The 70796-nt window shown below is 52.7% G+C and overlaps 2 protein-coding genes across 2 annotated transcripts in view; one reads left to right on the top strand and one right to left on the bottom strand.

Annotated features, from left to right (window-relative positions):
* Nucleotides 1–20689, top strand: part of igfbp5b (insulin-like growth factor binding protein 5b) — a 20858-nt gene extending 169 nt beyond the window's left edge. The window contains exons 1-4 of the mRNA XM_052026100.1: nt 1–420; nt 14075–14295; nt 14605–14724; nt 16679–20689. The exon at nt 1–420 is cut by the window's left edge and continues 169 nt beyond it. Of these exons, the coding sequence (XP_051882060.1) occupies nt 78–420; nt 14075–14295; nt 14605–14724; nt 16679–16801 (807 nt within the window). The 5' untranslated portion in view covers nt 1–77 and the 3' untranslated portion in view covers nt 16802–20689. The remainder of the gene's footprint in view (nt 421–14074; nt 14296–14604; nt 14725–16678) is intronic.
* A 9561-nt stretch (nt 20690–30250) lies between these two features.
* LOC127575881 (insulin-like growth factor-binding protein 2) lies at nt 30251–67281 on the bottom strand. The gene is made up of 4 exons (XM_052026091.1): nt 66842–67281; nt 40798–41003; nt 33550–33690; nt 30251–30462 (listed from the first exon to the last, which is right to left on the bottom strand). The coding sequence occupies exons 1-4, from the start codon at nt 67176–67178 to the stop codon at nt 30298–30300; spliced, it is 849 nt and encodes a 282-aa protein (XP_051882051.1). The 5' UTR covers nt 67179–67281; the 3' UTR covers nt 30251–30297.
* Between the last annotated feature and the right edge of the window lie 3515 nt (nt 67282–70796).

Below are 70796 nucleotides of genomic sequence, written 5' to 3'. Positions count from 1 at the left end.
GAAAAAAGTTTTTTTTCTCTGCGAAAGTTTGCCAGCCGCTTGTCTGCAGTGCGGGGCTGCCGCAGCCTCTCCCCAACATGCTGGGCTGCTTCCCGGTGCTGCTGTTTCTGTGGGGGGGTCACTGGAGCGGCTCGCTGGCGCTGGGACCCCGGGTGCACTGCCAGCCGTGCGACCAGAAGTCTGCGTCCGTCTGCCCGGCTCCGCCGGCCGGCTGCCAGTTGGTGAAGGAGCCGGGCTGTGGCTGCTGCCTCACTTGCGCCCTGGAGGAGGGTGAGAGCTGCGGCGTTTACACCGAGCTCTGCGCCGCGGGACTCAAGTGTCTGCCGAAGCCGGAGGAGGAGAAGCCGCTGCACGCCCTGCTCCACGGCCGCGGCATCTGCAGCTCGGCCAAGGGCCACCGGGGCACCGAGCCCACGCCAGGTGAGTGCGCGGCGCAACCGGCGGGGAGCGGCGCAACTTCGGAGCGGAGAGGCGCAACTGCCGGGGACGCGCCCCGGCCGCGCGCATCCGTGCCGACCCCTCGCCAAGTTCTCTGCTCAAAGCCCCGGGGTAGGAGGGGGGCAGAGGGGGGGGGAGAGGGGGACAGAACAAGGGGGAGAGGGGGAATAGAACAGGGGAAGGCGGGAGAAGGGAATCGGGGGTTGGGGGGATGAGGGGGGTGGGGAGGGGGATGAGGGGGAGGTGGGGATGGGGGGGGTGGGGAGGGGGATGAGGGGGAGGTGGGGATGGGGGGGGTGGGGAGGGGGATGAGGGGGTGGGGAGGGGGATGAGGGGTGGGGAGGGAGATGAGGGGGATGGGAGGGGGATGAGGGGGTGGGGAGGGGGATGAGGGGGTGGGGAGGGGATGAGGGGGTGGAGAGGGGATGAGGGGGTGGGGAGGGGGATGAGGGGGTGGAGAGGGGGATGAGGGGGGATGGGAGGGGGATGAGGGGGTGGAGAGGGGGATGAGGGGTGGGGAGGGGATGAGGGGGTGGAGAGGGGGATGAGGGGGATGGGAGGGGGATGAGGGGGTGGAGAGGGGGATGAGGGGTGGGGAGGGGAATGAGGGGGTGGGGAGGGGGATGAGGGGGATGGGAGGGAGATGGGGAGGGAAATGAGGGGGTTGGGGAGATGGGGAGAGGAGTTGGTAGGGACGAATGACGGAGGGCAGGGGCTAAGTGAGGAGAGAGAAGTGGGGGAGGTGGAGAATGAGGGAGGGGAGAGGGGTGGTCCTGAAGTGGGTGAGGGGGGAGGGAGGGGGGAGAGAGAGAGGAACAGGGAGAGGGGAGGAAGGTGAGGAGGTAGTGAGGATCAAGGGGTGAGTGAGAGGCAGGTGTGAGAGGGAGGTGAGGGTGTGGTGAGGAGGGAGGAGGTGGGTGAGACTCGGAGGAAGTGAGAGGCAGGGAGCGAGTGAGGGTCGGAGGGAGTGAGTAGTGTGGAGAAGAGGGTGGTGGGAGGGAGGGAGAGGGGCGACCTGCCCAGGAGGCTACAGTACACAGCGGAGCTCCTGGAATGTCAGACAGCTGGAGTAACGTGTCGGGGAAGTGTGTGTGCACTGTACACTGGCAGTGCCCATGTGTCTGTCACCCTTCCAGATGTGATTTCCAGCTGCTAACATTGTTTCCAATTGTTTACTGCCTTCACCAGATGTGCAATGGTTGCCAGATGTTTGTCCTTTCCATGCAGCTGTTGCTCCGTCCGGATTTTCCCTACTCTCCCACCCTTCCTGCCTGGCTGACTCCAGCTGTGCTTCCAGATGCTGACATTAAAATCCAGCTGTCAAAGGGTCTGGTTCAGCTGACTGCAGACCCCACACGTGATTCCCTGCAATGCTGGATGGCAGCGACTGTGGTGTGGGTGGAGGGCTGAGCCCCCCGAGGGCAGGGCTGCCGCGTGTGGGAGCCCCCCGAGGGCAGGGCTGCCGCGTGTGGGAGCCCAGAGGGTTTCAGAGAAAGGAGACGGGTGGGAGAGCTCCCATGGGGCAGGGTGCAGAATGCCCTGGACAGCTTCGTCTGTTCTCCACCTGCACCGTTATTGCTGTGTGAGAGTGTGTTACACTGACAGGCGGAGAGATCCGCAGGGGGAAGGGACACTAATGCCCTGGGATACTGCTGAGGGAGGGGTGATGCTGAGCGAGAGTCACACTGTGAGAGGGAGGGTTGCACTGTGGGAGGGGGGTACTGAGGGAGTGACCCACTGTGGGAGGTGCTGTCCTTTGGATGAGATGTTGAGTGAAAGCCCCAGGCTGGTGGACGTTGGTGTGTATGTGCTCAGGACGATATTTAACTTGTAACCAGCATCACTTCAGAAGTAATTCCTGACGAATGTCTGATAGTGGTTTGTGGGATCTTTCTGTGCACAGTTTATCGGTTGTGTTCCCCACAATAGATCAATGACTGAAATATTCCACTCCCAGTGGTGTCTGTGCGCCACTCCTCTTCGCCACTGTTGGTGGACCCTACCCTGCCTCATGGAGCGAGGGGTGGAGGGGGAGGTGTTCAGCCATTAATTCCTGCAGTGGGCTTTGACACATGGGCCCCCAGTGAGATGAAGGTGGGGTCTGTAGCCAGCAAACGCTGGTGGGTGTGGAGAACTGCCCAAAGGTGCACCTACAGTGGTTCAGGGCTGTGTGCAGTGAGACCCACCTGATGCCAGCAGCAGTGAAGACACACAGACCTCAGTACCACTCAACAACAGGTTAAGCCTGCCAGCCCTGGTCCTGAGAGCGCAGCAATGACCGATTGTGGGAGGTGCGTGGGCTGTGGTGGACATGATGGGCAGTGGAGAATAGTGGTGTCAGTGGTGGGTAGTGGTGGACAATTATGGACAGTGGTAGGCAGTGGTGGACGTGATTGGTAGTGGTGAGCATTGGAGGATAGTGGTAGCCAGCAGTGGACAGTGGTGGTCACCAGGGGTCAGTGCTGGGGAGCCTGTTTTGTGTTGAACATTAATGACCCAAGCAGGTGTGTAGGGTAAAATGTCCAAGTCTGCAGGTGAGACCATGCCTGTCCGTGTGGTAAACCCTGAGGAGGACAGCAACCAGGCTGACCCGGTGTTTACAAAGGTTCACCGTGGCTTCCTCACTCCTGTCCCCTGTGCCTCTGTTTCTAAATGCTGGGATCCCGGGGGCTTTTCACCCACTGCCCCCACCTGCCCCGTCACTTTCAACGAGCTCTGCACCAACCCCTGCCCCCCCCCCTCAGATCTCTCTGTTCCTGGACCCTGTCAGAGTTGTGCGCTCGGGTTTACATCGTCTCTTCACGTTCTTCCTACCGAACTGTAACACCCCACATTTCTCTGCACTAAACTGCATCTGCCACCTCTGTGCCCATTCCCCGGCCCGTCCACATCTCCCTGACACCTGTCTGCAATGCGAGGTCACTGGGATCCAGGGTGAGCTAGCCAATTGGATACAGAATTGGCTTGGTGGAAGGAGGCAGAGGGTGGTGGTGGAGGGATCTGTGACCGGTGGTGTGCCACAAGGATCAGTGCTGGCATCCCTGCTGTTGGTCGTCTAAATTAACAATTTGGGTGACAATGTTGTTAACATGGTTAGTTAGTCTGTGGCTGACAGCAAAATTGGTGGTGTAGTGGACAGTGAGGAAGGTTGTCTTAGACAACAGGATCCAGATGAACTGGGAAAGGGGGCCAAGAAATGGCAGATGGAATATAACTTGGATAAATGTGAGGTGTTGCATTTTGTGAAGTTAAACGAGGGCAGGATGTGCAGAGTAAATGACAGGGCCCTGGAGAGTGTAGAACAGAGAGACCCAGGGATACAGGTACGTAGTTCTCTGAAAATGTCAACACCGGTAGACAGTGTGGTGAAGAAGGTGCTTGCCTTTAATCAGACAGGCCATTAAGTACAAGAGTTGGGACATGATGTTACATCTGTACAAGGCACTGATGAGACCACACTTGAAGTATGGTGTTCAGTTCTGGTCACCCAGCTATAGGAAAGATGTCATTAAGTTGGAAAGAGTGCAGTGAAGATTCACGAGGAGTTATGAGGAGAGACTGGACAGACTGGGATTGTTTTCCCTGGAGTGAAGGAGGCTGAGGGGTGACCTGATAGAGGTTTATAAAATCACGAGGAGCATGGTCACAGTCTTTTTTCCAGGGTTGGGGAGTCTAAAGCTACAGGGCATGGGTTTAAGTTAAGGGGGGAAAGTTTTAAGGGGACCTGAGGGGTAACATTTTCACACAGAGGGTGGTGGGTATATAGAACATTACAGCACAGTACGGGCCCTTTGGCCCACAATGTTGTGCTGACATTTTATCCTGCTCTAAGATCTATCTAACTCTTCCCTCCCGTATAGCCCCCCATTTCTGTATCATTCATGTGTCTATCTAAGAATCTCTTAAATGTCCCTAATGTATCTGCCTCCACAACTTCTGCCGGCAGTGTGTTCCACGCACCCACCACTCTCTGTGTATAAAAAAAACAACTTACCCTTGACATCCCCCTTATACCTTCCTCCAATCACCTTAAAACTATGTCCCCTCGTATTCGCTATTGTCACCCTGGGAAAATGTTTGACTGTCCGCTCGATCTATGCCTCTTATCATCTTGTACACCTCTATCAAGTAGATATAGAAACATAGAAAACCTACAGCACAATTCAGGCCCTTCAGCCCACAAAGCTGTGCCAAACATGTCGCTACCCTAGAAATTACTAGGCTTACCCATATCCCTCTATTTTACTCAGCTCCATGTACCTATCCAACCGTCTCTTAAAAGACCCTATTGTATCCGCCTCCACCACCGTTTCCGGCAGCCCATTCCACACACTCACCACTCTCTGAGTAAAAAAACTTACCCCTGACCTCCTCTATACCTACTCCCCAGCACCTTAAACCTATGTCCTCTTGTGGCAACCATTTCAGCCCTGGGGAAAAGCCTCTGACTATCTACCCAATCAATACCTCTCATCATCTTATACACCTCTATCAGGTCCCCCCTTATCCTCTGTCACTCCAAGGAGAAATGGCCGAGTTCCCTCAACCTACTTTCATAAGGCATGCTCCGCATTCCAGGCAGCATCCTTGTAAATCTCCTCTGCACCCTTTCTATGGTTTCCACATCCTTCCTGTAGTGAGGCGACCAGAACTGAGCACAGTACTCCAAGTGGGGTCTGACCAGGGACCTATATAGCTGCAACAATACCTCCCGGCTCCTAAATTCAATTCCACAATTGATGAAGGACAATACACCATATGCCTTCTTAACCACAGAGTCAACCTGCGCAGCCGCTTTGAGCGTCCTGTGGACTCGGACCCCAAGATCCCTCTGATCCTCCACACTGCCGTGTCCTACCATTAATACTATATTCCACCAACATATTTGACCTACCAAAATGAACCACTTCACACTTATCTGGGTTGAACTGCATCTGCCACTTCTCAGCTCAACTTTGCATGCTATCTATGTCCCTCTGTAATCTCTGACAGCCCTCGAAACTACCCACAACACCCCCGACCTTTGTGTCATCCGCAAACTGTACTAACCCACCCCTCCACTTCCTCATCCATTTCGTTTATAGAAATCAAAAAGAGTAAGGGTCCCAGTACAGATCCCTGAGGTACACCACTGGTCACCGACCTCCACTCAGAATATGACCCTTCAACAACCACTCTTTACCTTCTGTGGGCCAGCCAGTTCTGGATCCACACTGCAATGTCCCCTTGGATCCCATGCCTCCTTACTTTCTCAATAAGCCTTGCATGGGGTACCTTATCAAACGCCTTGCTGAAATCCATATACACTACATCTACTGCTCTCCCTTCATCGATGTGTTTAGTCACATCCTCAAAAAATTCAATCAGGCTCGTAAGGCAGGACCTGCCCTTGACAAAGCTATGCTGATTGTTCCTAATCATATTATACCTCTCCAAATGTTCATAAATCCCGCCTCTCAGGATTTTTTCCATTAGCTTACCAACCACTGAGGTGAGACTCACTGGTCTATAATTTCCTGGGCTATCCCTACTCCCTTTCTTGAATAAGGGAACAACATCCGCAACCCTCCAATCTTCTGGAACCTCTCCTGTCTCCATCGACCATGCAAAGATCATCGTCAGAGGCTCCGCAATCTCCTCCCTCGCCTCCCACAGCAACCTGGGGTACATCTCATCCGGTCCCGGCGACTTATCCAACTTGATGCTTTCCAAAAGTTTCAGCACCTCCTCCTTTCTAATATCCACATGCTCAAGCTTTTCAGCCTGCTGCAAGTCCCCACTACAATCCCCCAGATCTTTTTCCAAAATGAATACTGATGTAAAGTATTCATTAAGTACCTCCACTATTTCTTCCAGATCCATACACACTTCCCCACTGCTGCACTTGATAGGCCCTATTCTTTTGCATCTTATCCTTTTGCTCTTGTAGAACGCCTTGGGGTTTTCCTTAATCCTGCCCGCCAAGGCCTTCTCATGTCCCTTTCTGACTCTCCTAATCTCCTTCTTAAGATCCTTCCTATTAGCCTTATACTCTTCCAGATCTTTAACATTACCTAGCTCTCTGTACCTTTTGTAAGCTTTTCTTTTCCTTTTGATTAGATTTATTATAGCCTTTGTACACCACGGTTCCTGTATCCTCTCGTGACTCCTGTCTCATTGGAACATGACTATGCAGAAGTCCACACAAATATCCCCTGAATATTTGCCACATTTCTTCCGTACTTTTCCCTGAGAACATCTGTTCCCAATTTAATCTTCCAATTTCCTGCCTGAGAGCCTCATAATTCCCTTTACTCCAAGTAAACGCCTTTCTAGTCTGTCAATGTCTATGGAACAAGCTGCTGGAGGAACTGGTAGATGCAGGTACAATTGCAGCCCTTGGGACAATTTGGACAGGTACATCGATAGGAAAGGTTTAGAGGGATATGAGCAAATGCGACTAGCTCAGAAGGCACCTTGGCCGGAATGGATGAACTGGGCTGAAGAACCTGTTGCAGCAGTGGACCTGCTGGAAATGTGGGCAGAGGAATGGCAGATGGAGTTTAATGTGAACGTGTTGCACTTTGGGAGGTCAGATGTAAGAGGGAAGTGTACAGTAAATGGCATTGACGTACAGACGGTTCATGGGATGCAGGTCCACAGCTCCCTGAAAGTGGCAACACAAGTAGGTAAGGTGGTTAAAAAACAAGTACAACGCGCTTGCCTTCATCGGTCGGGACGTTGAGTATAAACGTCAGGAAGTCATGTTGCAGCTGTGTAATCAGAGTCAGGTTTATTATCATTGACTTGTGTAGAATTTGTTGGTTTGCGGCAGCCGTAAAGTGCAAGAAATAAAGACGTAAAAAATTACTATAAGTTACAAAAATAAATAGCGCAAAAATAACGAGGTGGTGTTCATGGACCGTTCAGAAATCTGATGGCGGAGGGGAAGAAGCTGTTTCTGAATCATTGAGTGTGGGTCTTCAGGCTCCTGTACCTCCTCCCCGATGGGGGTAGCGAGAAGAGGGCATGTCCCAGATAGTGAGGGTCTTCAGTGATGGATGCCGCCTTCTTGAGGCACCTCCTCTTGAAGATGTCCTCGATGGTGGGGAGGGTTGTGCCCGTGATGGAGCTGGCTGAGTCTACAACCCTCTGCAGCCTCTTGCGATTCTGTGCATTGGAGCCTCCGTACCAGGCGGTGATGCAACCAGTCAGGATGGTCTCCACCGTACATCTGTAGAAATTTGCAAGAGTCTTTGGTGACTTATTAACTCTCCTCAAACTCCTGACGAAGTAGAGCCGCTGGCGTGTTGCCTTTGTGATTGCATCAATGTGTTGGGCCCAGGATAGGTCCCCTGAGATGTTGATGTCTAGGAACTTGAAGCTGCTCACCCTTTCCACCGCTGACCCCTCAATGAGGACTGGTGTGTGTTCTCCCGACCTCCCCTTCCCTGAAGTCCACAATCAATTCCTTGGTCTTGCTGACATTGAGTGTGAGGTTGTTGTTGCGATACCACTCGAGCAGCCGACCTATCTCACTCCTGTACGCCTCCTCATCTTTGCTCAGGCCGCAGTTGGAGTATTGTGTGCAGTTCTGGTCACCCCGTTACGGGAAGGGTGTGGAGGCTTTGGAGAGGGTGCAGAAGAGGTTCACCAGGATGTTGCCTTGATTAGAGGGTACGAGCTGTAAGGTGAGGTTGGAGTAACTTGGGTTGTTTTCTCTGGAGTGTCGGAGGCTGAGGGAAAATTTATAAAATTGAGAGGCATAGGGTAGATGGAAATGTCAGATACCAGAGGGCATGGGTTTAAGGTGAGACGGGTAAAATTTAAAGGAAATGTGCAGGGCAAGTTTTTTTACACACAGAGCGGTGGGCGCCTGGAATGGGCTGCCAGGGGTGGTGGTGGAGGCAGATACAACAATGAGGTTTAAGAGCACATAAGGGATATGGATCATGTGCAGGCAGAAGGGACTAGTTTAATTTGGCACTGTGGTCAGCACAGACATGGTGGGCTGAAGGGCCTGTTCCTGTGCTGTACTGTTCTGTGTTCTATGAGGGTCACTCACTGTGTAACTGTACAGAGGCACTGTTTATTGGCAGGGTTAGGGTTAATGCTTTGGCGTTCCAAGACAAGCCATGTGCTTTCTCTGGAATAGTTGATGTGATCTTTGACAGAAGGCCAAAGCCTTTAAAAATATCGATATTATTTTTAAACTGCTCGGATCTGGTTTATTTTTACTGCTTTGTTGCATGCTCAGCCTCTCACCCACAGCAGCCCGCGTATTGTGCGGGAGATTGAACAATGGGGTTCGATCACTCCAAGCACGTGAGGGCAGAGGTCGGCAGGGATCAGGGTTCAGGGAGAGTGAGTCCCGCAGAGTCCACATGGACTGGGATGTGGCTGAGCCAGTCGCTCTTCCACCACTCTCCTTCCAACAATAGGAGTAGCTTTGGATTGGTTTGGAATCCAGATTCGAAGCAGAATCTCCATGTTTACAATTGCAAAATCTTCTGGAACCTTCTGGCTGTGGAATGCAATCAGTTCTTCTCTGCTTTTGTTTGGAGTGTATGGCAAGGTGTACAAGAGAATGTTGAGCGCCCGTGATGGGTTTAACACAACCACAGCAGCATTTATTGGAAGGGGCCACACAACTCCCTGCAGTTAATGGGAGACCAGTTGGTAACAAACAGCTTAAAGGAGCTTTATAACGTTTCCACTGAAGCAGGGTGCGTAATTCAAACCAGCAAAGATTGGACAATAAAAGTTCTAAAATGGCAGTCCCACACGCCCTGACCCTCAGTGGGGAACGGGTTCCCCACACGCCCTGACCCTCAGTGGGGAACGGGTTCCCCACACGCCCTGACCCTCAGTGGGGGGCGGGTCCCCCACACGCCCTGACCCTCAGTGGGGGGTGGGTCCCCCACACGCCCTGACCCTCAGTGGGGGACGGGTCCCACACACACCCTGACCCTCAGTGGGGGACGGTCTCTCTCTCTCTCTCTCTCTCATACACACACACAGGTTGGTTGTTGTTGTGCACGTTCCGTCTGTAAACTGACACCAGTCAGTGTGATATATTTAAACTCCAGTCAGTCCTTGTCAGCCTCAGGAGTGGAATCTGCTCCTGCTTTTGTCTAGTTCCAGGAATTACGGAATACTCTTCTTCCTCCCCTGTTCCACCTCACCATCTCCCCCTTCCCTGAACCAGCTCTCCATGGGATTTCTGTACACACTCCCAACTCCAGTCTAACAATTACCCCAATCTAAAACTCTCCTCCATCTGCAGCCCCTCGTTCCTCCACGATCTCCATTCTCCCCCAGTCCTACCTCTGTTTCTGTCCTGAATTTCATTTCATAGTGTTACACAGCACAGAAACAGGCCCTTCAGCCCATCTTGTCCATGCTGGCTGTGATACTTACCTACACTAATCCCATTCACCTGCATTAGCCCCATGTTTCTTTACTCCTTTTGCATCCAAGTACCTATCCAAACATTGTTCTATCTGCTTCAGCTTGTTCCCTCCGTGTGGAAAACCTGTCCCTCAGATCTCTTTAAATGTCTCCTTCTCACCTTAAACCTGTGCCCTCTAGTTCTAGACTCCCTGCCCTGGGCAAAAGACTCTATCCCATCTATGCCCCTCATAATTTTATAAACCTCTATAGGGTCACCCCTTGGCCTCTGATGTTCTAGGAAGAACAAACCCAACCTTTCCCATGTCTCCTTATAACCACAGCCCTCCACTCCAGACCACATCCTGGGGAATCTCTCGTGCTCTCTCTCTGCTGCTGCCACATCCTTCTGTAGTGTGGTGACCAGAACTGTACCCAGTGCTCCGTGTGGTCTGACCAACGTTTGTACAGCTGCAGCATGACGTCGCAGCTCTAACACTCAATGCCTTGGCCGATGAAGGAAGCATGCCAAGTACCTCCTTCACCACCCTATCTAGCTGTGTTTCTATTTTCGAGGAGCTATGAACTTGTACCCCATATCAACAACAACTGAGGCCCCTGCCATTGTCTCTCCTCCTTTGGCCCCATGCCTTCAGCTGCCAGGAATTCCACAGCTTCCTCAGTTCTGGAATTCTCTCCACAAACCCGGCAGCCTCCCTTCCCTTCACTGTGAAAGTTTGTAACGTTTCTGTTGACCGAGGGCTTGGTCACAGCCTCTATCTCCTGGTGTGTCGACACTGAATCCCTCGGTGAGGACAAGTTTCCCTGGTCTGGGATATCCCTTTGATCCTAAAGGTCTCCTTGCCGGCGTGTACTGAGGATAAGCTTTGTCGGAAAATTGGGAAAATTGGAAGTCCCTGACAGAGCCAGGGTGTGAGGGGCTGGAGGGAGAGGAGGGAGGGGAGACTGAGGGACAGAGAGGGTAGGGGTGGACGAGGGTTGAGCACTGGAGATGCTGCAATCTCCTTGTTTCTGGCAGGTTGCCCAACTCCCTGCAATGTGGGGAGCTCCACCTCTGCTGGGTAATGGAACCAGATCACCCGAAATGGGAGCAAGAGGAGGCCATTGGGCCCCTTGTGCCAGCTCTGTCCTACATCACAGTCATGGCGGACCACAACCGCAGCATGATTTTCCTTGCACTATCACCATATCAAGATCACAGAAATCCATCAAATTAACCCAGTGACTGATCCTCAGGAGAGAGAATTCCAACGATTCCCCTTCCTCTGCTCGTTCAGAGGTTGGACAAACTTGGGTTGTTTTCTCTGGAGCAGCAGAGGCCGAGGGGAGACATGATAGAGGTTTATAAAACTGAGAGGCACAGATAGAGTAGGACAGCCGGTACCTTTTTTCCCAGGGTTTGAAATCTCTAATACCAGAGGGCGTGCATTTAAGGTGAGAGGGGGAAAGCTCAAAGGAGGTGTGTGGGGCAAGTTTTTTACACAGAGAGCGGTGGGTGCCTGGAATGTGCTGTCAGGGGTGGGGGTGGAGGCAGATATGATAGAGGGGTTTAAGAGGCTGTTAGATAGACACATGAATATGGAGGGATATGGACCAGGAAGAAGGGATTAGGAGTCATTGGCTAATTAGGTCAGCACAACATTGTGGGCTGAAGGGCCTGTTCCTGTTCTGTGTTCTGAACCTGGTTGAAATTTTAACTGAGACAGGGAACAGGCAGGGAATGGAGACAGGCAGGTGGGATTGGTTTAGATTAGCATCATGGCCAGCACAGACAAGGTGGGCCGAAGGGCCTTTCCTGTACTTCTGTCGTTCATTTAAATGGCAGACCCTTTGTTCTGAGACTGGACCCCTGGTCTGGACTCCTTGGGCATCCCCTACATCCGCCCATCAAACCCTGTAAGAATTCTGAATGTTTCAGTGGGACCTCCAGTCATTCCTGTAAGCTCCGGAGAAAAGGTTCTTGTGGTGACTCTCCCGGGGTGAGCGGAGACCTTCCTGAGGTCGGCAGAGTGGAAGGGAAATACAGACTGAATCTTCATGGGTCAGTGGGACATTTCTGATCTTCAGAGGAGGGTGTTTTTATTTATTCATTATGGGCATTGCCAGCCCGAGGTGTCCCCGAAGTGCATTCACCACATTGCTGGGACTGGAGTCACATAGAGGCCCAATCAGGGTAAGGAGGGCAGGCCTCTACTCACAGGTGGTGGTGAATCTCCAGAATTCTCCACCCTGCAGGGTTGAGGAGGCTGATCACTTGGGGGCAGAACTGGAACAGGAGGTGAGGGCTGGGTCAGGTCAGCCGTGATCACATTGATTGGTGGGATAGGTCTGAGGGGCCGATTGGCCGACCCCTGCTCCACGTCCATGCCCCTGAGTGAACTGGGTGGGATTTTCCAACAATCCCACGGTCCAATGGATCATTGTCACTGGGACTTGCTCAGGAATGGGTGAAGGCAAGGCAGGTCAGACAAGACCGGTGGTTAGGGAGGGGCTCATTGAGGAGGGAGCATGTGTAAGAAGGAAGGAGGGGAGAGGAGGAGGGATGGGGGGGGGTTGTGGGGGGAGGAGCTGTGTGAGAGAGGTGGAACGGACCCTTTGTTTGTTTAACCCACTGAACTAACGGTGGTTGGATTACATGTCAACCAGCCAGAGGCAGGCGGAGGAGATGTTAGTGAACAGGCGCCCAGAGACAGGATGTGAGATGGGTGCAGACTGCCAGAGAGTGTAGCCCCCAACTCCCCACGCCCGCACCCAGCAACTCTTGTCAACGGGACCCGTTACTGGGGCAAAATCAGAGATTTCTCACAAGAGTGTGCAGAGAATGCAAAAAATCTGCACCAATGCATACCAGCAGTATCAACTTACTGTGTCTAACCCATGCTCTCCCTGCCCTGGGAGTGTGTGATGGGACGGTGTAGAGGTAGCTTCACTGTGTCTGACCCCAGGAGTGTGTGATGGGACGGTGTAGAGGTAGCTTCACTGTGTCTGACCCCAGGAGTGTGTGATGGATGGTGTAGAGGAGCTTCACCCTGTGTCTGCCCCGTGCTGATTCCATCCCTGAAGTATTTTACGATGGAGTACATTCCAGGATGTTACCTGGAGTCGAGGGCTGTGGTTACAAGGAGGGATTGGATAGGTTGGGTTTGTTCCCACTGGAACATAGCAAGCTGAGGGGTGACCTCAGAGGTTTATAAAATTATGAGGAGCATAGATGGGTCAGGTACTCAGAGCTTCTTTCCCAGGACAGGAGAGTCTCGAAATAGAGGGCACAGGTTGAAGGTGAGAGGGGAGAGTGTGATGCAGAAGAGGGGTGGAGTTTTCATACGGAATACCTGGCACTCACTGCCAGAGGAGATGGGAGAGGCACGGACAGTTGCAATGTTTAAGAGGTGTTCGGACAGGTGCGTCAATAGGAGAGGCATGATGCGGGTAGGCATCGTGGTCAGCGTGGACAAGATGGGCTGAAGGGCCTGCTTGTGTGCAGTACAGACTCCTGATTCTGTGATACTGTATAGAGACCTTTATTCTCAGGGATAGTATAGAGACACAGGGTTGTAGAGCACAGAAACAGGCCCTTCGGCCCACCATGTCTGTGCTGACCTCTGCCCATCTACACCCATGCCATGAGGACGTATCCTCTGAGGCTTTGTCTATTTAAGTGTCTGTGATTGTACCTGATCCACCCCCTCCTCTGGCAGTGAGTTATCACCTACTCTCTGTGTACAAACTTTCCCCCCAGATCCCCTTCAAGTCCCCTCCCACTCACCCTGGCCCACCATTTCTCATACCTGGGAAAACCATTCTGAATATCTACCTTCCTACAGCATCAGGCCCTCAGCCTCCTTCGCTCCAGCCTGTCCGGTCTCTCCACCAGACTGAAGTCCTCCAGTCCAGGCATCACCCTGGTGAATCTGCTCTGCACCGTCTCCAGTGCCGTCACATCCTTGGCAATGTGCCATTGGCAGGAACACTCCAAAACCTAACTTTGTTACATTTATATAAATCTCAAGGGTAGACCTGTGCTTTGATAGTGAACGCTTTCCAAACAACAGTGCCGGTGGTAGTGGGCCCCTCCCTCAGTACTGCCCCCTCCCACAGTACTGCGTGGTGGTGTCAGCCCTGGTGTTGCGCGGGGATGCCTGGTGTGAGTCCAGCCCACGTCAGCCTCGGATTGTGGGCGGTGAGTGAGCCTGTGTCCCAGCTGTGTGTGGGCGGTGAGTGACCGTGTCCTCGGTCTGTGTTGCAGAGAGAGGGTCCCCCGAGAGTGAGGAGGTGGTGGGTCCTGAGGCAGCGGGCGAGGGGTACATCACCAAGCCCGTGAAGAAGCATGGTCGGCTGTCCAATCAGAAGGTGGAGGCCTTGAAGCGGGATCGGGAGAAGCGACTGCGTGTGTCCAAGATCATCTCGTCCTCTGAGAACACTGCACACGATCGGCACCAGTCCGGATACAAGCACGAGTCCGAGCTGGTGGGTCGGGGGAGACTGCACCCGGGGATGTGTGGGCTCGCTGTACAACATCCTCCTCACTGGTCCTCGTGCGCCCCCCAACCCACCGCTCCCCCCCCCACCACCACCTCACCGCTCCCCCTGACCCCACCGCTCTACCCCCCAACCCACTGCTTCCTCCCCAAACGCTCACTGCCCCCACCCCAACCCCACCCACCACTCCGCTCACCTCAACCCCCATTGGCATGCGGGAGCCAGTCCCACTCGCCGCACTGGGGGCCAGGGCGCGGAGAACACTCCTAATGTAATGGGCCGGTCCTCTCTCCGCAGGGTCCGTGTCGCAGGCAGATGGAGGTGGTTCTGCAGAGCCTGAACAAAGCCGTCTACCTCAGCCCCGACGAGGTCTACATCCCCAACTGCGATCGCAAGGGCCTGTATAAACGCAAGCAGGTGGGTGGTGCTCCTGACGCAGCGTGGTCACCTGCAGCACAGCGCGAGGTCAGCCTGCCCATGTTCCCACCGACTTTCCTCTCAGCTCCAGCGTCGAGCCACAACAGGCCCTTCGGCCCACCTTGTCCATGCTGACCTCTGCACTGATGCCGTTTACTGGCACTTGTTCCGTGCCGTCCATGCCTTGATGCTTAGCGATTGTTGACCCAGACACTCCTGCAATGCTGTGAGAGTCTCTGCCTCCACCCTCCCCCCCCCCAGGCGTGTGTTGGTTCCAATCTGCCAGAGGGACTCAGCGGGTCAAGCAGTGTCTGTGGCGGGGGGGAGGAATTGTCAATCTTTCGGGTCGAAACCCTGCATCGGGGGAAAGAGCTTTTGTCAGACCGCCTGTAAACCTCTCCCCCCTCCACCCCCTTGCCCTAAACCTCCGTCCTCTAGCTTCAGATACATCTGCCATGGGGAAAGGTTTCTCTAGCTACCCTATTAATGTCCCTCAAATACCCCAATCATTCCGCTCCCTATCCCCCTCCCCAACCTTCCCACTGCAGAGTAAATAAACCCAGCCCCTTCCAGTCCCAAAGCCCTCGCACTGCTCCTCACACACCCGTAAACACGTTCAGATATTCGCTTTCCGAGACACCTGCTCCGTCACCAGCCATGGACAGCAGTCATCACCACCCCCCGCCCTCAGCCCCAAGGGCACAGAAAGCTCAGGGTGTCTGCCGAAGAGGGCGACAACGGAAATCAGAGTTTCCACCACAATTCCTGGTCACACTGCTGCCACCAGAGTTGTCTCACCGCTGAAACTTGAACTGTGGCTGGTTTGATCTCCTGCCCAGATGAATTGTCCACCTTGGATGCAATTCCATTGACACAGTCACCATGCCCCCATGCACCAAAGTCCCAGCTGTGACATGGAGCGTAAGTATTCCCCACGCAGGGAACGGGTGTGTAGAAGACTCTCCCACCCGCTCTGACTCTCAATGATCTTACACTAAAAATATCGCCTGCCGCTGACTTCCCAACAAAGGCTGCTCTGTCCCCACTCTCACTGAAAACAATCCTCCATGAAAGAATTGTCAATTAAATCTCATCCGCCTTCTCTAGAATGGTGAAAGCAGCCTCATGCTTTTCCTGTCTCTGTGTAACAGGCGTGTGGGCTGATGGCCCACTCCTATCCCTGTCTAACAGACATGAGGGGCTGAATGGCCTTCTCCCATTCTTCCTCGTTCCGCTGCTCCTCTCCCAATGCCTGAACAGTGGTCAGGGTGTCTGAGTTTTTTCACAGGTCCACGCCAACCAAGATTCCCATCTAAGCCAGTCTCATTTGCCTGTGTTTGGCTCACATCCCTCTGAACCTTTCCTATCCATGGACGGCAGGCACGGTAGTGTAGGGGTTAGCGTGACACTATTACAGCACCAGCGACCTGGGTTCAATTCCTGCCGTTGTCTGTGAGGAGTTTGGACGTTCTCCCCGTGTCTGCGTGGGTTTCCTCCGGGTGCTCCGGTTTCCTCCCACATTCCAAAGACGTACGGGTTAGGAAGTTGTGGGCGTGCTATGTTGGCGCCGGAAGCATGGCGACACTTGTGGGCTGCCCCCAGAACACTCTACGCAAAAGATGCATTTCACTGTGTGTTTCGATGTACATGTGACTAATAAAGAAATCTTATCTTACCTGTCCAAGTGGCTTTTAAGTGCTGTTAATGTACCCTGGCAACTCATTCCACACACTGACCACCCTCTGGGTGAAAAGGTTGCCCCTCAGGTTCCTATTAAATCTCTCCTCTCTCACCTTAAACCTGTGCCCTCTAGTTCTTGATTCCCCAACCCTGGTAAAAGACTGAGTGCATTCACCCTCTCTACGCCCCTCATGATTTTATACACCTCTATATGGTCACCCCTCACTCTCCCATGTGCTTCCGTGTTTACACAAACTCTGACTTGTTTTGGCAGTGCAAACCGTCGAAGGGGAAGCGACGGGGCCTGTGTTGGTGTGTGGACAAGTACGGTTTCAAGCTGCCTGGCTCAGATTACATGCATCACGACTTCCAGTGTCACAACTTGGAGACTGATTGACGTGCATCCTCCAGCCCAGTCTCTTCTCCTCTTCAACCAACCGACCATCTCCAGAGGACCTCCCTCCTGAGCTGTTGGCTGACCAAAGACTGTAAAACAGTTTGGCCGCGAGTGCAGCAAGAAACCTAAAGTATAATAATTTTACAAAATAGTATGCTATTATTACTTTTTGGGACACCGGATTTGTCAAGCTACCACCAGCTGGTTTTATTTACTTTTCGTTCTCTACAAAAGAACCTGTTGCTAATGGAAATTTGATTTTAAGAGACAAAAAGGCTCAAGTTTGGGTAATTCTGTTTATTTGTCAGCATGCGATACCCTTCCTATAATGTAAGAAGATCTTTAACCCCCAAACTCCCAGTGAGTTAATGGAAAGTATGCGACCCAGTAATGGAACCCACTGTCTGGGAGGTTCCTGGCTAGACCAGGGGACGAGAGATCTGTGGCTTTGTGTCTTCCTTCTTTCTGTTGGTGGTGGGAGGAGGAAGGGTGGTGGGCGAGCAGTCTGTCACCTCCACAGTGGAAGAGGGACGAGACCACAAGCTGCAAGTCGATGTGGCTGAACCTTTGTGTTAATGGAATTGTGAAGTGGGGAAGGGATGTACACCACTCAGCCCCCAACTCCCGGGCTAAATATGCTACCGTACCTACAGGGTGCAGTGCGAGATCCCCACCCTTGGGTGCTGCTGCAGTACTGCTTGCTGCCACAAGGGGGCGACACTGTGGAGCGAACGGTGGCGCCCCCTAGTTGCCGACATCTGGTACTGCAGTGAGAAGCCCCCCTTCTGCCTCTGTCTCTCCTGGCTGCCCCAGTGGTTGTGGCTATCGCTTCTCTGGGGGGTGGGAAGGGGTTGGGGTGGTTCCTACTACCCCCTTCTCCTCACCTGCTGGGGAATGGCCTTACCTCTCCTTGGGCTGGAGGATGGGCAATGAAACTGGGCTGGTTGCTTCCTCTCTCCTGCTCTGCATTGGCAGAGAGTTGGGGGTTTTGACGGCACTGCTGTGGCCACTGGCTCTTCCTCCCACCCAACCATTCACCATATTGTCTCGACCGGCTGTTTGACCTTGTGTGGCATCACACCTGTTAAAGTGCTCCCTCCTTGCCCTGCACCTTCCCGGCAATAGCCCCTGGCTCAGACAAAGCCAAGTTGGCGGTTTCTCTTCCTCTCACAGCGCCAGAGACCCGGGTTCGATCCCGACCTCTGGCACTGTCTGTGTGGAGTTTGCACATTCTCCCTGTGACTATGTGGGTTTTCCCGGGTGCTCCGGTTTCCTCCCACATCTCAAAGATGTGCGGGTCGGTGGGTTAATTGGCTGCTATAAATTGCCCCCAGTGGTTGAAGGGTAGAATCTGGGGGAAGTTAATGGAAGTGTGGGGAGAGCAGGTTACAAGGAATATTATTGGGGGGGTGGGGGGTGATGGGATTGTTCTGTGAGCCGGCATAGACACGATGGGCCAAATGGCCATCCATGTTGAATCTGGGGCTGTGGTGGCTGCTTCCCAGCAAGGGACCCGTCCCCCAGCCACCTCACTCAGTGGGTGGCCCCACGCCCAACCCGTCAGCTGAGCCACCCGCCAGGGAACCTCGATCTCCACAGAGAAGGCCAAAGTCCCTTTTGACCCTGGAGAAGACAGAACGGGGAAGTGAGGAGTCCCAGACCCGGGGTGGGGGGTGGGGGGTGGGCAAACAATACGAAGCGTGGCTCCCAGGGGAGGAGATTCCCTCTGCGGATTTTGTGTGGAAATGAAGATGGGAAACTATGAACAACATTAGGACTGTGTTTTGACCGTGTTCCTCTGTTTGCTGTGCTATACTGATGGGATTTCTCTGAAGTGCGACTCCTTCACTCCTCAAAGGTTAGAACAGCAGCTGAGGTTAAATGATGACTTTCCTTCTGCTCTCATCCGTCCACTCTCCCTGTCATGAGCTCTTCAGCCCATGTCTCCAGTGTAACTCTGCCTGATCCATAGTTGGGACCCAGACGCAGCTGTGGTCCTATCACCTGGACGGTCCTGGCTGTGTCCAGCACCAGGGCACCGTCTCCAGGTGAGGGGTCAGCCATTTAGAATGCAGGGTGGTGAATTTTGTAGGTTTTTTCCCCAAAGGGAGCTGGATGCTCAGACGAGGCATGATAGGGAAGGTATTGAGATGTTTTCACCGGTGGGGGAGTGTTGAATGAGGGCACAGAGTTACAAAATTAGGGGGTGGTCATTTTAAATGGAGGTGTGTAGGAACAACTTCTCACAGAGGATGGTGAATCTCTGCAAGTCTCTGAAGGGTTGTGGAAGCCACATCATTGAGGGGAGATAAGCGTTTGAAAGATCAACGAATTGAGGGCTGTGGGAACTGGCGCAGTCAGGCTTGGGGCTGCTCAGCAATGATTATATTTAATGTCAGGGCAGACTTGAGGGGCCGAGAGGCTCCTTCTGCTCCTATTTCCTTGTGGAGATTAACAGAATGAAGAGATAAAAAGGAAGGTGGCGATGAGATGGAGGAACAGGTGCGAGGGGCTGAACAGCTCCCTGTTCCTGTACCGACGGGCTGACCTGCTGGAGGAGAGTCTGGGTGTTGAGTGGAGTGGATTGTCCCTGGGATTGTTGCCTGCAGTGGTCCCTGTGGGTCTGAGGGGCATCGTGTCCCGTGCTGCATGTGAAACTATAGGCAATGCTGGTTTCAAATGTCGTAATGGAAAGGGTACCGTCCTGTACGAGGGGGAGACTGATGTGACCAAGGGAACACAGTTCAGAGAAAAGCTGTGATTGGATTGGTGATCCAGAGAATAGGAGTTCAACAGGTTCACAAACATTCCCCAGGGAAGTAAATCCCTGACCTTCCCCGTCTAGGCCCAGACACGCCCTCAGCTCCACACCAACCTCTCAGCAGTCAGGGATCAGTACCAATAAAGGCCAATGCATCTGTGAGCACTCCAAGGAATCCTGACCATCCTCAGGACCTTTCAGACCCATTGACTTGTGATCCAGCATCTCTGAACTCTCAGTGACCCTGTGATCCAGTGTGTCTCCCATCTCCCAGTGTCTCCAATCTCCCAGTGACCATGATCCAGTGTGCCTCCAATCTTCCAGTATCGTTCCATCTCCCTGTGATCTAGTGTGTCTCCTATCCCCGTGTCTCCAATGACCTTGTGTGCCTCCAGTTTCCCAGTGACCATGATCCAGTGTCTCTCTGACCTTCCTGGTGTCTCCCTGGTGACCAGTAGCTCTCCAGTCTGTGCAGGTCAGCCCAGTGAGCCACTGCACTGGGTGATGACACGCAGTGTTGTCCTATCGCCGGTGATGGCGTGTGGTGTTGTCCCACCGCCGGTGATGATGCACGGTGTTGTGCCACCGCTGGTGATGGCGTGTGGTGGTGTCCCATCGCCGGTGATGACGGGGTTATTTGGCAGGGAATATTTCCACCGGTTGGTGAGTGGGTTACTGGGAGTGGGAGGACTGACGGATCTTGTGCTGCAGGACGGTGTACAGTGAGGGCCAGTTCTGGGTCAAAGGGAGATAATGGTCCCTGCCTGGGTGAAAGTCACGCTGGTACAACAGAAAAGGACGAAGGTTCAGAACGAAACCTGAGTTGAGCGACTACCCCCCAACCCAAACACTTTCATCCTCAGCAACACACTGCCTAACATTTCACTCTGCATTGTCACAACCTGTGTAACCCTCGACCTAACAACCTTGTGACTGGACGAGACTTTCTTTCATGTCTAATGAAGCAGAAAGTTTTAGCAAATATTCTGTTGTGTTTTGTACTAAATATTTTTGTTACATTTCTGATGAGGTGGACACTGTACGCTATTTATTCGACTCTAATTTATCTTATCCTTCATCTTTGTCTTTTGTCATGACAAAGCATTTATTTAATAAAGATATGTACACAGCCAATGAGTGTGTTGGATGAGCTTCCTGGACAGGTGATGAGCAGACTCCGTCCCTTCCCGAGCGGTACTGAGTCCACACCGGCCGCACACAGACTCCATCGCACTGATGGACCACTGTGGGAATCAGGGTGTCAGGGGTAAGACCAGCATGTATTGCCCTTCACTTACTGCTCCTGAGAGGGTGAGGTAAACTGTACCACAACCCGCTGCAGTCCTTCTGGTGAAGGGGCTCCCATGGTGCTGGTGGGGAGGGAGTTCCAGGGCTTAGACCCAGTGACGGTGATGTACTTGTGTACGGAGCGATCTGTCCGATGGCATGCTAACAACGTTCTTCACTGTATCTCAGTACATGTGACCATAATAAACCAATTCTAGTATCTCCAAGGCAGGTTCACATACTGTAACTTGGGAGAGGTGAGAGGGAGGATGGGGGAACCTGCAGGTGGTGGTGCAAAGACAAGAGAGACCGCTGATGCTGGGATCTGGAACAATGCTAGGACAACTAACACCACCCCCCCCCCCACACCACTGCCCATGTACCTCTGGGCTGGAGGGGAGGTGGGTTTGGGAAGTGCTATCAGAGCCTGGGTGAGTAACTGCAGTGCATTGTGTAGATGGTGCACACTGCAGCCACTGTGCGCCGGTGGTGGAGGGAGCCGATGGCGTGACTGCCTCGTCCTGGATGGCATCGAGCTTCTCGTGAGTTTTCAGAGCCGCAGTCGCCCAGGCAAATGGGTAGTGTCCCGTCACACTCCTGACCTGTGCCTTGGAGATGGTGGAAAGGCCCTGGGGTGTCAGGTGATTCACTCACTGCAGGATCCACAGCCTCTGATCTGTTCTTGTAACCGCCTTAGTTGTGTGTGGCTGATCCAGTTGTGCTGGTGGTGAATAGGATGGAGACTGAGGCCATTGAATATCGAAGGGAGATGGCTACACGACATCGCGTTACAACCGTACAAATCACTGGGATGACCACACCTGGGCTATTGTGTGCAGTTCTGGTCGTCCGGCTATAGGAAGGACATCATTAAGCTGGAAAGGGTGCAGAATCATGCGGATGTTACCAGGACAAGAGGGCTTGAGTCACGAGGAGAGGCTGGATAGGGTGGGACTAGTTTCTCAGGAGCATGGGAGGCTGAGGGGTGACCTTCTCGAGGTGTATAAAATCAAGGGGTGTAGGTAAGGTGGATGGCCACAGTGCTGTGTAATTCCATGAATCCATGACTACCATTGGAGAGGCTCATTGCCCTGCACTGGGGCGGTGTGAATGTTACTTGGCGTGTTGGTGGGGGGATTCGGAACAGAGGGGGCAGCAGAACTGAAGGGATGGGGGAGTTGGAAGTAGAGAGGGTCAAAGCTGCAGGGGGTCAGAGCTTGAACCCACTAAGCAGTTCTTCTTCCATACTCCGAGGTCTCACTTCCAACAACAAAACAGACAATTGACGACACATTTAGTAACGTTTAATCAACAAGTGTTTAGCATCAACAGTGTTTTCCACATCACTTTCAGTTGTCACCAAGAGGCTGAGTTAAAGGCCCTGCTAACACACGCACACTGACCAGGCAGCAACAAGAGGCAGGCAGCAGTGGTTGGAATTGGTACCTCGCTGACTGGCAGCAGACCCAGCTGTCAAAGCTGAGGCACAGAGGCCAAGCTACGCGCGTGTGTGTGTGTGTGTGTGTGTGTGTGTGTGTGTGTGTGTGTGTGTGTGAGAGAGAGAGAGAGAGAGAGAGAGAGAGAGAGGGAGGGAGGGAGGGAGGGAAGGGAGAGAGGAAAAGGGAGGGGGGGGAGAGAGAGAGAGAGGTAAATTGGTTTATTATTGTCACATGTACCGAGGTACAGTAAAAAAAACTTTTGCGTGCCATCAGAGAGAGGGAGGGAGGGGGAGGTACACACACAGATGGGGACAGGCAGACAGGGAAAGTGTCTTAGAACCAAAAAGAGTCTAGTGATCAGGTTTAGTAATAAACCAATTCCACCGGCAGCCTGTGTGGCACCGACATGTACCTCATCACAGTGGAGTTCAGTGCGATGTTCGCGATGGAGAAAATGAAACTACCTAAAGTTTAGATCCTGAAAACGCAAGTGAGAAAATGCCAGAACTGTTCAGTGGGTCAAGGGGTGTCTTTGGACAGTTCACTCTAAGATTTCAAGTCTTTTCTGTAAAGCCAGCTGAAAGCTTGTTCATCTCCTCAGAGGCTGCCTGACTGTCGAGCAGTCCCAATCTTTTCATTGCTGTGCTTGGCTTGGAATAGACTGCCCCAATGAAGAGGCAGGTGGGCAACTGGGGAAACACTGTCAGAGGGTAAAGGAGAGGTCAGAGGTGTTGTTCAGAAAGGGATTCTCTGTGGCACAGACCCAGCTTCCAGTCCAAAGAGCCAAGAGCTCCCTTTGCCAAAATAAACAAGTATGGATAATTTAAAATGTCAATACTAAACTCAGTGGAACAGGTCACAATAATGCAAAAACTATGGCTGCAGGTGACAAAATGGGTGGAACAACGTCGGGAAAGTAACTTAGAAGACAGGTCAAAATCACTAACATTTTTTACCATTTCATTGGGACAGAGGCGGCAGGGACAATGGAGACACCGTAAGACAGAGGAAATGATTGCCATTCATTTAACAAAAAGCATGAGAAGATTACAAGGCATCAACATTTTCAGCAGTGGAAGGGCCAACACCCTGGACAATCCAGGAAACTGATACTGAATCCAGGATGGAGACTCGTCTAAATGAATGCAAGCAAAACAGCGATGAAGAAAATAATGGGACTGGAGAACACCAAGTCCCAGGATCCAGCTTCAAGCAACGTTACTGGTCACTGCATCAGAGGCAGGAAGTGACCGCACTGGATAGGGTGCAGAGGAGATTCACCAGGAGGTTGCCTGGGATGGAGTGTTTCAGGGGTGAGAGACTGGACAGGCTGGGTTTGTCTTCCTTGGAGCAAGGGAGGCCGAGGGGGACCTGATGGAGGTGTACAAAATTACAAGGGGCATAGACGAGGTAGATAAAAGGAAACCTTTCTTTATGGCAGAGGTATCTAAAAATAGAGGACGTAGGTTTATGGTAAAGAGTAGGAGGTATGGGGGGATCTGAGAAAAGTTTTTCACCCACAGGGTGTTGGAATCTGGAACACACTGCCTGTGGAGACAGAGACTCTCATAACATTGAGGCAGTATCTGGACACTCACTCAGGCAGAGAAGGTGCTGGTAATGAGATGAGCATGGACGGGTGCTCGATGGTCAGCACGGACAGGGTGGGCCAAAGGGCTTGTTTCTGTGCTGTGCCATGATGCAATTACCCCAGTCCAACCTGCGACCCTCCACGGCTCCCTCACCCTGCTGTCTGAGTGAGAAAGGCCAGCAGGGAGTTACAGACTGTGTAGGAAATGATTACTGGCAATGATCAGGGCTGGATCAACAGCTTCTTCACCTCTGCCACTGGGCTCTTGAGCCGACCGGAGAAATCGCAACTGTACCCCCGACTGTATTCCCCTCAACGTGCAATGATGTCATCATGTTTATTCTGCTGTGTAAATTCCATATAATTTATGCTGATGTAACTTATGTCTGTCATGTGTGTAATGTACTGTGCTGCAAAGAGTGAACTTTCATGGCATTTACACCTAGGCAGGTATGCCCATGACAATAAACTTGAACTTGAGTGGCCCATCAGGTTCCATTTTCTATGGATCGGTCTCGATTTACAGAGGCGGTGACAAACTTAACTGCATTTGTTTTCCAGACACCAATGATTGTCCAGGGAGACTATCCACACTGACATCCAGGGAGACTATGCACACGGACGTCCAGAGGGTGCGGGTAAAGTCCATGATGAGAGACTGTCACTGAGTGAAGCTCATGTAGCTGAAGGGAGTTACTGACCAGGCTGGGACAGTGGCTGAGGGCCAGCAGGTGGAGAGGGTGGACTCTGACCATCAGAATGTGACCAGTGGTCCCCACAGGCTCTGTACGCGGAGACGGACCATTCACCGTGTGTGCAAACGCCTGCCCACATTGGAACTACAGCCATGAGCTCTGGGACACAGTGTTCAGTAGTGTAAGCAGTGAGTGAGGCAATCGATTACAGGGTATTAATGGGCCAAGCCAATGACAAACTGGCAAATGGGTTTTGGTGAAGTTCAACGTGAGGTCACCCACTTGGGGCCAAAAGGGAACCTCTGGGACTTGGGGCCCATACACATTGATCAGTAAACGGCAGCGACTGGCCGGAAAATAACCAGGAAGGTGAATGGAGCGTTGGCCTTCATACCCAGAGTCTGGGAACACCGGGGTGGGGAGGTCCTGCTCGAGCCCTGGTTATAGATCTCACCCCAGGAGCTCTGGGCAGCTCTAGGCCTCCTCAGGAAGGGGAGAGGTACCTCCGAGGGTGAGGTCACCGATGACTCCTGGACTCCACAGGAGCCACGGGAAGAGGTTACATTCCCTGGAATTCACAGGGTCGGGACAAACCTTGCAACAAGGTCCCTCATGGGAGGCTCATCCAGAAGATTAAGATGCACAGGATCCATGGTGACTTGGCATTTGGATTCAGAACTGGCTTGCCCATAGGAGGGTAGTGGTCAATGGGACTTATTCTGGCTGGAGGTCCGTAATTAGTGGTGTTCCACAGGGATCCGTACTGGGACCTCCGCTGTCTGTGATGTATATCAATGACCTGGATGAAAATGTAGATGGGTGGGTTAGTAAGTTCACAGACGATACAAGGATTGGTGGTGTTGTGGATAGTGCAGTAGGTTGCCAAAGGATACAGTGGGATATAGGTCAGTTGCAGGTATGGGCGGAGAAATGGCAGATGGAGTTTAATCCGGGCAAGTGTGAGATGTTGCACTTTAGATCAAATGCAAAGAGACAGTACACCGTTAATGGCAGGACCCTTAACAGAACTGATATACAGAGGGATCTTGGGGTCCAAGTCCACAGCTCCCTGGAAGTGGCCGCACGTTGACAAGGTGGGAAAGGTGGTGTATGGTGAGCTGGCCTTTATTAGTCAAGGCGCTGAGTTCAAGAGATGTTGCAGCTTAATAAAACTCTGGTCAGGCCGCATCTGGAGTACTGCATTCAGTTCTGGTCGCCCCGTTACAGGAAATATGTGGAGGCTTTGGAGAGGGTGCAGAAGAGCTTCACCAGGATTAGAGGGCATGAGATAAAAAGAGAGGCTGGACAAACTCTGGAGTGGCAGAGGCTGAGGGGATACCTGATAGAGGTTTAAGATTATGAGGGGCATAGATAGAGTAGACAGCCAGTATCTGTTTCCCGTAGTAGAAATGTCAAACACCAGAGGGCATGCATTTAAGGTGAGAGCGGATAAGTTCAAAGGAGATGTGCAGGGCAGGTTTTTTCACACAGAGAGTGGAGGCAGGTACAATAAAGACTCTTTAGACAGTGAATATGCAGAGAGTTAGAGGGATCTGGACATTGTGTGGGCAGAGGGGATTAGCTTCATTAGTTTGGCAAAAGGGCCTGTTTCTGTGCTGCACTTTTCCATGTTCTAAACCTGGCTGAATTTTTCAGGGAATCAGTGGGACAGGGAACAAACTATTTCTGCTGCTCGGGGAGTCTGGAATTAGAGGCTGGGTTTCCGGAGTGAACTTTGGGAATGTGCTACAGGCAGAGGATGGAGTGGACCGGGGCCACCACCACTGATGGGTCAGCTGTCAACATCAAACCCGAGTGCAGTGAAAGTATCCAGAGACTGATTGGTGGGCACTCATCACCCACAGGGTCAGTAAATGACAGACCAAAACTAATGGGTGAATGGCCTCCCCCTGCTCCTGTTGGGAATGGGGAAGCAGGAAGGGTCCTTGTGGCTGTTGCACAGCCAGTGTTATCACAACTGATCTCCTTCCTGAGCTCCACGTTCCTGCACTATCCCAGTATCCCCCGATTCCCGTAATATCCAAAGGTTTATGCCTAAAACGAAGGAAGGACGTAGTGAAGAGAAGGGATGGAGAGTCGTGCAGGGGTAGACCCCAACAAGGACCTCGGAATGTACAGACATAAGTTGTGAATATCTGAGCCCGATAGAGGCCGATTCAGAAACATCGATTCAAATCTAGATCTCCACAATCCAAAGGTAAAGGCAGTGTCGTCACAGAGCTGTATGGCATGTAAAGAGGCCAATCGGCCCATCTGGGTCCATGCTGACCAAGATGTATATTCAAGCTAATCCCATTTCCCAACACTTGGCCTATGTCCCTCTAAACTCCTGTCATCCGTATACATTCCACATACCCCTCAAGTGTATCTAATGTACCTGCCTCACCCACTTCCTCTGGCAGCTGGGTCCATACATCTACCACTTGCGGCCTCACCAACATCTTGTACAATCGTAATATAACCACCAGCTTCTATACTCAGTGCCCTGACTGATGAAGGCCAGCGTGCCAAACGCCTTCTTCACCACCCTGTCTACCTGTGACTCCACTTTGAGGGAACAATGCACCTGTACTCCAAGGTCCCTCTGTTCTACAACTCCCTGGGCCCTTCTGTTCAATGTAAAAGTCCTACCTCAATTCGTCCTTCCAAAATGTAACACTTCACACTTACCTGAATTAAACTCCACTTGTCATTCCTCAGCCCACCTACCCAACCGATCAAGGTCACTGCAATTCATGACACCCTTCACTGTCCACACCCCTTCACTGTCCACACCACCACTTATTTTAGTGTCATCTGCAAACTTACCAATTATTCTTCATATATTCTCATCCAAATCGTTAATACGGATGACAAAGAACAATGGGCCCAGCACTGACCCCTGGGGAACAGCACTGGTCACAGACCTCCAGTCTGAGAAACATTCTTCCTCAATCATCCTCTGCTTCCTGTTTGCTAGTATCAAAGTGTACAGGCAAATTTCCTGCTGAATTCTGATAGGTGGGAATAATATTGTGACACAGGGTGCTGGGGAAGAGGGGTCACTGAGGGACAGTGTGAGGGAGGGGGATTAACGTCAGTGGGAATACAGTCAGTGACACGGGGCGCTGGGGGAGAGGGGTTACTGAGGGAGGGGGATTAACATCAGTGGGGATACATTCAGTGACACAGGGCTTAGCTTAGTTAATGAGAGCTGACTCATTGACTGAATTCAGATTGGTTTCTCCGGCTGATGGAGTCCACATGATGTGTAGCGAGCTGATAGAGATCTATAAGGTTATGAGAGGCACACATGGGACAGGCACTCAGAATCTTTTCCCCAAGATGGAAATATCATATACTCGAGGGCATAGCTTTAAGGTGGGGGGGAGTTTAAAGGAGATGTGCAAGGCAAGTTTTTGTTTGAATTTACACAGAGTGGTGGGTGCCCGGAACACACTGCCAGGGGAGGTGGTGGCGGCAGATACGACAGGAACGTTTGAGAGGCATTTAGACAGGTACATGGAGAGGTCGGGAGTGGAAGTGATGAGGACCACATGCAGGCAGGTGGGATGAGTTAGATTGGAATCATGGCCGAAGGGCCTGTTCCTGTGCTGTACTGGTCTGTGTTCCATGAATTGTGTATTGGCAGCTGGGGGCAAGTGTTCTCAGAGGTAGAGAGGCAGCAAGAGGCAAAGGTGCACATACACACACGCACGCACGCGCTCACACACACGCACAGAAACGCACACTCACACCGACTTCTCTCCAGCGCCTCTCTCCGAAAACTCATCCCCGGCTGTTTGGGCAATCACTCCTGTCTCAGGAATGAAAGGCCTCAGGATCCCCCCACCCGAGAGACAGAATGACAGAAGTGTCAGAGGCACCGAGGCCATTTGGCCTGTGCTGGCTCTACAAAGGGGCTCTCCAGTCAGTCACAGTCCCTGCTTTCCCCCCTCGGTTGGAGGCAGTGTCTGCAGAACATGAAGCTCCAACATCTGCCGTGCCTTTGTTGCCTGCTCCTCCAGTGTTAACGCTGGGGGTCCTATGGAAGGTGCCTTCTCAACCCTCACGAGTCCCACTCCGAGCTCCCTCAGTTCTTGCCCCCTTTCCAATTGCATAGTGTTTACGCTGCCTCTCCTCCCCGTTATATTCCGTCAGCCCACCCACGCACAGCAGGGACATCCACCAATGGACAGCTTCAGAATGGCTACAACATGGAAGGCCACCCTCACACCAAGTCAGTGCTGGGTCCTTGCAGGGAGATCTGGTCCCAATCCCTTTGGGAAGCCACAGCTGGATTTGCCTCTGGCCCTCTCACAGATCCAGCTTCACTCCCTAACCACCACAGGTGACTCACAGCCAGTCCAACAGGCTTCAGCTTACTGATGTGGTGTTTGCCTGACCCCTTCCAGGAGCAACAGTCCCAGTGCACAATCATCGGAGGTCACAGACCACCCTCCAAGGAGGATCCCTGACTGGACGAGGAGCAATAAGGAGATCCCCAGCTTCCTGCGGCCAAGATTCATTCCCCGGACAACATCATCCAGAAGATGCAACAAACCATCGGCTGGAGGAACTCAGTGGGTCGAGCAGCATTTGTGGGAGGGAATGAACTGTCGATGTTTAGGGTTGAGACCCTCTCTCAGGACTGAGAGTGGAGGGGGGAGATGGCCAGTATAAAGAGAGCGGGAGGGAGACAGGGGACCTCATCTTTTGGACCAGTCTCCCATGTGGGACTTCGTCAAAGGCCTTGGTAACGTCCACGTACTTAGCATCTCCCACCCTGTCCCCATCAATACACATTGTTACCTATTCAAAAATTCAGTCAGGTTGGTCAGACAGGACTCCTCTCCACCACAGCCCCATACCCCCACAGATGCTGCTCAACTTGCTGAGTTCCTCTGACAGATGACTTTTGCTCTGGTTTCCAGCTGTAGCCTCCAGTCTCCATCTTCCAGAGGGCCGTGGGTGGTGCCGTTTTGGGAACTTGCCGGTTGCAGCGTGCCATGCCCTTTGGGACATCCCAAGGACAGAAGATGTTTTGTTCCAAAGTTCACAGGGGTTCCAGTTACAAAACAGAAGCACGGAACGTTGTGGGATCCTCAGTAATTTGAAGAAAGGCGAGCTGCCCCTGGGCACTCCTGACACACACGCACAACTTCGAACTTTCAACAAAAGCTGCTCCAGTCCCTTGTGCACCTGTCCATGCACTGCTCCAATGATCACCCATGCACCATCCAAAGATTCCATGTTCACCAGTGCATGCACCGCTCCACGGATTGCCTGTGCACCAGTGCATGCACTGTTCCAGGGATTGCCCGTGCAACGGTGCATACATCATTCGAGGGATTGCCCTGCACCAGTGCATGCACCAAGGGATTGCACATGCACTAGTGCATGCACCATTCCAAGGACTGTTCATTCAGCACTGGATGGCATCAGCTCACCAAATACAGGTCCCAGGACCTGAAGGGATATCGTCTGACGAAAAGAGACGGACAACCAGGGCACCCACTGAGCTCAACTCACTCCCTGCCCCAGTGGGGAGGGCTGTTCTGAAACCTGACCACCCCCCCCACCACTATCCCATCTCCCTGTCCCCCCAACCCCCTCCCCTCCCACATCCCACTCCCAGACTCGCTCCCCCACCACCCTCCCCCCCCCAACCCGCCCTGCCCTGCAGCCCCACTCCCGTGCACTTGCCGCCGCAGCGGTCACGTTCAGGCCACGTGTGGGAGCTGCACATCGGCATTGTTCTCCGGCAACAAGCAGCAGCGATGACACTCGGGGTCTCCGCGAACCGTGGGCGATCCCGGGATCACCTTCCCCGTGTGAGGGTTCACACACCAGCACTCACCACGCTGCCCGTTCAACGACGTCTTGCACTGCAGACAGACAGGGACACAACAACTGGTCACCCTCGAGGATCACACATGGTGCAGCAAAACACACCCACACCTCCCAGGACAGGCTCCCTCCACACCGTCCCATCACACACTCCCGGGGTCAGACACAGGGTGAAGCTCCCTCTGCACCGTCCCATCACACACTCCTGGGGTCAGACACAGGGTGAAGCTCCCTCTACACCGTCCCATCACACACTCCCGGGGTCAGACACAGGGTGAAGCTCCCTCCACACTGTCCCATCACACACTCCCAGAGCAATGGTATACATTTGAAGTAAAGCTTCTCTACACTACAACAAATTGTTTTCATGTACACTTCTGAAAATCACACAGCCTGATGTCGCACCAGAGAGTCAGCAGGGTAACAGGCCCTTCGGCCCACCCAGTCCATGCTGACCATGCACCAAACCTACATTAACCACAGTTTTAATTCCCTCCACATTCCCAACAACTCCCCGCAGACTCAACACCTCACCCACACACTGGGGGAAATTTACAGCAACCCATTAATCCACCAACGCTCACGTGTTTGGGGTGTGGGAGGGAACCGGAGTATCCCAGGGAAAGGGATGAAGGGAAATGTATTACAGAGATGTGGTCGATGTTCAGGGATCTTTTGCAGGATGTTAGGGATAAATTTGTCCCGGTGAGGCAGAGAAGGAATGGCAGGGTGAAGGAACCATGGGTGATAAGAGAGGTGGAACAACTAGTTAGGAAGAAGGCGGCAGCATACATAAGGTGTAAGCAGCAAGGATCAGACAGGGCTCATGAGGAATATAGAGTAGCAAGGAAGGAACTTAAGAAAGGGCTGAGGAGAGCGAGAAGGGGACATGAAAAGGCTTTGGCGAGTAGGGTTAAGGAGAATCCCAAGGCCTTTTTCTCGTACGTGAAGAGCAGAAGGATGGCTAGAGTAAAGGTAGGTCCGATTAAAGACAAAGGTGGGAGGATGTGCCTGGACGTGGGTGAGGTTCTCAATGAATACTTCTCTTCAGTATTCACCAAGGAGAGGGGTCTTGATGACGCTGAGGACAGTGTTGGTAAGGATAATGTTCTAGAGTATGTAGATATCAAGAGAGAGGATGTGTTGGAGCTGTCAGAAAATATTAGGACAGATAAGTCCCCGGGGCCTGACAAGTCCCCGGGGCCTGACAGAATATTCCCCAGGCTGCCTCATGAGGTGATTGCTGAACCGTTGGCTGGGATCTTTGAGTCCTCGTTGTCCACAGGGATGGTACCGGAGGATTGGAGGGTGGCGAATGTTGTCCCCTTATTCAAAAAAGGTAGTAGGGATAGTCCAGGGAATTACAGACTAGTGAGCCTTACGTCTGTGGTGGGTAAGCTGTTAGAAAGGATTCTAAGAGATAGGATTTATGAGCATTTAGAGAATCATGGACTGATTAGGGACAGCCAGCATGGCTTTGTGAAGGGAAGATCTTGCCTCACTAGCCTGATAGGGTCCTTTGAGGAGGTGACCAGGAAGAGTGATGAGGGTAGTGCAGTAGATGTGGTCTACATGGATTTTAGTAAGGCATTTGACAAGGTTCCGCATGGTAGGCTTCTTCAGAAGATCAGAGGCCAAGGGATCCAGGGAGGCTTGGCCATGTGGATACAGAATTGGCTTGCCTGTAGAAAGCAGAGGGTTGTGGTGGAGGGAGTGCATTCAGATTGAAGGGCTGTGACTAGTGGTGTCCCACAGGGATCAGTTCTCGGACCTCTACTTTTTGTGATATTTATTAATGACTTAGATGAGGGGGTGAAGGGCTGGGTTAGCAAGTTTGCAAATGACACAAAGATTGGTGGTGTTGTGGATAGTGTGGAGGGCTGTCGAAGCTTGCAGAGGGATATTGATAGGATTCAGAGCTGGGCTTACAAGTGGCAGATGGAGTTCAATCTGAAGAAGTGAGGTGGTACACTTTGGAAGGACAAACTCCAAGGCGGAGTACTAGGTAAATGGCAGGATTCTGGGCAGTGTAGAGGAGCAAAGGGATCTGGGGGTTCATATCCACAGATCACTGAAAGTTGCCCCACAGGTGGATAGGGTAGTTAAGAAAGTTTATGGGATGTTAGCTTTCATAAGTCGTGGGATCGAGTTTAAGAGCCGCGAAGTAATGATGCAGCTTTACAAAACTCTGGTTAGACCACACTTAAGAGTACTGTGTCCAGTTCTGGTCACCTCATTATTGGAAGGATGTGGTAGCGTTGGAAAGGGTGCAGAGGAGATTTACTAGGATGCTGCCTGGTTTAGAGAGTATGGATTATGAGGAGAGACTAAAGGAGCTAGGGCTTTACTCATTGGAGAGGAGGATGATGAGGGGAGACATGATAGAGGTATACAAAATATTAAGAGGAATAGATAGAGTAGACAGCCAGCGCCTCTTTCCCAGGGCACCAATGCTCAATACAAGAGGACATGGCTTTAAGATATTGGGTGGGAAGTTCAAGGGAGATATCAGAGGGAGGTTTTTAACACAGAGAGTGGTTGGTGCATGGAATGCGCTGCCTGGGGTGGTGGTGGAGGCAAGTACGTTGGACAAGTTCAAGAGATTGTTAGATAAGCATATGGAGGAATTTAAGTTGGAGGGATATGTGGGAGGAAGGGATTAGATAGTCTTAGGTGAGGTTTGAAGGTCGGCACAACATGGTGGGCCGAAGGGCCTGTATTGTGTTGTATTGTTCTATGGTTGTATGAAACCCATGCGGTCACAGGGAGAACGTGCAAACTCCATACAGGCAGCGCCAGAGGTCGGGATCGAACCTGGGCCCCTGGAGCTGTGATGCAGCAGCACTACCCGCTGTGCCATGTGTTTAACAAACAAGGGATTTTATTCTGCATGTGTAAGCCTCAACAGGTTGCATTTATTTAGAACACAGAACAGTGCAGGCCCTTCAGCCCACAATATGGTGCTGATCTGTATGAACAATATCTCCGCGATCAGTCTAACCCTTCCCTCCGCGCAGCCCGTAACCCTCGAGGTTCCTTACTTCCATCTGCCTATTTAGCGCCATCAACACAGCCAGACCACCACCAGAAAGGGTTGGTCAGAGAGAAGTCCCGGACTGAGTTACCTGCTTGAGGTTGTAGAGTCCGTGGCGGTCACAGTTTGGGATGTAGAGTGCGTACAGATGTTCCAGGGGGCCGCGTTCATCCGGCAAGCGCAGAGACGCGATCCTCTCCAACACCTGGTCCAGTTCCAGTTGACAGGTGGTCTGGGGGCGAGGGAAGAGGCACAGTGAATGCTCGTTGTCCGAGCGCATCAGAGAGCAGGATCGGTGGATGGTCAGCATGCTCGTTGGGTCGGAGGGCCTGTTACCGACGTTACGGGGCTTAGGGGCTCGGCCTGCATTCCAGAAACCCTGGCACCTTGTCCCCTCCGCGACAGGCCAGGGAGTGGAACCTCCGTCACCAACACCACAGGGTCCCACTGTGGATCAGCGCCCTCACCGTACCAGCCACTGCTCGCTCACGGCTGAAGCCCTCATCCCTCATTCTCCTCCTCCAGCCCTTCACTCACCCACCTCTCTCACCCTATTCCTCCTACACCGAGTCTCCTCCAAACACTGCTGCCCTGTGCTTGTCACTAAACTCCAAGACCCAGGACTCAACAGCTCCCTCTGTAACTGGATCCTTGGCTTTCTAACAAACAGACCGCAATCAGTGAGGATAGGCAGCAATACCTCTGACATGATTATTTTCAACACCGGTGCCCCACAAGGCTGCATCCTCAGCCCTCTACTCTACTCCCTATACACTCACAACTGTGTGGCCAGATTCTGCCCTAACTCCATCTACAAGTTTGCAGATGATACCACTGTTGTAGGCCGCATCTCAAAGAGTAATGAGTCGGAGTACAGGAAGGAGATAGAGAGCTTAGTGGAATGGTGTCATGACAACAACCTTTCCCTCAATGTCAACAAAACAAAAGAGCTGGTCATTGACTTCAGGAAAGGGGGCAGTGTACATGCACCTGTCTACATCAATGGTGCTGAGGTCGAAGGCGTTGACAGCTTCAAGTTCCTGAGAGTGAACATCACCAACAGCCTGTCCTGGTCAAATCTCGCAGATGCCACCTCAGGAAGCAAAAGAAATTTGGTTTGTCCCATTTGACTCCCACCAACTTTTACTGATGCACCATAGAAAGCATCCTATCTGGAATCACAGCTTGGTACGGCAACTGCTCTGCCCAGGACCACAAGAAACTGCAGAGAGTTGTGGACACAGCCCAGCGCATCACGGACACCAGTCTCCCCTCCTTGGACTCTTTACCTCTTGGTGTAGCAGCCAGCATCATCAAAGACCCCACCCATCTGGGATATTCTCTCTTCTCTCCTCTTCCATCAGGTAGAAGATACAGGAGCCTGAGGGCACGTCCCACCAGACTTAAGGACAGCTTCTACCCCACTGTGATAGACTATTGAACGGTTCCCTTATACAATGAGATGGACTATGACCTCACGATCTACCTGTTGTGACCTTGCACCTCATTGCACTGCACTTTCTCTGTAGCTGTGACACTTTACTCTGTACTGTCATTATTTTTACCTGTACTACATCAATGCACTCTGTACTAACCCAATGTAACTACACTGTGTAATGAAACGACGTGTATGATGGGTTTGTAAGACAAGTTTTTCACTGTACCTCGGTACAAGTGACAATAAAAAACCAATACCCTAACCCGGACCGAGTCCCCGTCACCCATCACCCCTGCGCTCTGGTCAAACCACAAACTCTTCAAATGTTGGTGAAGAAGGAATTCTACAGCAAGTCTTCTGAGGCTGAGGCATCGAGTGCAAGAGTTGGGACGTCACGCTGCAGCTGTACAAACGTTGGTCAGACCACACGGAGCACTGGGTACAGTTCTGGTCACCACACTACAGGAGGATGTGGCAGCAACAGAGAGAGAGCACGAGAGATTCCCCAGGATGTGGTCTGGAGTGGAGGGCTGTGGTTATAGGGAGACATGGGATAGGGTGGGATTGTTCTCCCTGGAACATCGGAGGTCGAGGGGTGACCTTATAGAGGTTTAGAAAAGGCACAGATAGGGTAGTCAGAGATTTTTTTCAAGGGCAAAGGAGTCCAGAACTAGAGGGCACAGGTTTAAGGTGAGAGGGGAAAGATTTAAAGGGGACCTGAGGGGTAAGTTTCCCACACACAGGGTGGTGGGTCTATGGAATGAGCTGCCAGAGGAGGTAGTAGAAATGGCTACAGCTTCAATGTTGGACAGGTACATGGATGGGAAAGGTTCACAGAGGAATGGGAAATGGGACTGCCGTAGATGGGCATCAGTCGGCATGGACCAGATGGGCCGAAGGGCCAGTTCTGTGCTGTATGGTTCCGTAACGATTTTCAAATCTTTCCAGGAAACTGGTTAAAAGGCAGGAATCAGAGGGGATGGCGGTGCGGTCAGTGCGGGGTTCACCGGTTCTTCTGATTTGTAGTGATGACCAAATCTGCAGGTGGAGCAAAGCCTGTCAGTGTGGGTAAAGTGGGGAAGGCAGTGACTGACCGCGGGGGGACACGGGGGGGGGGGGCAGTGACTGACCGGGGGGGGGGGGGAGTGGGCAGTGACTGACCGCGGGGGGACCCGGGGGGGGGGGAGTGGGGGCAGGTGGAAGGTAGTGCAGGGAAGTGTGAGGGCAGGGAGAATGACTGTGGACAACACAGAGTCCACAGCTCAGTTCCAGAGGGTGTGTGGGAGCGGGGACCTGAGTCTAGTCTACGTGTGTGTGAATCCTTGAACGTGGCAGGACACGTTGAGAGCACAGTTGGTAAAGTGATGGGACCCTGGGGTTCACAAATACTCAGGGTATGAAGCAGGGAGGTGATGAACCTGTACAGACACCGGCTAGGTCACAGCTGGAGAACTGTGCCCACTTCTGGTCACCACACTACAGGAGGACGTGAAGGTCCCAGAGAGGGTGTGGAAACGATTCACTGGAACAGTTCCAGGGAGGAAGGATTCCAGCCATAGTCTGTGTGTGGGACCCGTCCCCCAGCGAGGGTCGGTGTGTGTGGGACCCGTCCCCCAGCGAGGGTCGGTGTGTGTGGGACCCGTCCCCCAGCGAGGGTCGGTGTGTGTGGGACCCGTCCCCCAGCGAGGGTCGGTGTGTGTGGGACCCGTCCCCCAGCGAGGGTCGGTGTGTGTGGGACCCGTCCCCCAGCGAGGGTCGGTGTGTGTGGGACCCGTCCCCCAGCGAGGGTCGGTGTGTGTGGGACCCGTCCCCCAGCGAGGGTCGGTGTGTGTGGGACCCGTCCCCCAGCGAGGGTCGGTGTGTGTGGGACCCGTCCCCCAGCGAGGGTCGGTGTGTATGGGAATGTCCCCATTGAGGGACTTTCCCACATCAGGGATGGGAGATGAATCTGTGCTCTGATCTCCTGGGTCACACTGCCCTCCCTCTCAGGGTCACTGTCACAAACATGAAGAAAAACAACTTTACACAAGTTTTATACATCAGCAGTTACACCCGTGCCAAGCTGTGTCCAACTCTGAACTCACACCACATGCAGGGGAGGGTGGGAGGGCTTCACTGGAACACTGCTGGGGCTAGGGGGGTCCCTCCTGTGGGGAGATTGGGGTGGGGGTGCTGGAGGAACTGAGGGGAAACTGTTCCCAGGATGGGAAAGCCTAGGACAGGGAGTGAGGGGTTGGGGGAAACAGGAGGACAGAGGGGAGGGGAGGGGAGGCGAAGCGAGGATTTTTCTCGGCAGTGAGTCACTGTGACCGGGAACATGCTGTCCGAGGGGTGGTGGGAGAGGGTCAGTGTAAGGTTTCAGAGGGGACAGTGTGACTGACAGGAAAGCAAATAATTTCAGAGCTGCAGAGAATAAACAAGGGGAGAGATAGTTTGTTTAAATTCCTGCATTCTCTGGGATCTGTGTGCCATTGGCAAGGCCAGCATTTACCACCCATCCCTGACTGCCCGTGAGAAGGTGGGGGTGAGCCACTCTGAACCACTCAGTCCCTCTGGTGAAGGTGCTCCCACAGTGCTGTTGGGCAGGGAGTTCCAGGGTTTAGACCCAGAGAAGCTGTTGGAGGCGGCTGGGGAAGTGACTGCAGTGCCTCTGGTGGACAGGTACGCTGCAGTCACCATGTACCAGTGACTGAAGAGTGAACGTTCAAGGTGATGGACAGGGTGCCAATTGTGTGGCCAGTTTCTAATGAACAGTGTGGACCTTAGGCTGAGAGTTACACAGTAAGGAAACAGGCCCTTCGGCCCAACTCGTCCATGCTGACCAAGGTGCCTACCTGAGCTCATCCCAGATCCCTCCATACCATTCCTACCCAAGTACCTGTCCAAATGTCTTTTAAACATTGTAACTGTACCCACCTCTGCCACTTCCTCTGGCAGCTCGTTCCACACACCCACCACCTTCTGGGTGAAAGACTTGCCCCTCAGGTCCCCTTTAAATCTTTCCCCTCTCACAAACCTATGCCCTCTTGTTTCAGACTCCCCTGCCCTGGGGAAAAGACTTTGACCGTCCACCTTATCTTTGTCCCTCATGATTTTATAAACCTCGATGAGGTCACACAATACTCCAGGTATGGTCTCACCAATGTCCTATCCAGCCGTAACATGACATCCCAACTCCTGTACTCAATGCCCCGGCATGCCAAACATCTCCTTCACCACCCTGTCTACCTGTGACACCACTTTCAGGGAACATGTTCTACAACACTCCCCAGGGCCCTGCCATTCACTGTACAAGTCATGCCCCAATTTTAATTTCCCAAAATGTATCACCTCACACTTGTCTGAGTTAACAGGACTCAGCTTTGTGAAAGTAGTTGGAGCCAAGAAGTACCTAAGCAACAAGGTGACAAACCAGGGGAGAGATTTTAAGTAACAGGCAGCAAAAGACGAGCAGGTCAGGTAATGGAGGGAAAGGGATGGTCAACATTTCAGGTCGAAACCCTGCCTCAGACAACCTTCCTCACGATACACACCACCGATTAACGTGCCATCTGCAAAGTTACTCATCGGGTAACATCCCTTTGCTTCTGCAGATGCTGCATGACCCAGTGAGTTCCTCCAGCAACTTGTTCCTTGCTCCAGATTCCAGCATCTTACAGTGTCTCACGTGTCAAGCAATAGGTCGATGGATCAGGAGGTGAGGAAGTACTTTTTACCCAGAGGGTGATGAGGTGTCTGGAATTCACTGCCTGAAAAGGTGGGAGAGGCAGAGACGCTCATTACGGACCCAGTGCTGGGGGGGGGGGGGGGGGGGGGGGGTTGGACCGTGGTCATCTCCACCAACCTGCAAAGAAACAATGGGCCAAATGGCCTCTGTCTGCATGGAACATTTTCTGATTCTTTCAAATCACTGACACAGGCAAGTTGGGCTGAAAGGCCTCCACCTGTGAACCAGTGCAAGTGAAAGTGAAGCAAAGTCATCAAACTAATTCCACAAAACCCCAGTGTCAGCACACACAGAGTGCACAGGAACACAGAGGAATCCATTCTGTATAATCAAACCAGAGAGCACAGTCCAATATCTTGAGATCAGAGCCAGGGAATGAGGTACGGCAATGAGAAATGCACTACTAACGATGAAAGACGAGGAGATATCCAGGAATACATCTGGACCTAAGAGGGCAACAGAGAAAGAGTCGGTCCCCTTAGAGAGTACGCATTCATGAGGAGAGGACTAAGGGAGCTCTTTGGAGAGGAGGAGGATGAGAGGAGACATGATAGAGGTGTACAAAATATCTAAGAGGAATAGATAGACAGCCAGCGCCTCTGTCCAGGGCACCAATGCTCAATACAAGAGGGCATGTCTTTAAAGTAATGGTGGGAAGTTCAAGGGAGATATCAGAGGGAGGTTTTTCATCCAGAGGTGGTTGGGGCATGGAATGTGCTGCCTGGGGTGGTGGTGGAGGCAGGTACATTGATCAAATTCAAGAGATTACTAGATAAGCATATGGAGGAATTTAAAATAGAGGGATATGTGGGAGGAAGGGGTTAGATAGTCTTAAGCGGGGTTTAAAGGTCGGCACAACATGGTGGGCTGAAGGGCCTGTATTGTGCTGTACTGTACTATGTTCTTAACTGTTAAATTCAGTGTTGAGCCCAAGGTTGCAGTATTGCCAGTCAGAAGGTGAGGTTGCGGGTTCCTCACACTTGCGTTGGCTTTCCTTGGAACAGAGCAGGAGAGGGATGGGGAATTAAAGTGACAAGCCATTGGAAGCTGCAGATCAGAAAGGGTTCAGTTGCCCATTGCTCCTGCTCCGTCTGCTGCTGTCAGCTCATTTACACAGCCTACCTTCAGGAAACGAGTTTAATCTGAACAAGTGTGTGGTTGTTACACTGTGGGAGGTCTAATACAAGGGGAAAGTATACAGTGAATGGCAGGACCCTTACGCACTGATGTGCAGAAGATTGTGGGGCACAAGCCCATCGCTCCCTGAAGTGGTAACACAGGTGGATAAGGCGGCGTGAGGCAGGCTTGCCTTCATTGGTCAGAGGCGTTTATAAAGTTGGGAAGTCACGTTGCAGCTGTACAAAACTCTGGTCAGGATGCACTTGGAATGTCGTGTACAGAGATGATTGCCTGCATTACAGCAAGGGTGCAGAAGAGGTTCACTAGGATGCTGCCTGGAGTAGCAGGGAGAGACTGGACAAACTTGGGTTGTTTTCTCTGGAGCATCAGAGGCTGAGGGGAAACCTGATAGATGCTTGTAAAATGATGAGGGGCTGAGATTGGGTGGACAGCCCTTCTCCCAGGGTAGAAACGCCAAATACTGGAGGGCACAGGTTTAAGGTGAGAAGGGGAAAGTGCAAAGGAGATTTGCAAGGCAAGTGTTTTATAATACACAGAGCAGTGGGTGCCTGAAACGGGCGCCAGGGGAGGTGGAAGCAGATACAACAGCAACGTTTCATGGGCATTCAGCCAGACATGAACAGGCCGGGGATGGAGGGATACGGACCCTGTACAGGCTGACTGGCATCATAGTCAGCACAGACAGGATGGGCCGAAGAGCCTGTTTCCGTGCTGTTCTACATTCCAGCTTTATTGAGCACCTCCTGCAACTCCGCAGATAACACCTGCAATAATTCCGGTCCACCACACTCCCAGTCAGGAGCACGGGATGGTGCGTGCCTCACTGACCCACAGCGGGCAGCTGGAACGTTCAAACGCTGCCGACAGTGGGGGTCAGGGTCAGGATGGGAGTTGGGGGGGGGGGGGGGGTCAGGCGTGGAGCAGCTGAAGGACCAGGTTAGCAAACGGGTAGGCAGACTGTAGGGGTGATGGTTTGTGGGAGGTGGGGAGGACATTGGTTGGGGACGAGGCAGAGGGGCAGCACTGGGGATTACCAGCTGGGGCCGTGCTCTCCTGGGCTCCTCGCTCCCTTTGGTCCCTCGATCCATCGAGCGCCACTGCGCATTGTTCCGTTCACGGATCACGGCCGTCGTCTTCAAGCCACTGCGGATGGACTTGCGTCCAACGACGCTGATGTTCGGGTAGTTCAGGTGGTTGTCGCTGAACTCGGAGCTCGGGTGGACATCAGGGCTCTCCCCACCTTCCCGAGGGCAGAAGAGGGAAACGTTCACGGCACAAGGTACAGGAAGCCGGGTGCGCCGCCTCGCGCAGGGGGAGGCAGCATGGTCCCCCACAGTCACTGGGGCAGCCGGGCGTGCCGCCTCGCGCGGGGAAAGGCAGCGCGGCCCCCCCCACAGTCACCGGGGCAGCACCGTCCATCTCCCCACACAGTCTGATCCTTAGTGGTAGGTCAAAGCCTCACCCAGGACAGTGCAGCGTCCTTCCCGCAGTGCTCCCCCTCCCCTCGGCACTCCCCTTCCTCGGTGCTACCCTCCTGTGGCCCTCCCCTCCCCTCCCTCAGCACCGTCCCTCTTCCCACAGTCTGATCCCTAATGGCAGGTCAAAGCCTTGCCCAGGACAGTGTGGCATCCCTCCCATGGTGCTCCCCTCCCACGGCACCATCCCTCTCTTGGTGCTGCCCCTCCCTCAGCGCTCCCATCCCGTGGTGCACCCCCTCCTTCCAAGGGGCAGCCCTCCCTCTCTCGGTGCTGGACCCTTCCTCGGCACTGCCCCTCCCACAGTGTGACACCTCCCTACCCCATTCCCTGCAGTGGGACATGAATCAGGGTGACATGCTGCAGACTGTAACAGAGGACTTGACCACCCCAGGGGCACCGGTCACTGCTGACAGTGTCAGTGACAGCCAGGACTCGACAACCCCAGGGGCACCAGTCACTGCTGACGGTGTCAGTGACGGCCAGCACCCGACTACCTGGGCTCGGACTGCGTCATGTGTTCCTGCCAGATGTTCTCCGCTTCCAGTGGCCCTGCCCCCGGACCAGATCCCCTCCCTCCAGCAGTAAGTTACTGCCCCACAATCTCTGTATCTGCTCTACCACCTCCCCCCACCGACCAATGCCAACACCCAGTTCCTGTCTCAGCCGTCGGATCTCCACACCCTCCCTGCTCTGGGAACTCCCAGCACAAACACCTGCCACGCTGGACATCCCATTGCTGAGGCAACCAACCAAATGGCCGTTGAAGTAACACTGCACCAAATCTACACACAGTAAGATCCCACAGCGGGCAGGGCTCAGGAGCTCTGAGCCTGGCCCCAAGAGGCACGTGTGGTGGCACAGACTCCCTGCTGAGAGAGCAGATGGGTGTTGAACTCAGGACCTGCGGTCCCCGCCTGGCCAGAGTTCCCCAGCCCCCCTGTGACAAGCAAAGCTCCAGGAAGCATTGGAAGGGGAGGAGGGTATGTGAATGAGGGGCTGATTGGAACATGGAAAATGGAATCGTTCCATGAGCCAGCACAGACACGATGGGCTGACTGGCCTCCAGGTGGCACCTGGTCAGCATGGATTTGTTGGGCCAAAAGGCCTGTACTGTATTGCTCTATGACTTGGACATCTAGCATGGAGTGGGCTTCCTCCCGGCCCAGGATGTGACAGGAAGGACATGGAGGCTTTGAAGAGGGTACAGAGGAGGATGCTGGGTTCACCAGGATGTTGCCCGGATGCTGCCTGGATCAGAGGGCATGAACTACAAGGGGAGGTTGGACAGACCTGGGATGTTTTCTCTGGAGCAGCAGAGGCTGAGGGGAGATTTCTATAAGATCGTAAAGTTATGAGAGGCACAGCCAGAGCAAACAGTCAGAATCTTTCTCCCAGGGTTGAAATGTCTCACACCGGAGGGCATGCACAAAGAGTGGTGGGTGCCTGGAACAGGCTGCCAGGGGTGGTGGTGGAGGTGGGTATAATAAGGGTATTTAAGAGGCTTTTACACAGCCACGAATGTGCCAGGAATGGAGGGAGGTGGACCATGTACAGGAAGAAGAGGTTCTGTTTAATTTGGCCTCGTGTTTGGCACAGACATGGTGGGCCGAAGGGCCTGCTCCTGTGCTGGACTGTTGCATGTGGAGAGAACAGGTCAGGTTGTGAAGCCACGAAGCCGGGTAGCCACCCCACACAGAGCTGTGCCCTCTGGATGTGAATCGCATCCAGCTCACACGGTGAGCTGGAGGCAATTCACATCCACAGGGCACAGATCCAGCACGGGGCAGACAGCAAGGGCGGGGGCAAGAGACTTCCCCCTCATCCCCCACACCCAGCCCCCTCATCACACCCTTCACCTTCACACCCTGCCCCCTCACCACCCCCACACCCTGCCTCCCACCCCCTCCACCCTCACCCCCACAACTGCCCCATCATCACTCTACCCTGCCCCCTCGCCCACCCCACCCCCTCCCCTCATCCCCCCACCCTGCCCCATCACCCCTCACACCCCGCCCCCTCTTCTGCCACCCCCTCCCCTCAGGGACGGGGCTTTGACGGCTCTACAGACGTTATCTACAGCTGTAAATCTATCAGCTGGCTCGAGTGGCTCCAGCCCAGGGAAACCAAGCCCGTGGCAGCCTGCACTCCCCGTGTGGCCCGCACCCATCGCCCCATGCCAGGACTGGGGCTCTGGGACTTACGAGCCCGTGGCAGCCTGCACTCTGTGTGCGTCCTGCGCCAGGACTGAGGCTCTGCAAATTACAAGCAATAAATCAGTTTGTAAAATTAATTTTTAGGAGCAGGCTATTTCCAGGAATTGCATTTTTTTTGCCAAATTGAAAGCAGTCTCCGACTCCCAACTGTAAACATCGACCCTTCCCTCCAGTCTTCCCACACAGGCTGTGATTACAGCCCAGGTAAACATCTCAGACATCCGCTGCCCTCTGGTCACAGGTCCTGGGACAAGCTCAGGTCCAGAACCCCTGCCGCCCCACAACCTCGGATCCTGGGAAAGCCCCACTCACTGCCCTCCTCCCACACCCCCACAGGCACTCCCCACTGCTCCCTAGCCCCCTCTGAACCCTCCCACTGACCTGCTCCCACCCCTCAGGCAGCTCGTACCCAACAAACACTTCCCCCCATCCCACTGGTTCCCACCCCACCAATCCGCTCTCCCACCCTCCTGTCCCATCTTCTACATCAAATCCACACATCACTGGTATGATTCTTGGATGGGGGGTTGTCCTATCAGCAGAGATTAGACAGAAGAGAGTATCTCATTCCAACGTGTACATTCCCAAGGGCATGGCAGGCCGGATGTTCCCACTGACTGGGGGTCTAGAACCAGGGGTCACCGTCACAGAGTAAAAGGTCAACTTCCTAAACGTGGGCCCAGGATCAGCTCCGAGCTCCAGCAGGCCTGACTCTGGAGGTCTCGTGTATCGAAGTGGTCCACTGAAGAATATTTGGGAGGAGCACGTTGCCGAGTGTGGCATCGACAGAAGTCTCCCTCTGTGCCCACGTTACCTCCAGACTGAACATCACCTACACTCTGCTGGCTGCCTCTCTCCTTCCGCTCAGCTCACCCCCCACCACTACCCTCACTGGCCAACCATTTAAGCCATGCCTCAATTTTAAAAGCTCTCGAATCCCACCACGCAGGATAATCTGTCCAACATTCTCCAGCTGTGACCCTGTGAGATCTCCACACCCCACCAATTCCCAACTGAGGCTGAGCAGTGACCTTGGAGGTGTATCACAAGGGGCATAGATAGGTGAATGTACACAGTCTTTTTCCCAGGGAAAGGGAATCAAATACTGGAAGGCATGGGTTTAAGGTGAGAGGGGAATGTTACCTGAGGGGCAACTTCTTCACACAGAGGGTGGTGAGTACATGGAACAAGCTGCCAGAGGAAGTGGGTGAGGCAGGTACAATAACAACATTTAGAAGGTACTTGGACAGGTGCATGGATAGGAAAGGTTTAGAGGAATATTGGCCAAACACGGGCAAACGGGACTAGCTTCAATGGGCATCTTGGTCAGCATGGATCAGTTGGGCCGAAGGGCCTGGTTCTGGACCCTATTACTCGAGATCAGCCTCCGTTTCCACTGATGTGCCATTACTGGCTGTGCCTGAGCCCTGGAGTTTCCTCCTCAAACCTCTCTGGCTTATTCTCCCCCTGTAGGCCTCCCTCAGGAATCGTTCAGCTCTCCGGCTCAGCTCTCCTCCTCTGCCTCAGTATCAGTTTCATCAGGTAACATAACAGTAGAATTAGGAGGCCATTCAGCCCCTCCAGCCTGACCTGCCATTCAACAAGACCATCATCTTCTACTTGAGCCCCACATTCCTGCCCTATCCCCATATCCCTCCATTCCCACAGCTCTTTCCTCACACACCTGTAATTTTCTTGGTGGCACAGTGGTCAAGCATCTGGATGTATTCTGGGGCCTGGCCCACTGACCCAGAGACCACAGCAGTACTGGACCCAGTGACCCAGACACCACCGGAGCATTGTGGACACCCTCAGCAGGAGGGGAATCTGACGGCCAAAGGTGGACACCAGATCCATGGACCTTGACTGACCTCTCAGTTCAGGGGCAGGTAAAGGTGAACATTAAACGTTGACCTTACCAGCAACAGCCACAACTTTTAGACAACTAATTTGTTTTTATCCAGTTCCCTCAGAAAGTTCCGGCAGAATCTGCTTTTCTCGGAGTTGCTTTGCAGAATTACACAGCGATGGAAACAGGCCCTTTGGCCCATCTAACACTCATCTCTCTTCACTCTCCCCTCAGATTCTACCACTCACCTACACGCCAGGGGTGGTGGTGGAAGCAGACACAACAGTGACATTTAGACAGACATGAAAATGGAGGGATAGAACATAGAACATTACAGTACAGGCCCTTCGGCCCACGATGTTGTGCTGACATTTTATCCTGGGATATGGATCATGTGCAGGCAGATGGGATTAGTTTCATTTGGCATCATAGAACAGTACAGCACAACACAGGCCCTTCAGCCCACCATGTTGTGCCGACCTTTAAAACCTCTCCTAAGACTATCTAACCCCTTCCTCCCACATATCCCTCTATTTTAAATTCCTCCATTTGCTTATCTAACAATCTCTTGAACTTGACCAATGTACCTGCCTCCACCACCACCCCGGGCAGCACATTCCATGCACCAACCACTCTCTGGGTAAAAAACCTTCCTCTGATATCTCCCTTGAACTTCCCACCCATTACTTTAAAGCCATGCCCTCTTGTATTGAACATTGGTGCCCTGGGAAAGAGGTGCTGGCTGTCCACTCTATCTATTCCTCTTAATATTTTGTACACCTCTATCATGTCTCCCCTCATCCTCCTTCTCTCCAATGAGTAAAGCCCTAGCTCCTTTAGTCTCTCCTCATAATCCATACTCTCTAATCCAGGCAGCTTCCTGGTAAATCTCCTCTGCACCCTTTCCAACGCCTCCACATCCTTCCAATAATGAGGTGACCAGAACTGGACACAGTACTCCAAGTGTGGTCTAACCAGAGTTTTGTAGAGCTGCTGCATTACCTCGCGGCTCTTAAATTCGATCCCACGATTTATGAAAGCTAACATCCCATAAGCTTTCTTAATTACCCTATCCACCTGTAAGGCAACTTTCAGGGATTTGTGGATATGAACCCCCAGATCCCTCTGCTCCTCCACACTGCCCAGAATCCTGCCATTGACTTTGTACTCCGCCCGGGAGTTTGTCCTTCCAAAGTGTACCACCTCACACTTCTCCAGATTGAACTCCACCTGCCACTTCTCAGCCCAGCTCTGCATCCTATCAATATCCCTCTGCAAGCTTCAACAAGGTACAGACATCCTGGGAGAAGGGTCTGTTCCTGTTGAACTGTTCTACGTTCTTGGGGCGATTACAGTGGCCAATTAACCCACCAACCTGTGAGTCTTTAGGATGTGGGAAACCGGATGCCCCGGGAGAAACCCATGCGGTCACAGGGAACGTGCAAACTCCACACAGACAACGCTGGAGGTCGGGATCAAACCTGCGTCTCTGGAGCTAGGGGTAGTGGCTCTGCCAGATGTACCCCTCTGCCACACACCCCCATTTTCCTGATCACTACTGGACACAAGGAGGCCTGGAAGCGTTGTGGAAAGAAGCAAGGAAAAGGATTCACTGGGTGAGTGTGGGACAGGGAGGTTCCCGCTGGAACAGTCGGAGAAGTAAACCTTCCCAGTGGTGCTGAGGCAGAGTGCAGTCTCACAAGAGGTCTCAGCTGCCTGCCCAGCGCTCCGTAAACAACGGCAAAAATTCCGCTGAGCACAGAAAGCTGCTCTGGCATCACTTGTAAACCAAGTCGTAAAGTTTCAGAGTTCTAGGAAATTTAACGGAAAAAAAGCGCCTCAGGACAAATGTGGAACAGATCTCTGCGTTCAGCCTTCTGACCTCTCATTCCCTCTCTGCAAGGAAAACACTCACTGCTGCCTTTGCTCCAAGGCTTTTTTTTTAAACAAAGACCCGAGGCCAAAGCTGAAAACAAGTCGAGAAACGGCGGCTTACAGTTCGCAGTCTGCCAGGGCACAGCTCGCCTAACGCACAGAACCACGTGTGTACCCCTCACACTGCCCTCAGCACAGTTCCCCCCCTCCCACCCCTCACACTGCCCCCCCCCACCGCCCTCAGCACAGCCCCCTCTCTCCAGTACCTTTCCCACTCCCTCCAGTTCTCCTCCAACCCCATTTCTGGAAGCTCCAGGCTCCTCACCCCCATCACGTCCTGATGAAGGGTCTTAACCCTAACTGTCGAGTCCATCTCCCTCCACAGACGCTGCCCAACCTGCCAAGTTCCTGCAGCACCATCTCCTGTCCCCAATCAAGGTCCCTCTGGATTTTGGCCAATTCCTCCCATCACTAGAATTCCAGAAGCATGGAGGAAGGAAGCGGAGAAAGCCGGGGGTGGGGGGAGGTGGGCAGGAGGGGGGGCCAGGATCGCCTGGTTTGGGCATCACGGACAAGGTCAACACTCAGTGGTCTTGTGCGTTGATGGGAGGGTTCGTTTGGGATCCAGGGCAAACTCGGAGGGGATCCGAAGCTCAGGGACTGTAGCGATGATGGACTGGGACTGGAACGTCTCACAGACCACACCCAGCACTGGATCCTTCCCCAGCGAGTAGTACAGCACGGAACAGGCCCTTCAGGCAGGCTCGCCCATGCTGACCAAGGCATCTACCCAAGGCTATTCCCGTTTGTCTGTGTTTGGCCCAATCCCTCTACACCTTTCCTATCCATGGACCTGTCCAAATGTCTTTTAAATGTTGTAACTGTAGCCGCCTCTGCCCCCTCCTCTGGCAGCTCGTTCCATACACCCACCACCCTCTGTGTGGGAAACTTGCTCAGGTCCCCTCTAAACCTTTCCCCTCTCACCTTAAACCTGCGCCCTCTAGTTTTAGACTCCCCTACCCTGGGGAAATGTCTGTGACCATCCACCTTATCTCTGCCCCTCATGATTTTATAAACCTCGATGAGGTACCCCTCAGCCTTCTCCACTCCAGGGGGAACAGTCCCAGCCTGTCCGGTCTCTCCTTGTAACTCCAGCCCTCCAGCCTTGAGAATCTTTTCCAGTTTCATCACATCCTTCCTACAGTATGGCCCAGAACTGTACACAATGCTCCAAGCACAGCCCTGTACAGCTGTAACATAACATCCCAACTCCTGGACTCAGTGCCCTGATCGATGAAGGCCAGTGTGCCAGACCCCTTCATTACCACCCTGTCTGCCCGTATCACCACGTTCAGGAAACACTGTAGTTGTACCCAAAGGTCTTTCTGTTCTACAACACTCCCGAGACCCCTGCTGTTCACTGTACGAGTCCTGCCTTGGTTTAACTTCCCAAAATATATTTTGTCCGAGTTAAATTCCACGAGTTATATTAGGTGCCATCTGCAAGCTGCCTCTGCTCTGGGAAAACTCACCAGCTCCGGGTCACTATTCCCCGGAATTACGTTCTCAAGCCGGCCAAACCACAGTTTCACCTCTGGAAATGAGTCAGGTGACAGAAGCCCGCAAGTACCCAGTCAGGGCTACAAGAGGACAGAATGCATGTGGCACGTTATCAACGGTTCAAACACACCACATACACTTGATCACTTTACCTATTTTGTGAGTTACAGCCTTAACGTACTCCACCAGACTGATCAAATGGAGCCTTACTGATCTGCCCTTTCCCAGTTTTATTTTCTAAGTCCCCCCCTTACCACTTCTGGAGAACAGAATTTTCCCTACTCCTGACTTCAGGCGGAGTCAGAGGGAAACACTGAGGGAGCCCCACACTGTGGGACGGGGCCGCATCCGCTCTCCGGCAGAGCCCTGCTGCAGTCCCTGACTGTCGACAGTTCTCCCGGGAGCCGTTTCGAGTGGATGACTGATTACGGATGGTCTGAGCTTGCACAATAATAAACCCATGGAGGAACACTCTGTTCCAGGTCCGCGTCCAAACCATCAGTGGCTGCACGTTGCACAAGCCCCCTTGGCAGCCCCTGACCAGGCTCCGTAAGTAGCAGGAGGGGAGGCCCAGCTCCTCCAGCCTGTTCCGTGCGACAGGGCTGAAGGAGGTCCAGCCCCTCAGGCTCGTTCTACAGCACCAGAATGAGGCCATTCAGCCCATCGAACCAGTTACTATTCTTCAATCTCAAGCCCCTAATGCATCTCTATAGAACTCTGGTTAGGTCGCATTTAAAGTATTGCGTGCAATTCTGGTCACCTCACTATAGGAAGGATGTCGAGGCTTTAGAGAGGGTGCAGAGGAGGTTTACTAGGACGCTGCCTGGATTAGAGGGCATGTGCTATCAGGAGAGGCTGGACAAACTTGGGCTCCTTTCTCTGGAGCAGCGGAGGCTGATCTATTGGAGGTGTATAAAATTATGAGGGGCATAGATAGGGTGGACAAGCAATATCTTTCTCCCATTATTGAGCGATCCAATATCAGAGGGCATGCATTTAAGGTGAGGCGGGTAGGTTCAGAACAGACGTGAGGGGTACATTTTTTACTGAGAGAGTGGTGGATGCCTGGAATGCGTTGCCTGATAGGGTGGTGGAGGGAAACTCATTGGGGGTTTTTAAGAGGGGCTTGGATGGGCACATGAATGAGAGGAAAATAGAGGGATATGGGCATTCTGTAGGTAGGAGGGAATAGCTACTTCAGCACAACATTGTGGGCCGAAGGGCCTGTTCTGTGCTGTACTGTTCTATGTTACAAAGCCAATGGCAGGAAGTAATTCAGCCCCTCCTACCTGCTCGAACAGTTAGATTGCGGTGAACATAGAAACGCTGGACGTAATCTCAGCAGGTCAGGGAAACATCTGGCTGCAGCTGCTGTCCTGCCTTTCGGGCTTTCCCCGTCTTCTCTCTTAGTTCTGATTTCCAGCGTCCACTGAGGTACCGAGCTCATCGCCCAGTGCTGTCCTCCTCCTGCAGTCACCAGCCTCCCTCTCCCCACCCATTCCTCACCCATGTTCTCCACCCTATCGCAGCTCCCCCCTCCCCCTTCTCTGCCTGTGTTCTAAACTTACTTTGCTCAAAAAGTCATAAACCCAAAAGTGTTACTCACTCGTTATTTAGGGAAGGATACAAGTGCTTCCCCTCTGGAAGCAGTGCAGAGAGGATTTACTATAAATCACTCCTCAGAATGGGTGGGTTGTCTTGTGAGGAAGGATTGGACAGGCAGTGTTTGTACCTGTTAGGGTTTAGGTGAGTCAGGGGGACTTCATAGAAACACATAAAATCCTGAGGGTGTTGAGAGTGTGAGTGTGGAGAGGAATCAGAGAGTTCTACAGCATGAAAACAGGCCCTTCGGCCCAACTGGTCCATGCCAACCAAGATGCCCATTTAATCTAGTCCCATTGCCTGCATTTGCCCAAAGCCCTAAACCTTTCCTGTCGTTTAAATGTTGTTAATGTACCTGCCTCACCCACTTCCTCTGGCAGCTCGCTCCACACACCCACCACCCTCTGGGTGAAGAAGTTGCCCCTCGGGTCCCTTTTCAACTTTTCCCCTCTCACTTTAATCCTGTGTCCTCTAGTTTTTGATTCCCTTTCCCTGGGAAAAAGCCCATCTCTGCCCCCCATGATTTCATGCATCTCTATAAGGTCACACCTCAGTCTCCTATAGTCCAAGGAATAAAGTCCTAGCCCACATCAGGCCCTTGAATCTGGGCAACATTCTCATAAATCTTCTTTGCACTCTTTCCAGTTTAATAATGTCTCTCCTGTAACAGGGTAACTCAGTACTCCAGGTGTGGCCTCACTAATGTGTACAACTGCAACACAACTTCCCAGCTCCCATACTCAGTGCCCTGACTGAAGGCCAGCGTGCTAAAAGCCTTCTTCACCACCCTCTCAAAGGGCGACAAAGAAAATCCTGGGAACTACAAGCCAGTACGTCTAATCTGTGGTAGGTAAGTTACTGGAGAGGATTCTGAGGGATAAGATATACGTACATCTGGAAAGACAGGGGTTGATTAGGGGTAGTCAGCGTGGCTTTGTGCGTGGGGGATCATGTCTTACAAACTTGAGAGAGTTTTTTCATGATGTGACCAAGTAAGTTGATGAGGGCAGGGCAGTAGTCGTGGTTTATATGGACTTCATTAAGGCTTTTGATAAGGTTCCACATGATAGGCTGCTCTGGGTTAGATTGTGTGGAATCCAGGGAGGGCTGGCTGATAGGATGCACATCTGGCTTGATGGTGGAAAGCGGAGGGGGATGGTGGAAGGTTGTTTCTCGGACTGGAGGTCCGTGACTAGTGGTGTGTCTCAGGGATCAGTGCTGGGCCCATTGTTGTTTGTCAGCTATATCAATGATTTGGATAAGAATGTACAAGGCATGGTTAGTAAGTTTGCAGATGACACTGAAATAGGTGGTATAGTGGACAATGAAGAAAGTTACTAAATATTACAGGGGGATCTTGATCAGCTGAGTAAGTGGGCCGAGGAATGGCAAATGGAGTTTAATTCGGATAAGCGCGAGGTGTTGCATTTTGGAAAGTCATATCCAGGTAGGACTTTCACAGTGAATGGCAGGGACCTGGGGAGTGTTGTAGAACTGAGAGACCTAGGAGTACAAGTACATGGTTCACTGAAAGTGGAGTCACAAGTAGACAGGGTGGTGAAGAAGGCATTTGGCACGCTGGCCTTCATAAATGAGGGCATTGGGTATAAAAGTTGGGAGGTCACGGTGCGGTTGTACAGGACACTGGTGAGGCCGCACTTGGGATATTGGGTTCAGTTTTGGTCGCCCTGCTATAGGAAAGATGTTATTAAACTGGAAAGAGTGCAGAAACGATTTACAAGGATGCTGCCCGGACTTGAGGGACTGAGTTATAGGGAGAGGATGGACAGGCTGGGTCTTTATTCCTTAGAGCGTAGGAGACTCAGAGGTGTTCTTCCACTCTTAGCAGTGTGGAGGAACAGAGGGATCTTGGGGTCCACGTCCATAGATCCCTCAAGGTTGCCACGCAGGTTAATAGGGTTGTTAAGAAGGCGTATGGTGTGTTGGCCTTCATTAGTCGGGGTATTGAGTTCAAGAGCCACAAGATAATGCTGCAGCTCTATAGAACTCTGGTTAGACTACACTTGAAGTATTGTGTTCAGTTCTGGTCGCCTCATTATAGAAAGGATGTGGAAGCTTTAGAGAGGGTGCAGAGGAGATTTACCAGGATGCTGCCTGGATTGGAGAGCATGTCTTACGAGGATAGGCTGAGTGAGCTAGGGCTTTTCTCTGTGGAGAGGAGGAGGATGAGAAGTGACTTGATAGAGGTGTACAAGATGATAAGAGTCATAGATCGAGTGGACAGTCAGAGACTTTTTCCCAGGGTGAAAATGGCTAACACGAGGGGACATAATATTAAGGTGATTGGAGGAAGATGTAAGGGGGATGTCAGAGGTAGGTTTTTTCTTTTACACAGAGAGTGGTGGGCGCGTGGAACGCACTGCCGCCAGAGGTTGTGGGGGCAGATACATTCGGGACATTTAAGAAACTCTTAGATAGACACATGAATGATAAGAGAAATGGAGGGCTATGTGGGAGGGAAGGGTTAGATAGATCTTAGAGCAGGATAAAATGTCAGCACAACATTGTGAGCCGAAGGGCCTGTACTGTGCTGTATTGTTCTATGAACTTATAGAAGTGTATAAAATCATGAGGGGCATAGAGAGGGTAAATGCACACAGCCTTTTTCCCAGGGTTGGGGAATCAGGAATTAGAGGACACAGGTTTAAGGTGAGAGGGGTGAGATTTAATAGGAACTTGAGGGGCAACTTTTTCACCCAGAGGATGATCAGTACACTGGCAAATGGGACTAGCTTAGATGGGGCATCTTGGTCAGCATGGACCAGTTGTGCCGAAGGGCCTGTTTCCGTGCTGTGTAACTCTGTGACCTGTGACTCCACTTTTAAGGAAAAGGAGGGCTCCTATAGTGCGACGATCGAGAAGCAGGAGTCAATAGTTGTTTAGACAAAGGTGTCACCATTTCGGAGAGATGAGGCAAAATGTTAGAGAGACACAGGGCTACAGATGCTGGAACCTAATGAAGTAACAACGAGATGCTGGAAGAACTCAGCAGGCCAGGCAGCATCTGTGGAGAAAAGGAGGCGGTCAACGTTTCGGGTCAGGATCCTTCTTCAGATCCCGACCCTAAACGTTGACCGCCTGCTTTTCTCCACGGATGCTGCCTGACTTGCTGAGTTCCTCCAGAGCCTTGTTGTTGAGACAAAGTGTTTTTTCTCAGAGGGCTGCGTGTCTTTCTAAGGCGGGGGTAGATCAATTCTCGATACGCAAGGTGTGAAAGGTTCCCAGAGAGAGGTAAGAATGCAGAGTTGAGGTTGCAGCAGTGGATGGCACGGTGGCGCAGCGGGTAGTGCTGCTGCCTCACAGCGCCAAAGACCCGGGTTTGATCCCGACTTCCGGCACTGTGTGGAGCTTGCACATTCTCCCTGTGACCGCGTGGGTTTCCCCCGAGTGCTCCGGTTCCCTCCCACATCCCAACGATGAAGAAAAGGGGAACAAATGTCTCCTCTGCCCTAAATGCCAAGACTTTTGTTTGAGACGGTGACCCTTGGTTCTGGACATCTCAGGCAGGGGAAACATCTACCCTACATCCAGCCTGTCAAATCCCTGATCCGGTCTCACCGGAGCCCTCTGTAATTGGAGGAACTACCTCCGCTCTACTGGTCACATCTTCTCTCAGCACAGGCCAATGCACCCGATTGGCCTGGGGGTGGGGTGGAGTTGGGGGGGGCAGCCGGGCCCTCCGATCGGCCCGGGGGGGGGGGGGGGGGGGGGGGGGCCAAACACCTCGCACTTGCTCACCATGTAAAAAAAATATTGTTTTTCTACTTGACCTCACATTTTCCACATTATATTCCACCTGCCACTGGTAATGGACAACGGAAGAAGGTCAAAAATATACAGGGGGATCTTGATCAGCTGAGTAAACAAGGAACAGCAAATGGAGTTTAATTCGGATAAGTGAGAGGTGTCGCATTTTGGAAAGTGAAATCCAGGAGCAATTTCACAGTGAATGGCAGGGAGTGTTGTAGAACAGAGGGACCTTGGAGTACAGGTACGTGGTTCCCTGAAAGTGGAGCCACAGGTAGACAGGGTGGTGAGGAAGGCTTTGGCACACTGGCCTTCACCAGTCATAGCACTGAGTATAGAAGTTGGGAGGTCACGATGCAATTGTACAGGATGGTGGTGAAGCCGCACTTGGAGTATGGGTTCAGTTTTGGTCGCCCTGCTGTAGGAAAGATGTTTTTAAACTGGAAAAAAGACTTACAAGGATGTTGCCAGGACTTGAGGGACTGAGTTATGGGGAGAGGTTGGACAAGTTAGGACTTTATTCCATGGAGCGTAGGAAGCTGAGAGGTGATCTTACAGAGGTGGATAAATCATGAGGGGCATCGATAGGGTGAATGCACATAGTTTTTTTCCCCATAGTTGGGGAATCCAGAACTAGAGGGCCCGGGTTTAAGGTGAGAGGGGAAAGAGATTTAATAGGAACCCAAGGGGCAACTTTTTTTTTTACACAAAGGGTGGTACCTATGTGGAACGAGCTGCCAGAGGAAGTGGTTGGACAGGTACAATAACAACTTTTAAAAGGCAGTTGGACAGGTACACAGATTGAAAAGGTGAAGGTTATGGGCCAAGCGCTGGCAAATGGGACCAGCTTGGATGGGGCATCTTGGTCAGAATGGACCAGTTGGGGCAAAGGGCCTGTTTCCGTGCTGTACGACTCTCACATGATGCCACATTCTGTCCATACACTTAATCCCTCTATCTCCCCCACACGTCTTTCCTGGCATCCTCCTCACAGCCCAAACTGGGAGGTGGGAGGGGCAAACCACCTTACAAATTACCCCCCCCACCCCGTCACACCCCTCCTGCCCCATCTGTGGGTCCAACAACAACCTCATCGATCACCTCAGACCCTACAGAACTGGAGTGGGAGCATCAGCCTCGATCCCAGGGACCACCAGCCCTGACTCCCCAACCCCAGGGACCCCCAGCCCCAATCCCCATGGTCCCAGGGACCGCCAGCTCCAATCCCTCGATCCCAGGGGCCACTGGCCCTGACTCCCCAACCCCAGGGACCCCCCAGCCCCAATCCCCCTGGTCCCAGAGACCCCCGGCCCTGATCCCAGGGACCGCCAGCCCCAATCCCCCGATCCCAGGGACCGCCGGTGAGGAGGATTCCCAAGCTGGAGCGAGATCAGAGACAAACAATGCAACCTGCGGATATTGGGAGCACTCACCTCGCACTCTGATCCTGCTCTGTTTGCCTAACTTGTTATTTTCTGTCCCCGAGGTCCAAGGTCACCGCAGTAAAGCCCTGACACCACGTCAGGAGCTGTGGAACACGGGCAAAGAACGAACTGTGGAAAGTTTACAGCAGGCTGCTTAAATCACAGCCACTGTAGTTGAGGAAGAGCTGCCAACCTGACCCCACCATCCCCCCCGGGCCCACTGCCCTGTAGGTCACAGCCCACTGAGTACACACTGTGTAAACGCAGCCAGCACCCTACCCCCACCCCATCCGAGTGAAAGTATTTCCTCAGCTTCCCCCTCATCCTCGACCAATTACTTCAAACCCCTGCCCCTGGGAATAGGTCCTCCCATTTCCTCCATCCAGACCCCTCATCATTTTGCACACCTCAGTCGTCTCCCCTCAGCTTCCTGTCAAGAAACCCCAGCCCCTCCAATCTTTCCTCAACTACAATTTTCCAGTCTTGGCAACGTCCTGGTAAATTTCCTCTGCACCCCCTCCAAAGCAATCACCCCTCTCCTGTAACAGGTGAGCAGAACCGTGCACAGTGCTCAGTAGCATTGTTTATATTACAGCATCACCTTCCTGCTCTTACATTCTGTGCTCGGCTAACGAAGGCAAGCATCACGTACACTCCATCAACCACTGACCTGTCCTGTCCCTTTAAGGATCTGCGGACAAATCCTCCAAGGTCCCTCTGCCTCTCCACTCCACTCCCATTTGTTGTACACTCCCTCACCTCTTGCATCCCCCCCCATCACACTACTGTCACTTCTCTGGATGGAACACCATTTGCCTCTTCTCTGCCAGCTGACCACACCATCTCGACCTTCCTGCGGTCCAAAGCTCCCTCCCCCACTGTCACCCAAACAGACAATTCCTGCATTGTCGGCAAACCTTTCTCCGCTTCCTGCGACTGAGCCAATGTTTGATCCAAATTTGCTCTCCCTGGGATTCCACAGGTTTTACAGCTTTGACTAGCTTGTCGTGGGACCTTGTCAAAAGCCAGGCAGACATTTCAAACACACTGTCCTTGTTTATCACCCTCGCTTTTGTTTCCAGAAATATCGTTGATCCACAATATCTACGATAATTACAATCAGGACTCATCTTTCTTGACGTTCATTATCCCACCAATCGTTGTCGTCGTGGTTATCCCTCAAGGTCCCATCAATACACGCTGTCACAATGTGTGACCACTTCTCACACTTCCTCCTTAAACAGTGCACCGGTGCAGTGTTACACAGGACCCAGCCCCTCAATGCCCAGTGACTGCAGGACCCTGGACCCTCCCCACTCCTTATTACCTCCTCGAAGAGTTCAATCATCAGTCAGACAGGACCTTCCCTGGACAAATCCACACCGACTGGCCCTGATTAATCTGTGCTGTTCCAGATGAAGATTTGTACTGCCCCTCAGAATGGATCCCAATAACCTGCCCACCACTGAAGTTAAACTAACTCGTTCTATCCCTCCCTCCCTCGGTAAACAACAGTCCAACGTCACCACCCCTACCATCTTCGGCTTGTCACTGAACACTCTAACAAACTTCTACAGATGGACTGTTGCAAGTGTCCTGGCTGGTTGCATCACGGTCTGGGACGGCAATTCAAATGCACAGGAATGTAAGAAGCTGCAGAGAGTAGTGGACTCTGCCCAATACATCACGGGCACATCCCTCCCCACCATCGGGAGTATCTACAGGAGGCGCTGCCTCAAGAAGGCAACATCCATACATCCATCATCAAAGATCCCCACCATCTGGGCCGTGCCATCTTCTCACAGCTCCCATCGGGCAGGAGGTACAGAAGCCTGAAGTCCCACACCACCAGGTTCAGGAACAGCGACCTCCCTTCAACCATTCGGTTCCTGAACCAACCGGCACAACCCTGATCAGTGCCTCAGTACAGCAACACTGGGACCAGTTTGATCACTTTGCACAAAAATGGGCTTCGTTTATTTTTGTTCTAATTGTGGTCTTCCTTGTAAAAATTCTGTATAATTTACATTTATGTTTTTCTTGTGAATGTTGCGTATCTGATGCTCTGCGTCTGTGATGCTGCTGCGGGTAAGTTTCTCATTGCACCCGTGCACACAGGGACGTGCAGGTGACAATACTCGACCTTGATTCTGCAGCGCTGCTCCTGTGACCAGGCAGGTTGAAGAACACTGGTCAGAGATTCCTCCCTTGCCATTTTTAACAGCCTAGGATAGATTTCACCTGGGCCTGGTGACTTACCCACTTTACAGAATATTTCTGTACAAGGGAGCAAAGCTAGTTCTGTCCTTAAACCTCCTCAATAACATCATGATGCCACACAGTCCCAGCCTGTCCAACCTCCCCTCGCATGGAGAGCACCCATTCCAGGTGTCAGTCCAGGAAATCTCGGAACTGCTACTAGTGAATTAACATCCCTAAATAGGAGGAGTTTAGAAGGATATGGGCCAAATGGGAATCTTGGTCAGCATGGACCAGTTGGGCCGAAGGACTCTCTGGGCATTTACCGTGGACCCACCGAGTCCCTTGTGTTGCTCCAAGACTGATTTCCTTTCACATACCCATCATCAGTCAACGTTTGATCAACCATTTCTCTAACTAACAAAACTGGCTCATCCAAGTTAACAGCAACAAGAAGCTGGAGGGACTCAGCAGGTCAGACAGCATCCGTGGAGGGAGATGGACAGTCGATGTTTCGGGCCGAGACCCTTCATCTGGACACCTATTTTATCTCTATCCTCTCCTATAAATCTAACTGATGCAATCAATTCCACGGGCACTGATACCCTCCCGTTTCCCAGCTTCCTTCCCAAATACCAAGTCTAGACTTTCCCTCGCGACAGCGTCATGCAGCACACAAACAGGCCAATGACCCCAGTACTGAGGACCCATCTACACCAATCCCCTTGACCAGCCCTTTGTCTGTAGTCTTCCATGTCTTGGTGATTCAAGTGCTCACCCAGATACTTCAATGCTGTGAGTCTCTGCCTCCACCTCCCCCTCAGTCAGTGTGTTCCTGATTCCAACCCCCCTCTGGGGGAAAGAAAAATCCTCAGATCCCCTGCAACACTCTTACGCATAAACTTAAATGGGAAAAATATTCTCACCATCTACCCTATACATCTTTCAGAATTTTGTACATCTATCCGGTCCCCCTCACCTCCTTCCGCTCCAGGGAGAACAGATCCAGACTCTCCCCACAACTGAAACGCTCCATCCCAGGCAACATCCAGGGTGCACCCTCTCCAGTGCAGTCACGTCCTTCCTACAGTGTGGTGACCAGATCTGCACACAGTGCTCCAGCTGTGGCCTGACCAGCATTTCATACCTTGTACCATAACCTCCTTGCTCTTGTGTTCTGTGCCCCAGCTAATGAAAGCAAGTGTCCCTTCTGCCTTCTTCTCCACCTTCGCCCTGTGCTGCCACCTTCAGAGATCCTGGGACTTGTACCGAAGTCCTTCAGTGCTCCCTAGGGCTCGCCTGTCCTGGTCCAACCACGTAGACGCCACAGCCAAGAAAGCTCACCAGCGCCTCTATTTCCTTAGGAGGCTAAAGAAATTTGCCATGTCCCCTTTGACCCTCACCAACTTTTATCGATGCCCCATAGAAAGCATCCTATCTGGATGTATCATGGCTTGGTACGGCAACTGCTCTGCCCGTGACTGCAAGAAGCTGCAGAGAGCTGTGGACACAGCCCAGCGCATCACGGAAATCAGCCTCCCCTCCATGAACTCTGTCTACACTTCTCGCTGCCTCGGTAAAGCAGCCAACATAATCAAAGACCCCACCCACCCCTGACATTCTCTCTTCTCCCTCCTCCCTCCTCCCATCAGGCAGAAGATACAGGAGCCTGAGGGCACGCACCACCAGGCTCAAGGACAGCTTCTACCCCACTATGATAAGACTAATAAACGGTTCCCTTATACGATTAGATGGACTCTTGATCTCACAATCTACCTTGTTGTGACCTTGCACCTTATTGTCTACCTGCACTGCACCTCCCTGTAGCTGTGACACTTTGCATTCTGCATTATTTTTACCCTGTACCACCTCAACGCGCTGTGTAATGAATTGACCTGTACGATCCATATGCAAGACAGGTTTTTCACTGTAGCTCGGTACAAGTGACGATAATAAACCAATCCCAATACCATTCACCATGTCTCAGCCTCATCAGTGCTCCCAATGTGCCACACCTGGTACCATCAGGATTAACTTCCATCTGCCAAACCCATAAAATATCATCTTGTGACCACCCCCTCAAGACCAACACCGTCACCGGTTTTACTGTCATCCTCAATAGAGGCAAATAGGAGGAAGCCATTCAGCCCCTTGTCCCCCTGCCCCACTCAACGAAATCATGGCCAATCTCTTACCTCACCACCACTTTCTCGCACGAACCCCATCTCTGCCAATTCCAGAGATCGATCGATCTCTGTCCACAAGCCCCTCGGTGACCGAGCCTCCCAGATACTCCCAGTCAGGGGCATCTCAACCGCAGGTAACGGCAGCAGTCACGTTTAGGGCAGTGAGGGACTCGGCAGCATCTCCATCCTTACCACATGGGGAGAGACCAGCCTCACCACTCAGCAGTCTAACACGTTGTATCTGGGGGTGATGGACAGAGTGAGGCACCTCCCTCCGCACCGGAAATCACGGAGGCTGCATGGCAATCTGCTGGAGGAACTCAGCAGGTCGAGCAGCATCTGTGGGGCGGGGTGGAACCATCCATGTTTCGGGTCGATACCCTGCATCAGGGCTCAAGGATCCTATCAGCAGTCCTGATGCAGGGTGTCCACCCGAAACGTCGACAATTCCTCTCCCCCCACAGATGCTGCTCGACTGGTGGAGTTCCTCCAGCAGATTGTTTGCTGCTCTGGAAATCAAGGTGTTGGTCGAAGAAGGGGGATTGGCTCTGGAGGAGACGGCTGTATCTCCACCATCCACCTCCACAATCTGACACTGTGTTCCAGAGAGCCAAAGCTCCAGAGCAAACCGCAGCCTCACACCCAGCGACTAAACTACCAGCACAGGACTGGAGCGAGTACAGGCTTCAGGGGTGTAACTAAGCCGACAGGGTGGGTACACATCTACCCCCACCCCCACAACTCCAGAGCCCAGTTGTGCAGGGTGATGCCCACGTACCTCCCTGACACACGGAGAGCCAGCACTTCCCACTCCTGTCCAACCCTCGAGCTGCTGGGGCTTCAGATGGACATCTCACCCCTGGGTTCTGCTGGTAAAGGGTGTGAGCAAAGTCACAGCCCATAGAGTCACCCAGCAGGCAGACAGGCCCTTCAGTCCATGCCGACCACCAACCACCCACCACCCATCCACACTCGTCTCATTTTACTCTCAAGTGAGCACAGAACATAAGGGCAACCCAAAGAGCTCGACCTCAATCCCTCCGCCCCCGAGTCAGGCTCAGCGTTAAACCCTCCACCCCTGGGGTAGGGGCAGGATCGGCGTTAACCTATTCACCTCCTGGAGCAGGCTCAGCATTAACCCTTTCACCCCCTGTGGCAGGCTCAGCATTAACCTCTTCATCCACAGGGGGGCAGGTTCAGTGTTAACTCCTCCATCCCCAGGGGCAGTCTCAGCATTAACCCCTCCACCCCCTCCCACCTCAGGCTCGGCGTTAACCCCTCCGTCCCCGGGGTGGGGGCAGGCTCAGCGTTAACCCATTCACCTCCTGGAGCAGGCTTGGCATTAACCCTTTCACCCCCCCCCCCCCCGGGGGTCAGGCTGTTAACCCCTCCGTCCCCAGGGGGGCAGGCTTGGCATTAACCCCTCCATCCCCAGGGTGGGGACAGGCTTAGCGTTAACCCATTCACCTCCTGGAGCAGGCTCAGCATTAACCCTTTCACCCCGTGGCAGGCTCAGCGTTAACCCCTTCACCCACAGGGGGGCAAGTTCGGTGTTAACCCCTCCATCTCCAGGGGCAGCCTCCGCATTAACCCCTCCGCCCCCTCCCACCTCAGGTTCAGCATTAACCCCTCCACCCCCAGGGGGGGCAGGCTCAATGTTAACAGCAGACCTGCAACGCAACATCACTCACACTATTACAGGACCACCAGACCACCACAGCTGTTGAAGCACATCTGTGAAGCAATTTCAGTTGCAATACAGGGAAAGCTTCTGCCAGCCAGCACAGCAAGATCCCACTGGCTATTGCCAAGTCTAAAAACCCGACAACCAAGCTCTTCCTCCACAGTCTGCTCCGTATCCAGTGGAATTCAGGGTCAGCCAGGCTCCCGTGATACACCCTGTAACAGCGTAAGGCCAGGTTGGTGGGAGGGAGGAAGGAGGGAGGGAGGGAGGGGAGGTGCTGGGGTCAAACCAGCAGGTGCTGGAAAATCCCCAAAGCATTTTCAAAGCACATTAGGGGCAAGAAGGTAATCCGGGAAAGATTGGCACCCAAAGGACAATCCAGAAGACGGTTTGTAATTAAACACTTTTCGTAGAGTCATAGAGCAATACAGCACGGGTACAGGCCCTTCAGCCCAACCAGTCCATGCTAACCACGGTGCCCACCCAGCTAGTCCCAGTTTCCTGCGTTCGGCCCATATCCCTCCAAGCCCCGCCCCTCCATGTACCTATCCAAGTGCTTCTTAAATGATCCTGTTGTACCTGCTTCACCCACTTCCTCTGGCAGCTCGTTCCACACACTCACCACCCTCTGCCCCTCAGGTCCCCTTTAAATCTTGCCCCTCTCACCCTAAACCTATGGCCCCTAGTTCTGGACTCCCCCACCCTGGGGAAAAGACTGTTACCGTCCACCTTATCTCTGCCTCTCATGGTTTTAAACACCTCTATAAGGTCGCCCCTCATTTTCCTAAGTTCTGAGCAATAAAGACCCAGCCTGGCCAACCTCTCCCTGTAACTCAGGCCCTCGAGTCCTGGCAACATCCTTGTAAATCTTGTCTGTACTCTTTCCAGTTTAACGTCTTTCCCATAACAGGGTCACCAAACTGTACACACCTGGATTCACTAGGGAGAAAGTCATTGCTGTGTTCAGGGATGGGAGCAGTGAAATTCTCGAACATTATCATTGAAGAGCAGGTATGAGACATGTTAGCAGTGGACAAGTCCCCAGGGTCGATGAGGTGCATCTCAGGCAGCTCTGGGGGCCAAGAAAGGAGATTGCTCGGGTCCTGACAGGGATTTATAAATCTCCATGGACACAAGTGCAATGTCAGTCGATGGAAGGACTTCAAACGTGGTTCCTTTGTTCAGATAGAGCAGCAGGGAAAAGGTGGGTAGTCACAGACCTGTGTCTGACATCAGTGGTACAGAGGTCGTTGGAAACAATTCCGAGGGACAGGACTAATCCAGATGATGCTGGAGGAACTCAGCAGGCCAGGCAGCATCCGTGGAGAGAAGCAGGCGGTCAACATTTCGGGTCAGGACCCTTCTTCAGGACTGAAGATAGGAAAAGGGGAAGCCCAATATATAGGAGGGGAAAGCAGAGCAGCGATAGGTGGACAAAAGAGGGGAGACGGGGTGGGCACAGGGTGGTGATAGGTAGATGCAGGTAAGAGATGGTGATGGGCAGGTGTGGGGGAGGAGGGGAGAGTAGATCCACCGGGGGAGGGGTCAAAGGTAAGAAGGAAAAAAGCGTAGAAAAAAAGAGAGATGCTGGGGAAGGGAAGAAGAGAAGAAGCTTGGTGGTGGGGGGGGGAGGTGAGGATTACTTAAAGCGGGCGAATTCAATGTTCATGCCGTTAGGCTGCAAGGTTCCAAGACGGAAAATGAGGAGCTGTTCCTCCAGTTTGCGCTTGGAATTCTCCCGGCAGTGGAGGAGGCCGAGGACTGACATCTCAGCGATAGTGTGGGAGGGGGAGTTGAAGTGACCGGCAACGGGGAGATGCAGATCACGGTTACGGACGGGGAGCAGGAACCTTGCAGCCTAATGGCATGAACATTGAATTGTCCCACTTTAAGTAACCCCCTCAACCCCTCCCCACAACCAAGCCTCTTCTTTTCTTCCCTTCCCCAGCCTCTCTTTTTTTTTCTACCCTTTTTTCTCCTCACCTTTGACCCCTCCCCCGGTGGATCTGCTCTCCCCTCCTCCCCCACACCTGCCCATCACCATCTCTTACCTGCATCTACCTATCACCACCCTGTGCCCACCCCACCTCCCCTCTGTTGTCCACCTATCACTGCTCTGCTTTTCCCTCCTATATATTGGGCTTCCCCTTTTCCTATCTTCAGTCCTGAGGAAGGGTCCTGACCCGAAACGTTGACCGCCTGCTTTTCTCCACGGATGCTGCCCGGCCTGCTGAGTTCCTCCAGCATCGTCGTGTTTTTAATCTGGATTCCAGCGTCTGCAGTCCTTTGTTTCTCTCGGACTAATCTACACTTGGGAAGGGAGGGATTGATCAGGGATGGTCAGTGCGAGACCCTGTCTAACCAATCTGATTAAATATTTCCCCTCCTTTGAAAAATTCAAAGGGGATCTGAGGGGGAATTCTTCAGACAGAGGGTGGTGGGTATTTGGAACGGGCTGCCAGAGGAGGGGGCAGAGGTGGCTACAGTCACAATGTTTGAAAGGCACTTGGACAGGTACATGGATGGGAAAGGTTTAAGAGGGATATGGGCCAAACACAGGCAAATGGGACTCGCTCAGGTAGGCACCTTGGTCAGCATGGACGAGTTGGGCCGAAGGGCCTGTTTCCGTGCAGGATCACTCTATGATAACATGTTGACGAGGGCAGTTGCAGTTGAAGTGACCTACTTGGTCCAGAGCCCATAGGACAGGTTGACAAACTGAATCCAATGTTGGCCGAGTGTAGGAGCCAGGTGGTGGTGGGGAGGGTGTGTTTGTGAGTGGGGGCCAGTCACCAGCAGTGTACCACTGGGATCAGTGTGGGACCTGGCTCTCTGTTCTGTACATTAGTGATCTGGATGTGGTTGGAGGAGGTCTGATTAATGACACAGAGACCAGTGCAGTTGATACTGAGGAGAGTTGTGGGCTACACAATTATATTGATCAGCAGGTAGAATCCAGCCCTCACTTTGGGAGGGCTAACAAGGGGTGGAACATGCACAATAAACAGTGGGGCTGTAGGGAGTACCGAGGAACAGAGGGACCTCAGTACAAGTCCAAGGATCCCTGAAGGTGGCAGCACAGGGAGATAGGGTGTTGAAGGCATACGGGATATTTCCCATCATTCACCAGGGCGTGGAATATAGGAGCAGGAAAGTTATGGTACAACTTTACAAAACATCAGTTAAGCCGCAGCCATTGTGTGCAGTTCCTGTGGTCATTGTATAGGGACACTGTGACACTGCTGCAAGTTAGTTATTCATTGCACCTGTATATACATGCACGTGCAGATGCCAATAAACCCCACCTTGACTTTAGTGTCAATGAGAAGCATCGATGGGTAGGTGGGAAGACACCTTTCCCCATAGTGGAGGTATCTAAAACTGGAGGACGTACGTCTGGCGTAAGGAGAAAGAGGTTCAGAGGGCGTCTGAGGAAGAATGTTTCACCCAAAGGGGGAAGGGGGTTTGGAGTCTGGAATGTTCTGTCTGAGGGGGTGGTGGAGGCAGAGACTCACAGCACTGAAGTATCGGAACAAGCACAGGAATCACCAATGCAGAGAAGGGTACAGAACTATTGTGGGAACATGGGCTTGGTGTAGGTGGGTTTAAGGTGAGAGCGGTTTAAAATGGGAGATTTAAAAAGGACCTAAAGAGCTGGTCATTGACGTCAGGAAAGGGGGCGGTGTACATGCTCCTGTCTACATCAATGGTGCTGAGGTCGAGAGAGTTGGGAGTCTCAAGCTCCTAGGAGTGAACATCACCAATAGCCTGTCCTGGTCCAACCATGTAGACACCATGGCCAAGAAAGTTCACCAGCGCCTCTACTTCCTCAGGAGGCTTAAGAAATTTGCCATGTCCCCTTTGACACTCACCACTTTTTATTGATGCACCACAGAAGGCATCCTATCCGGATGCATCACAGCTTGGTGTGGCAACAGCTCAGCACATCACAGAAACCAGCCTCCCCTCCATGGACTCTGTCTATACTTCTCGCTGCCTCGGTAAAGCAGCCGACATAATCAAACACCCAACCCAACATTCTCTCTTCTCCCCTCTCCTGTCAGGCAGAAGATACAAAAGCCTTAAAGCACGTACCACCAGGCTGAAGGACAGCCTCTATCCCGCTGTTATAAGATTATTGAACTGTTCCCTAGTACGATAAGATGGAATCTTAACCTCACAATCTACCTCGTTATGACCTTGCACCTTATTGTCTGCCTGCACTGCACTTTCTCTGTTGCTGTAACACTGTATTGTTTTCCCTTATACTACCTCAATGCACTGTGTAATGAATTGATCTGTATGGACGGTATGCAAGACAAGTTCCTCACTGTACCTTGGTACAAGTGACAATAATAAACCAATTCAAGTGCTTCACACAGTGGGTATATGGAACAAGGTGCCAGAGGAAGTGGGTGAGGCAGGGTACATTTACATTTAAAAGGCACTTGCACAGGTCCACAGATAGGAAAGGTTTAGCGGGATATGGGCCAAACGCGGGCAAATGGGACCAGCTCAGTAGGCATGTTGGTCGGCATGGACACAGTGGACTGAAGGGCCTGTTTCTGTGCTGTGGGCCCCTCCGACGGTCAGTAACCCATACACCCCAACAGAGAAAGCACTGCCCTTTCACTACAGCCTCACTGCACCTCCGTCAACAGCTCCAACCTACTGACGCCGTCTGTGACATTCCCCGTCCCGGGATCCCCGAGGCATCCGACCGCCACAGAGACCGAAACAGAACTCCTGAACTTCGTGGCCGGGGTAACGTAGGACAGAGAGCCATCCAGCACAGGCTCTTTTGTCTGCACATTGTGCTCAACTAATTAATCTAATGACACCTAATTAAACCAATCCCCTCTGCCTACACAACGTCCATCCCCCAACTCTCTGCACATCCATGTGCCCCAGAGCCTCTTAAACCCCTCTGTTGTATCTGCCTCCACCCCCACCCCTGGCAGCACATTCCAGGCACCCACCGCTCTCTGTGTAAAAAAACTTGCCCCGCACATCTCTGAACTTTCCCCCTCTCACCTTAAATGTATGTCCTCTGGTGTTTAGACATTTCCACCCCTGGGGAAAAGACTCTACTCTTTCTGTGCGTCTCACAATGGTATAAACCTCCACCAGGTCTCCCCTCAGCCTCCGCCGCTCCGGAGAAAACAGCCCAAAGTTTGTCCAACTTCTGGCATCTTGCAAACTTGTTGCGGGAGTTTGCGGAGGGTTTGCGGGAGTTTTACCTGCGTCCCGGGAGCGGTTGTAGGCCAGATCCCTGCGCTTGGCGCACAGCCCGTGCCCTTGGACGAGAGCCTGGAGCGGGAACTCGGTGCCGCTGCGGGGGTAGCAGCGGAGCCCGGCGCCGCAGCGCGGAGTGTAGACCCCGCACGCCTCTCCCAGGGTGCGGGCGCAGCTCCAGCAGCAGCCGCAGCCCGGCTCCCGCACCGTCTCGCTGCAGCCGGCCGGCGCCGTGCAGCCCGCCAGCTGCTCGCTGCTGCAGGGAGGGCAGCGGAAGGCCACCTCGGCCGCCCCGGCCGCCACCAGCAGCAGCGCCGCTCCCACCAGCCCGGCGGCGCCCATTGTCTGCCGCGCACCGACTCCGCGGCGGCGGCCGGCAGGTGGAGCGGGGCGGCGCCGGGTCCCAGTGCCCGCCGGCTGCCTTGGGGGGGACGGGCTCCGCTGGGTCCTAGCGCCGGCGGTGTTCGAGGCGAGCGCGGAGCCGCCGGATCCTAGCGACCGCCATTCAGCTTGGGCAACACAAGAACAAATATGTAGGAGGCCAATCGGCCCTCCCGAGCCTCCTCCACAGGGCTTGGTGCCAGCACCAGTCTGCTGCCCTCTGCCCACACCCCTTCAGTCCCTTGTAGTTCAAATGTCTGTCAATTTCCACCTTGAGGATCTTCAATGAGTCAACCTCCAGGACTCTCTGGGGGAGAGAACTCCAAAGATCCACTGCCCTCTGAGGGAAGGGGTTCCTCCTCATCTCCGTCTGAAGAGGGCGACCCCTTATTCTGAAACGGTAGCACCTGGTTTTTGATGCCCCCTCTGGGGGAAACACTCTCTCAGTACCCACCCTGTCAAACCCTCATACATTTCCATAGGATCACCGCTCATTCGAAGTTCCAATGTTGGCCCAACCCGTTCAACCTCTCTTACCCCAGGAATCGTGCCCCCAGTGGTGGCAGTGTGGTACACCAGTTTGAGCCACTGCCTCACGGCTCCAGAGACCCGGGTTCGATCCCAACCTCCGGCGCTGCCTGCGTGGAGTTTGCACGTTCTCCCTGTGACCGCGTGGGTTTCCCCTGCGTGCTCCCACATCCCTAAGAGGTGCGGGGTCGGTGGGTTCATTGGCCGCTGTAAATTGCCCCCAGGGTGTGGGGAGGGGTAGAATCTAGGGGTGCTGATGGACATGTGAGAGAGAATAGGTTACAGAGAAGGGTGGAAATGATGTGACCTCTCTGTCAGCTGGCAACAGACTCGATGGACCTAATATTGAGATACCAAGATTGGTGGTGGTGTGGACAGCGTAGAAGGTTGCCAAAGGATGCAGCCAGATGTAGATCAGTTGCAGATGTGGGCAGAGAAATGGCAGATGGAGTTTAACCCGGCCAGATGTGAAGTGTTGCATTTTGGGTGATCAAATGTAAAGTGAGAGTACACCGTTAATGGCAGAACCCTTAACAGTGTTGATGAGCAGAGTGATCTTGGGGTCCAAGTCCATAGCTCCCTGAAAGTGGGTGCACAGGTTGGCAGGGTGGTAAAGAAGGCGTACGGCATGCTTGCCTTCATTAGTCGAGGCACTGAGTTCAAGAGTCAGGAAGTTATGTTGCAGCTTTATAAAACTCTGGTTCAGCCCAATCTGGAGTATTGCATTCAGTTCTGGTCGCCCCATCATAGGAAGGGTATGGAGGCTTTGGAGAGGGTGCAGAAGAGGTTCACCAGGATGCTGCCTGGATTAGAGGGCAGGCACGGTAGTGTAGCGGTTAGCGCGACGCTATTACAGTGCCAGCGACCCGGGTTCAATTCCGCTGCTGTCTGTAAGGAGTTTGTACATTCTTCCCGTGTCTACGTAGGTTTCCTCCGGGTGCTCCAGTTTCCTCCCACATTTCAAAGACGTACGGGTTAGGAAGTTGTGGGCATGCTATGTTGGCGCCGGAAGCGTGGCAACACTTGTGGGCTGCCCCCAGCATATTCTATGCAAAGATTCATTTCATTGTGTGTTTCGATGTACGTGTAACTAATAAAGAAATCTTATCTTACAGTATGTGCTATAAAGAGAGGTTGGACAAACTTGGGGTTTTCTTTGGAGCGGCAGAGGCTGAGGGGAGACCTGACAGAGGTTTATAACATTATGAGAGGCAGAGATAGCGTAGACAGCCGGTATCTTTTTCCCCAGGATTGAAATGTCTAACGCCAGAGGACATACATTTAAGGAGAGAGGGGGAAAGTTCAAAGGAGATGTGTGGGGCAAGTTCTTTACACAGAGAGTGGTGGGTGCCTGGAATGTGCTGCCAGGGGTGGTGGTGGAGGCAGATACAATAGGGGTATTTAAGAGGCTCTTACATAGGCACATGAATGTGCAGAGACTGGAGGGAGAGGGACATTGAGCAGGCAGAAGGGATTAGTTCAGTTGGGCATTTGATCACTAATGTAATTGGTTCAGCACAACATGATGGGCCGAAGGGGCTGTTCCCGTGCTGTACTGTTCTGTGTTCTATGTTCTAATATCCCCTTTGTTGTAGGGAACAGAGTCACTGAGTCACACAGTGCAGCACTGAAACAGGCCCTTCAGCCCACCACGTCAACACTAACCAGCAGGTACCAATCTCTTCTCACCCCATTTCCCAGCACTTTGTCTGGATCCCTCTGCTCAAAGAGCTCGTCCAGATACTGTTCAAAGGCGAGAGTCTCTGCCCCCACCCCCTCAGGCAGTCCATTCCTGATTCCAGACCCCCAGGTGAGAAATATTCTTCCTCAGATCCCCTCTAAACCTTGTACCCCTTCCCTTCAATCTCCAGTTCTCTAGTTTGAGTTACCTCTGCTGTGGAGAAATGTTTCGGACTGTGGAGCCTCTGCATCGCTCCACCGGGCCCTACTTCAGCCTCCTTGATCCAAGGAAAACAGACCCAGCCTCTCCAGTTTCCTCAGCACCGAGACACCCCATCCCATCAACATCCCGGTGAATCTCTGCACCCTCTCCAGTGCAGTCACCTCCTTTCTATAGGGTCGCGCTCAGAAATATGGACCCATTCAGCCTCTCTTCACACGTCAGCTTAGCAACCAACCCCTGAACCTTCTCTGCACTGCTTCCAGCGCAGGGACATCCTTCCTTAATTATGGAGACCAGGACTGTCCTCAGTGCTCCAGGTGTGGGTCTCACCAGCACCCTGTTAAGTTGCATCAGCATGTCCTCCCCTGCGTGTTTCGTACACTGGGAACCGCGATCCCTCGGCACCATCACACTCCACAAACGATAATATGCTTCGTCCTTCCCTTCCAAACTGGATAAGCTCACATTTTCCCACATTATGCTCCATCTACTGAGATCTTGCCCATTCACTTAACCTGTCCATACCCCTTTTATGAGTATTCACACCCTCCAGCTCACAAGGGAAAGGGCCCCACTGGGTCCCTGCACCTGCCAAGTTACAGAGGTGCCCACAGGACAACATAGGCATGGGCCATGCTTGTTCTTGGTTCCCACTGATTGACTGGGGAAAGGAGTGAGCTGGGTCCTAGTGCCCTCTTGAGTTATAGGGGAAAATACATGCTGGGTCCTAGTGCCTTTAGTACCAGGGGTAAAAGTATTCCTGTATAGTTACAGGAGAATGACTTGGATGAGGAAGTGGAGGGGTGGGTTAGTAAGTTTGCAGATAACACAAAGGTTGGAGGTGTTGTGGATAGTGGAGAAGGGATATAGACAGGATGCAGAATTGGGCTGAGAAGTGGCAGATGGAGTTCAATCCAGAAAAGTCTGAAGTGATTCACTTTGGAAGATCCAACATGAAGGCAGAGAACAAGGTTAATGGCAGGATTCTGAGCAGTGTGGAGGGATAGAGGGATCTTGAGATCGCAGTCCGTAGATCCCTCAAGGTTGCTGCGCAAGTTGACAGGGTGGTTAAGAAGGCATATGGGGAGTGAGGGAATTGAAGTTCAAGAGCCGCGTGGTAATGTTGCAGCTTATAAAACTCTGGTTAG

Source organism: Pristis pectinata, chromosome 1, assembly GCF_009764475.1.
Source record: "Pristis pectinata isolate sPriPec2 chromosome 1, sPriPec2.1.pri, whole genome shotgun sequence".
Taxonomy (NCBI): Eukaryota; Metazoa; Chordata; class Chondrichthyes; order Rhinopristiformes; family Pristidae; genus Pristis; species Pristis pectinata.
This window is presented reverse-complemented; position numbering and strand designations above follow the sequence as displayed.

Coding starts and splice junctions, on each gene's coding strand:
- LOC127575881 (XM_052026091.1), bottom strand. CDS start 67,178: ATGGGCGCCGCCGGGCTGGTGGGAGCGGCGCTGCTGCTGGTGGCGGCC. Junction 33,691..40,797: donor GGAGAGCACGGCCCCAGCTG/GTAATCCCCAGT, acceptor CCTCGCCCCCAG/ACCACCTGTCAACTGGAACT. Junction 30,463..33,549: donor GACTCTACAACCTCAAGCAG/GTAACTCAGTCC, acceptor GTCTGTCTGCAG/TGCAAGACGTCGTTGAACGG.